The 61,055-nt window shown below is 41.7% G+C and overlaps 2 protein-coding genes across 2 annotated transcripts; both read left to right on the forward strand.

Moving 5' to 3' along the window:
- The first annotated feature begins 3,789 nt into the window (after positions 1–3,789).
- Positions 3,790–47,330, forward strand: fam20cb (FAM20C golgi associated secretory pathway kinase b). The gene is made up of 11 exons (XM_029527695.1): positions 3,790–5,300; positions 5,537–5,712; positions 9,389–9,467; positions 39,384–39,476; positions 42,265–42,380; positions 43,069–43,249; positions 43,627–43,736; positions 43,859–43,940; positions 44,512–44,571; positions 44,824–44,974; positions 45,526–47,330. Exons 1-11 carry the CDS (start codon positions 4,789–4,791, stop codon positions 45,640–45,642), a joined length of 1,677 nt encoding a protein of 558 aa, XP_029383555.1. The 5' UTR covers positions 3,790–4,788; the 3' UTR covers positions 45,643–47,330.
- A 7,655-nt stretch (positions 47,331–54,985) lies between these two features.
- On the forward strand, positions 54,986–57,923 carry foxl3 (forkhead box L3). Its single transcript, XM_029528003.1, has 3 exons — positions 54,986–55,252; positions 56,305–56,473; positions 56,698–57,923. The coding sequence occupies exons 1-3, from the start codon at positions 55,146–55,148 to the stop codon at positions 57,169–57,171; spliced, it is 750 nt and encodes a 249-aa protein (XP_029383863.1). The 5' UTR covers positions 54,986–55,145; the 3' UTR covers positions 57,172–57,923.
- Positions 57,924–61,055: the final 3,132 nt, after the last annotated feature.

The following is a 61,055-nucleotide window of genomic DNA, read 5'->3' on the forward strand; positions in this document are numbered from 1 at the left end:
TTTTGGCAGCCTCCTCTCCTATATCCTGTTGTTACTGGTCTGTCTGCTGCTCCCGGTCCCTGTGGGTTCTGCACCACTGGTGCTTTTTTAGGACTTTCGTCTCCTTCTCACTTCTTAGAATCAGGATTCTGTTGCAACAGCTGTGCATGAGACCAGGTCATTCATCTTCAGTGATGCAGGGAATAAACTTGATGATGACCTTTCTTTTTGTTTTTGTCCTTCCATTGTGACTTTTTTGAAGCTTGGACCTGGCTCTTGTTCATGATTCTGAGTGCTGTTCAGCCATGCACGTCTCCAAATCTTCATAAGCCCTCCGCAGCTGCAGACTCAGCACACAGATATCTTAGTCTGTGGTCTGAGAGGCCTTGGTGTTGACATTTTGCTCCTGTGCTTCTTCCAGCAGGGTCATCAGTTCAGTGATCATACAGATGGCTTTAATCATCAGCTTACCAATTATAGTTACACAAATCAGAACAAAAAAAATCCCGCTTTAATTTACTGTTTTGTCTTAATTATTCATGAAAGAATACATCCCACGTTTTGTTGATACACTAATACTGGTGTAGAGCCACTAATCTTTAAAGAGTTTCCAAGATGTTGTTTAAGCCTTCAGGCATCCTCAAAGAGGCAATTAATTCTTTATGAATATTGTATTTTGATTAATCATTTTGCCAATTACTTTTCATAAACAACTTGCACCCCTCTGTAAGTAAAAATGGTGACGATCACAAAGAAAACTCACATCACTCCATAATATGCAATCAGGCAGAATGTCAACCTTGCTTTGTGCTGACAGCCATAAGTGATAATTGTGTAAATAAAAGGCGCACCATTCATTCAAACATAAGAAAATAGATGAAAAGGGATAATGAAAGAATACAAACAGTGCCAAGAACATTTGTGCATTCAAAGTAAAAAGAGGGCAGTGGAGTGATTCAGAAACAAGTCTGATGATTTCAAAATGCCACCGAGTCTCCTGTGACTGTGGATGTTTTCACTGAAGTGATTTTCATGACAGTTTGAATCTGTTTGGCTCCTGAAGTGACTAACTGTAAATGTTGGCGAGGAGGGGCTGAAAACAGGAGACAGAGGAGGGTCAAGGAGATCGAGGAGCGGAGAGAGCAGCGTGAGGCTTATTGGGGCCAATAGAGGGCATTGTTATCTGTAATATCCATTCAAATGTGCCATATCAGATGCAGCAAGTGTAGCGCTGCTCAGGGATGGAAATGAGTGTTGCTCTGCACTCAGCCCTGGTCACAGCAAGGGCAAATTCAGACAAATGGATTTACTCAGACAATACATACGGAACGCTGGCAATACAGAGGCATGCACAAATGGCAGGAACAGTGGATGGATATGAGGTAGAGATGTTCGCCTTCCCTCGTGCTCTACTGTGATCAGCGTTTTATTTCCACACAGCTTCAGGGTGACTTTCACATTGTATTTTAACATAGTGACACAATTTACCAAACACTGCCACGGTAAGAACTGCTGTGCAAAGATCATTCAATAAGTCATACTTATGACAGCTACATCATCTGGATGCTGCTGTCAGAAAAACATAAGGGGAAAAAAATTTGCCTCTATATTTGATACACTAGTAAGCGATATAATCCAACAAGGGATTGAGCTGTTTTAACTTCCTTATCCTTCAAAATGAATAAACCAAACCACTGGGATTCTACCGAAGCTCTTTGTGTTGATTGTTGTCGTAATTCTCTGGCGTGCCACAGAGTCATGAAATGAATAAAAATGAATTCCTGGAGTAAATAAAAGGAGGGGAAAAAGGTTTTCTTCATGTAGGAATGTGTTAAAAAAAAAAAAAAAAGTGTATGACTGTTTTTCATGTGGTGTATGTGATGTGGAATATGAGCTGACAGAATAACAATGTCATTTTTCATTTTGAAGTCGTACCACCCCCGGCCTAAAACTGTTTGGAAGACTTTGTACAGTTGCTCACGTCACACTTCACCGTGAGAGTGCAGATAGCAGCATGGATAGTGCTATCTTGCTATCCCCCTGCGCTATCTCACTGAGAGACATTGTGAAGTGTAGAGGACATAAATCTTGTGTATTTACGACCTGTGCTGTAGTCAGCTATCTGTTAGGATGCCTTGCCCTCCTCCTGCTGATCTTGTCTGTGCGAGGCCTCGGTGCTTTTAATACTGTTGTCACATGGGATATCAGAGAATGGTGTTTCTCGATCAGCTGCTTTTGTCTCAGATTGTAATCAAAAGGAGCTCGGTCAAAGCTGTCATAGTGCAGGAAAAAAGGTGAAATTCGACACAGGAAACGTCAGGGCGTGTTCCTATTCACTGTGGATGTGATGTTTTCTTGTGCTGCACTTTGTCATGATGGCTTGTTTTTTGTGTTGTTGCCATTTTGTTTTGTCTTTTTTTTTTCCCCAGCAACAGAATGAGATTGTTAATTTAGAGTTGCAAATTGTCATTTCACAACAGTCTGCCCCTATTTACTGCATCTAAAGTACTAATGTCATTTGACAGCAGATAAAATGAGATAAAAAAATAAAACAACCCAAAAACATGTCGGGCTAACAGAGAAAATCTTGATTCCTCCTTTAAGGCCTGGCTACAATTGCACATGACAGGCATTGTGAGGAACCATTGAACCATCGACTGCTAAGATCCATGTCTGACTGACATCAATACACATTCATCTCTGCTTGTTCCACCTCAGGCCAGTAGACCGCGGGCTACAGCAGCTGGTGTGAGATGTGGACAGGCAACAACTATCACTTTGTCTTCCACATTCACTATCATTGACATCAAACACCATAGGAGGCAATCTGATGGACCTTTTTGCTTTGTTGGGAATTAGTAACTGTTTTACAGCCGCCAAACTGTCAATGGTCAGTGTGTTGTTTTTTTTTTTTTTTTTTTTTATATTTAATCCCCCTCTGCCCCCCAAACACACACACACACAACCCTAGTACAGAAGTCTTTCCTCTGTTTGACATTCCCTGTGCTATCTCTCTCACACACTGACACAAACACACACACACACACACACACACACTGCAGTTAGAATTGTATCAGCTTTAATGAATCTATCATAGACTATCTTAAGCAGTCTTTATGGATCTATTCTCCAGTTGGGACAACAGTCAGCACCACGTCCCTCCCTCTCTCTTTGGGCTCTTTTTAATTATAAACTAATCTAGGGAGGTAATCACAGCCAGCGTGATCAGTTACTCATGTATATATGCCATGCTATGAAATGCAAGTAGTTCATTATCCAGTCCCCCCCTGCCTATTTACAGCCACTGAGAAAGCATGGATGCAGCCACAATGCCATTGCCAATTAGCCGTAAAAAAGAAACATTAGTCCACTGAATGGCTATTGGGGGACTGCTGGTCTGGCTTTGTTGGTAATTAATGTGCTCTCTGTGCTTGATGTGGTTTATAGGTTAGAGGTCGAAGAAGAAGGAAATCATGGAGTCAGTTTATTCCCCTACAACACAAGTGTAACCCCCCCCCACCTCTTCTTTTTCTTTCAATGAACGCAGTGCTGAAAGGTGTTGTGCGGTTTTCATTTCATGCAGCCTTTAAACATTATTGAAGATGTGATTGCTGCTGAGTGGCAGCAGTGCAGGATGGAACTGGATCCTCAGACTGATGAGCGGTCTAATAGGCCTGTCTAATGTATCATCGATGGATTGACTCGTCCCGGAGGAGACATTTCAGAGGGATTCCAGCAGATGGATTAGGGAAAAAAGGAAAGCCGCTGCTGCTGAATAGTGGCCTGTGGGAAGACGCCCCCTGCTTGTGCAGACGGGATGTGCAGGGAGGATTTATTCCAAGAGGAATACAGACGAGCAGTTATAAGCTTCACATGGTCGCAGTCTCTCTCTCCCTCTCTCCCTCTCGCTCTCTCTGCCCTCAGCCAATCTGCTCACGGTGACGCTGCGCAAAGGCAGGATCTGGTCTTGGCTTCATCATCATATTTAACACACCCACCCAGATTCACACATGCTACAAGAGGCGCATTCTCTGATCCAGCTGTACTCTCAGAGGTCGCTCGGCCCTGCGGGAGGACCTCTGTCTCCTGTTACCTGTGCTTGCCCTGGGGGGCTTCAGTCCGGTCCAGATGTGACAGAAATTACGCAGCGCCGGATCCCCGAGGTGAATGCGAGCAGACACTTCGACAACTTTCCGGGGACTTTCCCTCAAAACGCCGAAAAGCAAAGATCCTTATTTCACCGTTCATTTCGCCCTTCTCCTGCCGACGTCCCAGCTGATCCCTGGCCGGACAGATCTTCCTCCCTCCCCGGCGGATCGAGGCTGGATGGTGAGACCGACGCGCGTACTCGGACCTCCCGGACAGACGCGTTTCATGGATCGATTTCCTCGGATGCTTTTGGATCCTACACACTTCTCCGTTGCTAGATAACAAAAAAACCGTCTGGTGGTCGAAAGGAAAGAGTAGTGAAGCCGCAACGCCAAGAGGATGTGGCTTGATCTAATGTACCGCTGGTCAGAGCCGACTCGACCTGTTTTACCTGCACACTTGCGGATGATTTTGCGCTTCTGAAATCTTCTCCTGTACAGTCGTGGTGCAGACGAAGCAGAAGTCTGATGTTAAAAATACAAAGGCTGAACACTGAATCCTTTACTCAAGACGGCAAGTGAAGATGGGTCGTACGTGTTTAATGTATATTTCATTAGATTGGCGTCCAGTCTGATCAACATCATCAGCGATGTAGTCAGCTTGTTTATCTGCGTGCTGATCATTTGCAGTAAATACTCACATCTGCTCAAAAGAGAGACCATGAAGATGATCCTCCTGCGCAAATTCCGGGTTCTGATCCTCATGGTGTTCCTCATTGCATGCTCCATGCACATAATGATAGACTTGTTACCAAAGCTGGAGAGGCACGGCAACAGCGGCTGCTCCTGCTCCCACACGCCGAGCGAGGAGCCCCAGAGCTGGGGGAAGCAGGGCTGGCCCAACAAGCACACCCTGCGCATCCTCCAGGACTTCAGCAACGAGCCCAGCTCCAACGTCTCCTCGCACTCCCTGGAAAGGATCCCGGCCGCCGGCGACAAGACGCAGGCGTTCAGGAGGCTGGAGCACCAGGGGCTGCGTGGGGACAGGAAGAGGCAGTTTCTGCAGGACGCCGCGGTGACCAAGAACCTGCCGGCGAAGGGTTCAAGGCTGCTGGCTCTCTATGACCACCCTCTGTATAAAAGAGCCCTGCCACCTCTGACGGACGAGGACACGCTGTTCAACGTCAACACGGACATCAGATTTGATCCCAAAGCTGCAGAGGATCAGGCATGGTAAAGTGTTTTTTTTTTTTTTTTTTTTTTGGAAATCAGCTCTCATGCAACAAAAGCCACGATTAAATATTGAATATTTTATTCAAAAAAATCAAAGGACTAAATGAAAAGTTCAATTCTGTGGAATCACATTAGTCTAATTCTGCATCTGTGCTGATGGGCCCCTGCTCACACGTTACTATACACAAAAAACTGAAAAATCTCTCCCTTTTCCTCCTCTCCCTGCTCTCTGCCAGGAATGCCGAAAGCAACAGAGATGAGTTCAATCCCACCGGGGAGCTGACAGCCGACTCTTACCCCAACTGGCTCAGATTCCACATTGGGATTAATCGATATGAGCTGTACTCCAGACACAACCCTGTCATCGATGCTCTGCTGAAGGACCTGGTCACCCAGCGGATCACCAGCGTGGGTGAGTCATAAAAAAACACTGCAGAGTTGGGTGAGTCAATGGCAGCAGCAGCAACAGCCAACAAGGTGGCTTTGGTGCACAGATGGAGGTTCAAAATTACACCCTTTAACAGTTCACACTCCAGTTAGGCCGACACAAGTCATTTCTGAGGTGTGGAGAGGTATAAAAATGATTACAGCTCTGCTCACATTTGTGGTTGCTTGGCTTGTGACAGCAGGGAGAGGTCAAGTAATTTACCTGCCTTTCTACCACTGAGCCCACATGTTTATTATAGGTCACTATCATCGGTGACCTATGATAAATAAGCCACCGTAGGACCCAATGTTTTGATCAGTGACACGTTCATACCCTTACAGATGGACACAGATTTTGGTTGTACTGAGGAACTGAACCAGTGCCAATTTGGCTGTGTTACTCGGTGTCTGTGCATGCTGAGCACAGGTCAAAGTTAAATTGTAAGGGTGCCCTGTATGAGACGCTGCATCAGCGACATTGCCAGAATTGGCCGACGCTTTGATGCCCAATCGGACCTTCAAACTTCCCCTATCATCATAGAAGTTCACCAACTTTTACTGAATGTCTGTGCAGAAAAATCCTTTCAATTTTCAAAAGCATAAAAGTATCTATAGTAAAATATCAGCAGTATCCATTATCATTGCTGTTATGGTAAAGTATAAAAATATTGACAGTATAAAAATATTGAAGGTTGTCCTTCATTTTGTCCTCTGAAAAGGCTTTTAGTTCAGATTCTCTCTGAGAAAGCGTGTTGTCTTGCCGTGAAGAATTGATGTTATTGGATTAAGGCAAACCCACAGCCATGGTTACGTGTAAACAATATAAATGTAGATTTTATATCGTTTATATAGTTTCAAAGACACAATCTTTTAAACTCATGCAAGTATGCATGAAGATGGAAGCCAGCTGTTGGCTGTTAAATCAGAAAATGATGAGGCACCACAGTCCTCTCATGCATCTCCACGAAGTGTAGTAGCAGACACACATCAGATCTGGTCTCGGTGCAGATCACACAGCTACTGTATGCTTGCGGTTTGATGCAAATCAAATGATGTGGTTACCTTCTAGTTGATTGACAAGTGCACAGCAAATCCAGCTTCCCACAGAAAGCTGCAAAGCCGTCACTGGGGTGCAGGTTGATGCCTGACAGAGGTGATAATCCATCCTGGGGCCGTTATATGGAATCAGTTTCTGCTGTTTTTCCCTCTTTTTTTTTTTTGGGGGGGGGGGGGGGGGGGGCAGGATTGTCTTACTTTTTGGCTGAGTTCAGCTCCCACATTCCAGGAGTGTTTGTAGACTCAAGGTCTCCCATCTTGCACTTGCTGTAAAAAGTGATTGCAGATTTCAGGTTTATCTGCCAATGACAAAACTGTAACTGGCCTGTAGCAAAGATTAAATACTTATCTGGCAGGAGGATTAACAGTTTATAAAACCAGCTCCTATGTTGCCTGGTCAAAAAATAAATAAAAAATTCCCCTTTGCTTCTTTCTGCTCAAGATGTTCTCCCATTTTCCAAGATTTTCCCCCTTTTGCTTTCTTGTCTTTAATCCTGGGTGGATAGAGGAAGCAGTTCTCAGCCTCTCTAGCCAGCTAAATACATGGTGGCTCAATAATTACAGAGCCTTAACACAGGCCTGAGGCAGAATTTCAATAGAAGCCAAAAGCAGTTGGTTATTATCTAAAGTTAAGGATAGGATTGCTTGGAAATATGATGCACTATTACCTCTTTCGAGCAATGTTAATCAATGAAGACGTAGCATGCAAAAGCGGCAGATATAAGTGTTATTACAGATGATAGTAAAAGTTGCTGAGTGTCGCTGTGCACAGCCCGAGAAGAGATCGAGGGAAACATTTTTGCAATGTGTCTCGACAAATAAGGTTTGCTTAGTGTGAGTGGAGCTTGAAATGAAACGTTACTTTCCTAGTCCTCCTATACAGTCACTCGGCATGCGTGAGCTCTTAGCAATTACAGTTAGATTTCCCTGTTTTTAAAGTAAGTCCAAACTCCCACATGAACACGCACACAACTTCACAGAGCAGCAGGTGAGGTCGGAAAGACATTGCTCTTCACTAGTAATTTTTTCCCCGCTGTAAACATTTCACTTGTCCGCATGATTCCTATATGTAGAAATAAATTAGAAAATAGATTGAAACGGTTGTTCCTTGGGAAAAGGCCACTAAAACACAACTTCCAATCGATCAGCTGATGAAATCACAGCCACTGTAGCCACGCTGCTCTTTCTGGTTTTTTTGAGATTTTTTTTTTTTTTTTTGGAGAGTTGTAGATTGCTTTAGTGCTGTATAGTCCTGGCTCTGGCACCAAGCACGGTCCCATGAGGGCCTTTAGACTGCATTACAATGTGCAGAAAGGGAGAAAACATGAAGGACAGAGGGATGAATAGAGACACAAAAAGGAGACACACACACACATAGCCTCTGGAGAATAAACAGGCAGCGTAAACAGTGGACAAACAGACAGTGTTGGGCAAGCACCGACTGTCCTTCAGCCTCCCCCCACTCCCCCTTCCCATCAAACAAACACTGTGACATCAGCAACTCAGCCCTTTCTGAGCACAACCACATATCTACATGCATAAAAACTTACACGTGTAACAATTCACTTCACTGACGTGTCTGAAATAAAAATCCAGTCATGTCAGTCAACATACAGTAACAGAATATAATCACCTTTACTATGTTTATGGCCTTGTTACTTTAGTTCATAAAGCTAATCTCAATACTTGTTCAACAGAAAACTGACAAACTGTATTCATGTTTGATAATTTCATTGCAGAATGCTCATTAACTAACCATAGGTTGGTTTTTAGAGTAAGAATGCAGTTTTCTATTATTGTTGAAGTTTTGATTCAATAGATGAGCAGAAGAATTTGGACTAGAGTTTTATTGAAACTTGTCAACCATACACTTCAATTCCAGCTTAGGAAAGCATTTCAAGAAATAAATAGCGTCACACGAACAATGAGCCATTCAGCCATTCACGTCAAAACACCAAATGTGTTTTCACAGTGTGTTGGGGTTTTCTTTGTTGGAAATAATTGCTTCATTTTTGGTTGTTGACTGCTGGTAAAATAAAACACCCCCCCCCCCAAAAAAAAATAAATAAATAAAAAAATAAATAAAAAATCATAACCGCCAATTGGGTTATGTGTGAAAGTATTTTTTTTCTTGCTATTTTCCAGATATTTTATAATCATTAACCATCTTAGTAATTTCTAACACACAGAAGCCGAGTTAGATTTTTTTTTTTTCTTCTCTGTGCCAAGGAAATTATTAAACTCAGTTATAAGCCAACCGAAGGCTATAGCTTCAGATCAGCTAAGCTGCAAACATGAATGGGCAAAAACTGAACGCTGAAACTGTTCGAAACAAATGGAGTCAGCTACTTGGTCTATTGGTTTATCGATGCTTTTGTGCAGTATTGTAAGATGGAGCAGCTTTTACAAAGAAACTCCAACTTCCACTCGTATCACAAGCTATGTACTCGAAGCTTCAACTGGCCAGATCTATGTTCGATTAAAAACGAAACTTATTACAGCACTTCAGTTAGTAAACCTAAATTACCTCGACAGTAAAATGTGTCATGTGGCGCTGACAGTAAATCTTTTGTTAATAGCAGCGTTATCTGTTTTGACTCCAACAGCAATGAAGTCTGGAGGCACTCAGCTGAAGCTCATCATGACCTTCCAGAACTACGGCCAGGCTTTGTTCAAACCGATGAAGTAAGTTGTTTTGCCTTTATGTATCATATGTGTTAAATACTTTCCCTGCTGTTCTTCTGGTCAAACTGCCCTCTTGTCTGGCCTGCACCATCAGCCATTGCGTTCGCTCATGGGTCCACCCTCTCTGAAGAAAAGCTATCTGTTTCGCATCGTGCTCTTTCAGTATAAAACACCAACCGTGCAGCTTTCTACCTCGACAGACTTCCTTTTCACATCCCACCACCTACTTATTCTCCTCACAGCATCAATCTCATTTCCCCATTCTCCTCTCTGGCTATATCAAATTGCTTTCATTTCAGCACAACCTTGATATTCGATTGAAGGCCGACATCAATCTGCTGTGTCAGAGCCAAATGTTGAATAGACATTTCACCTCATGGGGCTTTCAAGTGACACATCGCATCATTTAGTAGCCACGTTGGAGGTCCTCAGTCCTCAGGCAACAATGGTGCTGTCACTGTATGCCTGATTCCTTGGATCAATTTCAGGCATTATGATGATGGTAAATCTTCCAGTCAGCTAAATGTCACTGTCTTCTAGTCCTCTTTTGATTTGTGTGGAAAAGCAGTCTCCTGAAACTACAGCTTGTGTTGCTCGTAACCAGTGGTGGCCAAACAGCTGTCACGTTTAATTTCCTGTCAGTATTATTTAAGTTAATTAGTTAATTGTTTGTCTCCATGATTTTGCCATTTGAGCATCTGAGTGAAATGTCCTGTGAGCTTACCTCTGTGCACCCTGTAATACAACTTGGCTTAACTTGAGATAATTCTGCTCAGTGGTGAAAACGACCCCACCAGTAGATACTGTGAAATATTTGATTAACTCACATTTTCTTTATCCACGCCGTCATATTTAGAAGATAACACATCCCTAATCCCTTCTCGATTGGTGGATTTAAATGTCACCCATCCTTTGTTAGGCTGATTGTAATTTAATTGTGGGTTAATGGTTTTCTACACAGGCTGTTGTCTGGCCTCTGCGTGTCAGCATGGAGTGTGGGGTTAAGCCTGTGGATGATAGGTAGCGAGTTCCTTCGTGGGAGGGGAAAGCTATTCAGAGACCGTTGTAATTACTGCTTCAATCCTACCATACTAAGTCAGGCCAGATGCAACAAGCCTGAAATCATCCTGACAGACCGGGGAGAGGAGAAAGAGGTGCGAGGGAAGGGATGGAGAGAGAGAGAGACCAGAGGTGTAGAGAGCGAGCGAGGAGGGAAGAAGGGTAACGAGGCAAGGGCTGGGGAAAATGGGGCGGCGAGGGGGTGAGGAAGAGCGACAGATGAGATGTGGGCTGAGAGTGTTGTCAGTACACACACACACAGTTGAAATCCACAGATTATCTTGCTGCACTGCCTCGAATTTGAACCCAGATGGAAATGTGAAATGAAATTTTCCAAGAAAAGCATGGGGTGATGGGGTTGGATGTAAATCTGTTGCTTGACAGTTGTGGTTGTCAGAGCCACCGTGATGTTTGATAATCCAGAAAAATGGCAAGAGCGAAGGTGGTTGGGGGGGGGCTTTTTCATTCCCTCCTGCTTGAATGCACTTGACTTTAACAAAGTAGGGCAACCCATGCTGGCGTGTGCGTGCGTGCGTGTGTGTGTGTCTCTGTGTGCGTGTGTGCGTGCGTGTGTGTATTTGGACTGAAATCGATGTCTTGGCAGATTTGCCCACTCATTCCTGCTATATAGATAATTTCTCGTGCCGCGCTCACAAATGCACACGTGCCAACAACCACAGACACACACACACCCAGTTAACACCCAACATCATCTCCTTGTTCCCAAACCTGCTGGTGTGTTTCCACATGGTGCATCAAAGACAGAGACTGAGAGATCAAAGCGTTCTCTGGCTGTGCTCTTCTGCTCGCCTCTTCTCAACTCTAATGCAAATGTGTGCCCGGCAATCAGGCAGGCAGGCAGGCATGCGGCGTCTGGCTAACGATTGACCCTCCTACCATCCATATCTGTGGAAACCTGCTCTCTGTGGTTATTGGCTCCTCTGTCGTCTTATCATTCTTAGTATTCGCCATCCTTCTTACCTCCCTCTCTGCAGCGTAGTCGGCTGTTTGTTTTTCTCTCCCACACGTTCTTTATGCATCTGTAGTGTTCACTGAAGAAACGGCACAGATGCAGAAATCTATTAACAGGCTTGTTGATCGATCCTTTGTATATTCGCTCCCCTTTTTTCTCTCTCCCAGAGAGAGGGAGAAAGAATTGTTACTATGAGCAGTGTCTCTGTTTTGTGGTGGCTGGTTCTTTCTGTGGATGTAAAGCGACACAGAAATTTCCATCTTTTCCTTCTTTGAGTAACACAGGCTTAATCAGCTTCCGCTGTATGTAGAAGATACTAAAGTACAGTACCTGTCCCCCGTGATGAATCACCCTCAGCCGCAGTCTGTGGTCCAGTTTTCCAGACATTGAATAAACCCAGTGTTAACTAGGATTGTTGTGCAGTGTTAAAGACTAAGCATAGGATGGAAGTATATAACCCAGGCCTGTGTTGCACAAGCAGACAGACAAAAACATTGTAGCCTGAATAACATTCAGTTTGACACAGTTTGGTGACTAAGCTCAATTATCATTTTCGTCATCCTCTGCATCCTGTTGTGCCTGTGGCCAGGATTGAAATAACCACAAATTGCAGCATTTCCATAATTTATTTTGTTCCCATAAACAAACGCTTAAAGCTGTCAAGTTTGGAGTTAGTAGTTTGGTGAAATAAATGCTGCACCGAAGAGCAGCATGGAGAGGGATCATGCTTTTATTAATTACTGAGTTACTCTACCAATTTGAAAACCGCAAAACAACATCAACACATAAGCAGAAACACGTGCTTACATGTAGAACATAAGCCAAACGCTCTAATCATGAATTTCTGTAAGTGAGCGACTGACTGGATTACTGTGATCACACTCCAGGGATACTTTTTTTTTCTTTTTTTTTTTCCATTTAAAGCTAATTCTTTAATTTTTTCATAACAAATTGGTGCAAACAAGTTTTATTATAGTGTATTTACAGCTCGCAGTGTTGCCAATTTATTGCTTTCCTCTCTCAAGAGATCTACAGAGCTACAGCTCTTGTATCAGGCGGGCCCCCCAGCCACCTTGTTTTGACGGCTGCAGGGGAGCTGCAGGAAAAACCAATCCAACCTGCTTGTTTTGGTCAACTGGTGACTCCAGAGTCGCCTGCAGGTGCGAGTCAGAATAGTTTTTTCAGCCTTGCGATAGCACCTGCCCTTTGCCCAGTGTCAAATGGGAAAAATCACATTTAACAAGGTAAATACCAGAGCAACAGAGTTGAAACATATGCCCATAAATTAGTCATCAAATAATATATTGACTTTTTTTTTTTTTTAACTGTGTGCCAAGTTGTGCTTCCAGCTGATTCTCTGAGATTGTGCATACCCTTAACAGCCTCCACCGCTCACAGTGACAGAATAGCTGCGATGTTGGTGGACAGGTAACACTCAAGGGAGAAATCTTCCCCTGAGGACGAAAAAGATCCTTTTTTTTTTTTTTTTTTTCTCCTCGGTCATAACTCACATAATCGAACCTGATGATGTGGCGATAAAGGGGTAACCGTTTATGACAACTGCCGCCATCAACCACGAGCCACAGCTTGAGCTGAGTTGTAGTCAATTGCAGACTGTTGCCATGCAGAAAAAACAGCGTTCATTTTGAAATGGCAATATCCCTTTGGGACGACATCCTCCGAAATCCTACCTTCAAGTTCAATAATACATACACAATAGCACGATACCTTTTAATGTGCCTTTTGCTGTCAGGGATATTCTTTTTGTGCAAAAAAAAAAAAAAGCTGTGCATGAAATACTTAACAGAAGACCTGAAACCTTTGTTACAAATGCCTCACAGAAATAAACCTGCTGTATGGCATGTTTGAGTCCTAGCTATAGCATTGTACTTTCTCAGTTCTTTGAACCTGAGTGTCTTGGTAGTAAAAAGAAATCTCTTATTTTGTGTTAAGCTTTTTCTTCCTGACTTTCCTTCCCTCTTTTATCTTTCTGCCACTATGGCTTGTTGTTGATGTGACCTGGGGAAGTATGATATTCGGAGTGAAATTAGGCTCAGTGCAAAGGAAAAGCCCCCACTCCCCCAGACGGAAGAAGTGATGATTGATATAATGATGGTCTTTCGTTTCTGCGTGCCTCCACCTAATTGTATCGCCTGTCAATCATACAACTTGGCCCAGCCCCATGCAAATCAATTGGCGTATTCCCAAAGGAGATATTTGCGCTTGCTACTGCCCCTCCCCTCTGAGCGATGTGTATTGGTGCTGTGTCGGGTCCATGAGTAATTTTTGATTGACGCATTGGGGCGACGAGACAAGAGCCACGTAATATCACCTCATTTGTGTCAATACCATATTGAGAGAGGCATAAATAACAGTCTGGTGGAAACATCTGTATTAAATGTGAAATATCAGTGGGGATTTGGCAACACATGAAAGCTGACAAAGCTGTTGTATCATTAAAACTGCATCAGCCGTGGGAGGTGAAAGAATAAGATTGAATGAGCTTTGTCTGAAGACAGGTTGGGCATGTCTTAACAAAAGCCCTTATTATGCTTACTGGAAGCTGCCTAGATTTGTCTTTGAGTGACGCAAACACCAAACACTGGGACTGAAAAAATTCTGGACAATTCAGCAATTGTTCCTACATGTAGCTGAATAAAAGGGATGTCAAACAAACTAACTCCTCTGTGGAATGGAGTCTTTTTCTTTATATATATTTGGCCAGTTTTGTCAGTTGTTTGTCAGCATGCGTGCATGTGTGCTTGTTTACTGTGTGATATTGTATTCACAAGGTCTTCTGTGCCTGTGCTTTGACTTTGAGTCAGGAAATAAAGGGATGAACCGCCTCAGGACAAGTCATTCAGAGCACAGATGATGAGTGCAGCTCTGTTTGGAAATAGAGGAAATTCACCGTGGCACAGTGGCAGAGATGGGGAGTCGAAAGCTCCGTGTTAACCCTCAAACTGCTGGCCCACGTATCTAAAAATGTTGCAACAGACACTTGAGCAGCTGAAATCAACCATGACATAAACCAATTTCAACACAAGAATAACAGGATATCTGCACAACATATATAATTATAACCTATGCTGTTCACGCTTGCAGTAGGTAGCACATCACTGAAGTCCACAGTGAATGTATTTGCATGCATTACATGCTTTTAATTCAAGTGCAGGTAATATCTGATAAGCAGTTTCAATACATGTTCATATTACAACAACACTCCATTCCCGTGCAGAGAAAAGAACGCAATATTCAGAGTGTAATGAAAAAGAACGGGAATACATTACGATACAAGTTTCTCTTAATCAGAAGAACCTGTACTGTAAATTCAATAGTGTGTAGAAAATTATAATTGCATCTGAAAGCACTGGCTGACCTCAGGAAACATCTCTATTCATTTCTCCAGTAGCACCAATAATTAATCTAAAATTACAACCGCTGTGAGATGTGCGATTTAGCAGCACTGCTCTCTGCTTAATGATTTGACTGTTTTCCCCTGTGCTGTAATTGTTTCACCGGGGTATTATTGTCCGCCGAACAGTTTGAGACGAAGCAGAAATTAAAGTGTTTACTGCAAAGAAAATTTTTAGTTTAAGTGTTTTGGTTTAAAAGCAGCACTCCCACAAGCAAGTATATCATAGTACACGCACACACTCGCGTTGTCACATGTACTGGAGATGAAATTTATATTAGCTTGAACATACATTTCAGTGAGCAGCCGAGGGATGCACATGGAGCCCTCAGGCTCAGTAATCTGACCCCCTTACCGTCTTCTCCACAGAGATGGTGACACACTGCAGGGCACTGGTGCACCAGGATCACGTAGAGCAAAGCTGCATGAGTTTGCCTGCCTGTTACTGGAGAGACATTAAAATAAGAAACAAAACAAAAACTGGCACTGGATACTGAGTTCGTACACCCTCATTCTTCCTTGATGAAGCGATAGAAAATTGGTGCGCTTGCATATGAGAATCATTGTGTCATTCAAACGGAGCGTTAAGGCCAAAAAAAAAAAGAAAGGTGTGTTTTTATATACAGGTAGAAAAGTGTGGTATGGATAATTTATATGGCCATTATTTAAACATTGTATGAAACATGGAAATTCTCTAGAGCTTGCATCACTGGATGTTAAGAATAGAAAATGGACTCTCTAAACATGAGAAAATGCATATAGTTTTTTTTTTTTTTTTGATCTATTCAAAGCTGTTGTCGCTTCCAATGTTAAATGAATTTTATCCTGCAGGTGGAGCTGTGAAATACCATGCAATCATCCAATAAAGCGTGAGCTGGCTCACCCTGATAGCAGTCTCTTAAAATGGGGCAAAGGCTGTGCCTAAGCAGTGCAGACCTACGGTCCACCATACTATAGAAAAACACGCCCCGGGCCCTCACTAACAGAGGCTTATGCAACTAATCTACAGTCTAGAGGGGATAGAAGAAAAAAGCAACACATGCGAGTCGCTCACTGTAATAATCTGTTAATGTATCGTTGGCGTTCTGCCATCCACAGTAATCAGCCATCATGATTTATGTAGAATATAGATATTAGTAAGCCGGTGGTGTTTTCCCTGCTAATATATTCTAACACACCGTGCCACTTTTAATCAATGCTGCTGATTAGCATAATCGCAGAAGTTTGACAAGTCTTTCTGGTTTTTCTTTTCCTTTCTTCAACACTTTTTTTCCTGCACTTTATAAAAACTCCACATCAGCATCCGTTCATCTCACCACTCCCCCACTCTGCACCGCTGTTGCTGCAATTGATCTCCGTGTGTGTAAGACTGTATGTATGTGTGTGTGTCAGTCTTATTGCTACCTCTGACGACTTACGACACACAGTGCTCGAAACTGTCACGGAATTCATACTTTAGTTGCCTAGGAGACAGTGCGTGGTCATATTCCTTGTCTTTGTGTGCTGATCTGTCTGTATTTGGTGTGTGTGTGTGTGTGTGTGTGTAACGCATACTCAGTTCCTTCCAGGAGCAGAAACGTCTTGACGATGTTATCAGTCAACTGCCCCCTTCAGGTAAATATTATTAGCTCTAATGTTGTGCTGAAGGAACGATAACACCATGTTGCAGCCAGCAGAAATGACAAGCCAGCATCCAATCTACATATCAAAGCCTCGGCTAAATTCCTCTGCCATCTGTGTGTGTGTGTGTGTGTGTGTGTGTGTGTGTGTGTGTGTGTGTGTGTGTGTGTGTGTGTGTGTGTGTGTGTGCGCGCGCGCGCTTGAGCAAACGCCAGAGCTGCGCGCGCACACACACACACACACACACACACACACACACACACACACACACACACACACACACACACACACACACACAGAAGCACTCACATATGCATGAATTTGAAATGCATGCTGGGCTGCCATTTCTCTGCAATCTCAGAGGAAACTTGTTCCTGGGCCGTCACTATTGCAGTTTATCCTGATAAACTCATTAATTGGTTCTTGGAAATAATAATAAAAGAAGCTTAATTACTTGCCCATAAAGATTTCAGAAAATCTGATCCAGCCCGGCGTTTTCTGTGGAAATCTGGGCTTTGATGCCATCTGTCATCTTGTCTCTTTGGTTTGAAGGCGCTGTCACTCACAGGCCTGCCTCTCTCCGTTTCCGTATGTTACACCTGAACAGCTGATGTGACAATTTGAGCAGACACGGATGCATCTGGGCCTGGTCTGGCCCGCTGCGCCTGCACTCTTATTGAGGACCAGATGCTGCAAGCATTGCCACAGAGTGTGTTTCATGACTGGAAATGGGCCTTTTATGTTTTCCCCAAGGCCAGTGTCATGTGTCCTGCTTTTGGAATCACCGGCCCTTTTAAATGCTCCGACGGCAAACTGTATATTCATCAGGCTGAAAATAGCCATTGCAAAGAAAATATGATTCTTTTCACACTTTTAATTGGATGAACTTTCCATGTGCTGCCTTCTTAGGAGTGCGGGCAATCCATGTTAACACTCTTTTATATGCGATTCATTTACCGAATAATACAAGCAAACCAGGTCTTGTAAACAAAATTCACACTGACTCATACGTTTAGTTTACTGGAAAGAGTTTTGGAAACCTGTCATTTTATGAGGTTAGAGTTTTTGCCAGCTGGGTGACTCCAAGTAAATCTAGCTGCAGTCCCTTTAACTTAAGCCAAGAATCGTGGATTCATTTACTTTTTGTGCTGTTTATACCCGTTATAGAGCATGTGCAGAAATATGTGAGTGCTGACTGCAGTTTGTTTGCTCTGCTGCCAGCTAGCAGATGTCAAGATCTGTCTGCGTATACCTTTCAAACTTTGTACTTTTGAGCTGTTTCACATAGTTGGCCAGGAAGCATTTTTGTTACTAAGAAACAGCAGCAAACTTCTCTTGGAAGAAACATTTTCACCTGTCTTGGTTTGGTTAGATGAGACAGAATGTTCTTGACCAAGCAAACATGAGCTCGATCACACTGCGCCGAACGGGTTTAGTCCTGCTGTATTATAGAGGAAGGATGTGCTTTGATTTCGCAGTGAAGGAGTGATGCACTGCATGAGTCTAACTCACCTCCAAAAAAAAAAAAAAAAAAAAGTATGAACCAAACACACTGTGCTTCAGCTCTTTTCCTGATCTAAGAGCTGCAGTGGCCTGAAGAAACAACCGTTCTCTGTACTTCGTATAAAACTCCAAGGAGCATTCGTTTCACAGGAGCATCAAGTGTTTTATAGCACGGCGAAGCTTCAATCTGGTCTGCAGAGCTTAAGGTTTTTCCTGTGATCTCCCTCCCCTTTTTCTGTCTTCACCTTCTCTTGCCATTAAAGCTTCTCATCTCTTCTAACTGTCCTGCCAGCAGATCCCTTTTATAAGCTGTAGTTAGTGTCAGGGAAAACACCTTAGGGGGATCATTAGCCTGTAATGAAGCAGGAGGTAAAAAACCATGTTCACCTATCGCTCTCCGACATTCCTGATTGTCACGTTTAATTATAGCTCTGCAAGGTTATGGAGTTTTTTTGTTTGTTTTTTTTTTTTTTTTAAACTACATTTATGCCATTTCTTCAACTCACCCTCCACCTCTCCCCTTCAGCAGATGGACACTTGGTCTAATTAGGCTTTCTCTTCCCTGCTGAAGAGCCGTCCTCTCTGGGAGGCATTCAGGAACACAACATTATGAGAACACGTTGTGATGCGTAATTAGCAAACAGGAGAGTGGCGACTAAGGTTACGATGGGAAAGTGGTTGCATGAACCACAGCTGTCAGCGCTCAGGTCTATGGTATGGATGCAGATTGACTTACATCTGTTCCACACTGCTGCATCCTCTAGAAGCTTGATTAAAGTAGAAAGCTCTGCTTTTTAAAATCCAGTACTCACTTGTCCCTCAAGCCTCACCAGTGACGCCCTCTTCAGATAAAGGAGCTTGTATAGTCAAAACAAGTGATGCAACCAACCTCAGATGGGGAGATTAAAATGCCGCCATTATGCCCAAGTCTCAACATGAATTACTGTCTCGTGTGAAACAGGATGGAAAGAGGTTGGAAGTACTGCACCAGAGTCAGTGTCTCCACTCAAACGCACTGGTTGTCTTAGAAATTAACATAATTTAAAAGTGGTGACAGCATGTAATTTGTTTCTCTGGGGATGTGCTGCTTAAGTGGCACAATAATATATCCAGGCTGAGTTGCCCATATTTTATTGTTGCACTTAAATTTTAACTGTGCATAACAACTCGGTTTCGTCAGTTTATAATTGCTTTATCACTTTACAAATGTAAATGTAGTCAACGCTGAAACTTAAATAAATAAAAATTAGAGGGCGGATTATACATGGAGTCAAATAGCAACTGCTATTTGTTGTAAAAAAAAAAAAAAAAAAAAAAAACTGATAAATGCAGTGTGAGTTTGATGACTAAGGAACAGAAAATGTGTGTTAGCGGCATTGCTTCATGTTGCAATTGCCAGGAAAAAAAAAAAATTACAAAAACTTTCTATTTGTGCAAGCCGTTATTAAAGCAGTTTCGCTTCTTGATGTTTGGCCCCCGGTGATCAGCACAGCGAGTTATCAAAGTAGCATCACATTCAGCAGATCGGGCTAACGTGTTCGTGAGCAGTAGCTCTCACATCGACAAAGCTATCATTTGATAGTTTTTCTGGCCTCCATAACAGCTGGTCCACTATTTCAAGCAGGTAGTTGTTAATTTTGTATTCTTTTGTATGTATAAATTTGAGAGTAAATCAAAACACTAAAGCTATGCGCAGGAAAACCTAAACAATGAGCTAAAAGACATTAAAAATCTAATAGAGAATTAAACCTGTGGAAGTGGGTGATAACTCTGGATTTGTCAAAATGAGCAATTACTCACTTATTTCACATAATTAAACCTATCGGTCGTCTAGAAGAAAAAATGAATTAGTGCGTATTCAAATGTCATGAAGTATAATAGTGATTTCCTCATTTATAATAAAATATTTCCATTAAAAATGGCTTTAAAGCATAAAAAAAAAAGTTATGCATTCTGGAAAAAAAAAAGACAATGACTGTAAGATTATTCGATGGCTTTGGCAATACACAATCTCCCTAGCCCTACAGATTATTAATGTCAGTAGGGTGTGGATAAAGAAAACACCATATGGTCGGGCTCACCAGGGATTATGATTTGTTGTTGTTTGCAAAAAAGAAAAGAGAGAGCGAGAAGGAGGAAAAGTGACTTCAGCATTGTCAGGCCCAGCGAGGAGAAAGCAGCTTGGCAAAATGGCATGGATTAGTGTGCTGGGAGAAAGAGCACTTTCCTACCAACTGTGATGCTGTGCCGTGTGTGAAGTTAACTGTGTGCAGAGTTGGAGGGGGGCGTTTATGCTGTTTGTCCAGGGCTTATTCAAATATGAGCTTTGGAGTCTCAGTTCTTGTCCAAGCACGCTTGGAAAAAGGGGGCGTGGCTCTTTCATCATTCAAAGTAATGACCCGTTAAAAACGCAGCCTGGAGTCTAATACACCTTTCATTACACACGTCCTCCCCTAATTCTGTGCTCATGAACAGCTCAAGCAGGGAGACCACATAAACATACAGCTCTCGCAAACTGAAAACAAAAACCTCTTCTAAATATAAGAGTGCAACTAATCATTTATTAGACAGGCTGAAGAGGGGCTTTCACATCTGTCATACCATGTAAGGAGACATTTGAAGCAGTTTGTTTGACTTCTCAGCCGATATGCACAGCTCCATTCTGCAGCCTTCATAATGGAAACGCTGCAGTTAAGTGCCACAGGCTTAAGAGAAGCCTCTGTATTAAATATTCAAATTTACACAGATCACCTTTTACCCCACGTTTTATTCTTACAATAAATGAAAGCTGCATGCATCTGTTATAGTGCATACATCATTAGGAACTGTTGCTGGTCGCATTTCGAGCCAGTTTTCTCTCGAGGCAGAAGAGAAACTGGCACTCAGCAGCAGGATAAAAATTTTTGTTGTTGCTCTTGTTGGAAAACAGGCGACAACACAGTTTGTGTTTCCGTGGCCAGCTGGCCGCTGCACTTTTCTCCCTCTTTACATGCACAGTTTCATTGCAAGTGTAGGAGATGCATTTAACTGCATGGCCGGGATACTGTCTGCTTGTAAAAGAAATGAGCAGGAATGGATTATAGAATCTAGTGCTTTCCTCTTCGTTACGTTCAAAGGACAGTTTTGCATTTTCAATTTTTTTGTCTTAAAATAATATTTCCATGCATGAGTAGACGTGCAATGAAACAGATTTTTGTCACTGTTATGTCCATTCAGGTCACAAAGAGATTCCTTAGCGACAGTCCGCAATGTGAAATATTTTTGCTTTGTTAAATCTGATATGTCTGATATGTATCTCACAGTCAAACATCAGCCCAATCGTTCACCTTTTTGCCTCCTTTTTCATCTCAACCTCTTATTTTTGTCATTATCCTGATTTTTATGGTTTCGTTTCCTCATTCACCTTTCAGCTTCTTTTGTAACCCTCTTGTGGCTGTTTCCTGTTTTTCTCCATCACTCCTTTTTTTTCTCCAGCCCCACCTCTCAATCTGTGGCCGTGGGAGAGGAGATAGAGCAGAGCGCTGCTTTTATTCACTCCAGCAGCACCTTCATCCTCTCGTTTTCACCTGATATGATACGAGGGATTCAACTTCCCTCTCTCCTGCAAGTTACTCTTGCGGATCTGACATCCCTGGAAAATCTGAATCCGTCATTTATTGTTCCTCCTCTCGCAAAACATGTTTTCTCTGCTCATAAAGCCTCCCAGACAGTCTTTTATAAATGCTTAACAAGGTCAGTTTTGGATTGTTCTTTCCAGCAGCGTCCAGCCATTCGGCATCCTCCTGGATTTGCGAGGTTATAATGGTGGCACAATAAAAAAAGGAGGTTGGTTCCTCTGAGGCCAGAAGAGTCAGATATAGCCATTCCCTTTATTTACTCATCTTACATAGCAGAAGAACTGACTCATGGTGTTGGTGAGACGTGATCAAATATGCTGCTTAGTTAATTTTCCTGAATCAGTTTTCGTTCCGTCTGATTTGCGCTCACTGTATCTGGCATTCCTTTCCCACCACTCTGTTTTTCATTTTTCTAAGCTTTGCTTTTCACCCTCCGTGCCCTTGCAATACTAGTTCCATGGCGACAGGGTTTCCCTGTGTGTATTTATAGTGTATTTATAGGCGCTGAGCCCTATTTTCTATCTGCTTATCAACAGCCACCATGTACCCCACCCACCAATTAGCCAGACACTGCCCTGGGATTTCAGGACACCACAGGCCCTGGCTACAGTCACTCACAGCTCACTAGACCTTGATGCCAGTCCTCCACCTCTCTCATCTGCTGCTTCTTACAAAAGACATCCCAAATCCCTCGATTTGTGTCCTGCTGATTCAGGTTATTTTCTCACCACCCAGTCTTTATTATTTTTCCAGTTTTTATCGTCTCTCTGCTCACCCACTTCTTTCTCCTGTCAGTCAGTGCGCCAACTCAGTGTTCATAGCTCGAAGACTCGAGTCCCCTCACTGCCACTCGGTGGTTTTTTCCAGTAACAACAGAGGAAGGTGTGTGTGTCTGTGTGTGTGCGTGTGTCTGTTTGTGTGTGTGTCTGTGTCTGTGTGTGTCTGTTTGTGTGTGTGTGTGTGTCTGTGTGTGTGTGTGTCTGTGTGTCTGTCACTTTCGGCTTGAGGTGTGAACTGTAATCTGTACAGATCGTGTACCATAAATCAGACATGCTAGTTGGTTACTGTGTTGCAAAATCATTTTTTATTGCTCACATTTTTACACAATCTGAGTTTCTGCCTTTGTTGACTGAGTCTAGACTGGAGACATGCACACGTTGGATCCTGTTACACTGGCATGCCACCGCCTTCTTAGCCAGGCAGCAAACAGTATAATTAGACTAATTGTCTCTGCAATAAATTGCAATCCAGACATGGAGGAATTCAGGGAAGTTACATTATTAATTACTCACATAGTTTGCAACCCGTTCCCAGCGCAATCGTGCTCAAGACATAGGTTTGATGCCATGGACTGTCACAGCGGTTGGGTGATAATTTAAAGCTAGAAGTGATCAAAGAAATTCACAAGTTGGGGCACAGTTAAGTGAAATGGAGCACTGCAGCCACAGGACTAAAAAAAAAACAAAACAACAAAACAACAAAACACCTTGATTGTTTATAGTGTGCTGTATGACTCAGGTATGGAAAGGATGAGGGAGTGACTGGGAGGCAGACAGGATGAAGTGCTGCCTGGTAGAATGGACCTCTTCAGATGGATTTAATGGAACATCACTAACGGGTATATGAAAGGTTTATCTCATGTCTAATTCAGTCCTCTTTGTTAGACGTTATGAATGAGGGCACTACATGTGAATAAGGATGGGGGAAAAAAAAAAAAACCTTTCAACTCATACTAATGACATTTTATAGGGGAAATATAGATTCTACCCAGATTCAAATGTTTCATTAAAGCTGTGAGAATTTTTATACACAAGTGTATTTTAGTAAATAATTTTATAGCACAATAAGCACAACACAACACTCTACAATAGCAGGTATTACATCAAATACAGCGACTGTATAGTTGCTGGGAGAGAGTAGGAGGAGAAGATCAAAATCACAAGTCAGCAACAACGTAGCTACAAAATTTGAAGCTTATCGTAGTCGAGAAAAGATGCATGAAGCGAGGTAAAACAAACTCTAAAAGCATTTTAAAAAGGGGCCATTTCGTCCTGTTACTAAATCCTCATGTGCTGTCACCTTGTTTTGTAATTAAAATTAAGATCATTCAGACGTGAATCTAACTTTCTCCATAATACTTTCTAAAAGGTCTATTACTTCAGTATTTTTGTTTTAGCAGCAGATGCCTCATCAATGGCACCTATTTTTGCATTTAAAAATAGAGCAATGACAACAACAACAGAAAAAGCTCAAATACCCCTAAATAAATTTAACCTATGATATTTGACTTTTATTGTCTGTCTGGTTTTAAACTTTGGCTCTCACATTAATAACCCGCTGGCTGTGGTCTAAGATGGCCTGGTGCTGTTTAAAAGCATTTTTCTCTTAACCAATCGGTACCACTACCATCACAGCATCTTTGTGAATGTTTTTTTTTTTCTTTCTTTCTTTCAAGTCCAAAGCCACAGGAAATGAGGAAAATCCATTAGCTGGGTGGTTTTAGCTGCCGCCCTCCCCCACCCCACTCTGTACTTTAGTCCAGTGGAAAACGTAGTCCTGCCCCTTGGGCCTGCCTGACAAGGGCGCAGGAAATGGCCAGGCATTAATGGCAGCTTTGATTACTCTCCTGTCACTAATGTAGCCAACATGAAAGAGAAGAAGAGGAGTGGGATGACTTCAGCTTCCAATCAGAGGCAATCTGTTGGCATCTACATGAAGCCAGGCCATACTTATTGTGCCATTTGTAGAACACACAATGGCTCTGGTGGGAGGTGACATTATTCAGTCACCACATACCTCCAAGAACACAACTCTCATTTCGGCATCGGGCCGATATGTTATGAGAGAGTGTGCATTATGTTCTCCCTGCTCTCTGCCCTCTAAAGTCGAAGGAGTTCAGCTGTTCGCTGTAGGTTGGTGGGTTGATGGGGCAGTAGAGATGTGCATGGTGTGAGGCTGCATGTGGTTGTGGCCAGAAACACAACTTGTTCTGTATATGATGTAATATTACAATACAGGAGGAAGTAGAGGCTGTATAAAATGCATTATGTGCTGTGATGAGTCTGGGCAAAGAGTGCGTGCTCAGTCTTCATCGGTCGCGGGTGCTCATATGCATTATGGGAACATATGAGAACGGATGGCGCGAGGAAATAAAATATTTAACGCTGTATTTGTGAAAAAACACGTTCAGCCCTACACGAACACCAGTTGACTCCTGAACGACATGAGATTATTGTGTCTCCGTTTCAGTTTAGGATGTAATTGATCAGCTCAACGACTGTGGTGCTTTAGCTCTGTCCTCTGATGCTAATCTCAGCCAATGCGATTAGCTCTGCCCTCATTGAGGCTCTGGCTCCTTGAAATGTCTGGATAACTACATTTCCAATATGCACATCCCCAACGGCAATGTTGTGTCATATAAAACCTGATTGTGTGCTTAAAGTGCAGACATGTTCTCATCTATTCAGTTCGGAGCTTGTGTCTTTGGCCAATAGTCATTTATTTGTCAGCCTGTGTAATATGGCTGTATGGCCAGCTGCACAGATCATATAAACTATTGATGACTGTAGTGCTAAGTGATTAAATTTAAAGGAAGAGACTTAACGATTCAGTTTAAGAGAAAAATAAATAATGAATGAAAGGTGGACATCAATAATGACCAAGAACCAAGGACATCTTTATGGCGGACTGTTCATTCCAGATAATCTCTTTCTGCTTGGCACAGCTTAATGGCACAAACACACTCTGCAGGCAGGTCGGGGCTGTATAGTAAAAAATATATTAAACAAATATTTACAAGTATATTCTTATCAGTCACAAATTATGGCTTCACTGGGAAAGAACACTCTGTACCCTTTTAATTGAGATGCTGTAATTTGCCTTATTTACCTAAATTATTAATGTTTGTGGGGAATTTTCTCAGCACACAGAGTTGATGAATAAAAACTATTGAGAAACACTAAATAATGCCTTGTAAATTACATTAAAGAGGGAGGAGGCCGGACTCAGCAAAGATAGCCAAACCTGCTGTGAAGGGGAGTTTTCATTTTGAGTTTGACTATAATTTCTGTGCCAGTCATTTTGTGATGAATGGTATCTGAGAGTTCTCATTGTACAATGTAATGTTAACACATAAGTGCTTTTATGTTTTACCTTTTAAAAACCCATTTTCATTTGATATTTCTAATGGGACACTCTGAAAACACATTGAAGAAACAGATGTTCTTTCAGCAGCCTACACCCTGTAAATGCATTTTAATTGACATTAAAAACTTTGTGATGAAGTTAATAATGCGAGACAGGACACTAGTGCGTACTGAAGTATTTAAACAACCCCAGTATGAGGTTCAGAGTCCTGCACTGGTGCCGATCATCCATGTCCAGCTGTTTCTAGACAGTCAGCCTGTTCTGCCCCCGGGGAAACACACTCACGTACGTGTGTGTGTGTGTGTGTGTGTGTGTGTACACCATTTGAAATTCTACTTTTCCACCTGCTCACTCAGCATCAAACCTCAGTTGAGACGGAATCGCCTGCAGTTCACATCTCCCTGTCTCTCCCCTGCTCTCTAATCACAGATGTGGATGTGACTCCCTTGGGTGCTCTAACTTGGTGCCTTAGAGTTCATTCAGTGTCAGCCATGGTCTTATTGACTAGAGTCTGCACAATAGCTACAACATATGTCCACAAGACCGTTGACTCCTCTGGAAATGAATCAGCTCTCAACAGAAATGTCGCTGCTATTCTCCCCTCCTTTCATTCCCGCCTCATAATTCTATTAGAGAGTCCTATTCAGGAGTAGCTTGATAAGTCAGCGACACAATGAGTGGTATGATGGAAAGGTTCTTCTGGGGTTTGGATGGCAGTGGCCTGCACGGTGCTCCGTAGAGCCTTTGCTTTGTTCTCAGTAGTGTAGCTGCAGCCTATCAGCTCTGAGAGGGGCTTGATGGGCTTAGGAAAGGCCCTGTGTCTTTGCCGGGGCTTTAATGCTCTGATCCTGATGCCACAAACGGCACAATATAGCATTTTGTGTGTGTGAACAGCACTTATGTAGACATAAATGAGCAAACCCAGAGTCATATATGCAAATAAAATAAATTTTGTGCACATACACACTTGGTGACACACTTGATCACACTGACTCATTCCTGCTCCCTTAGGGACTGTGTGCACGTGCGACTGGGCCACTCTCTCAATGGAAGATTAATAATGCCCAGGCCTGTCTGCAGAGTGTGTTTGTGACATTAAACTGTGTCAAGCAGAAAGAGATTATCTGAAATGAACAGTTGGCATAAAGATGTTCTTGGTCCTTGGTCATTGCTGTCCAACTCTCACTCCTACGATGTGATGGAGGGAAGCCATGCCGGTTGACCTTATGTGAATATAACTAAAAAGAAGAGAGATGGATGCATTGAAGGTTTGATGCCAAAGGAAAAGACAAGGCGGAACAGGTTCAGTCAGAGAGAAAAGGTCAGTGAAGCCGAAACGACCGTATGTCTTGTTGTACATGAAATTATAAAGAAAATCTCTTCTTGTCTTTCTCCTGTTCTCTCTCGTGAGTGCTGCTTGAGGACGTAAGCACAGTGACATCAGGCTTCTTTGGTAATACCTTCTAATAAATCCACTGCACGCTGTGAGAGCAAAAGGGCGGGTGGGGGGGTGGGGAAGGGAAATTGCGACAAGAAGGGCGGGCATGAATAATGGACAGTGCCAGGACTCATGCTGTCCCATCAGGCCTCCGCGACACCCTGGCGTCCTCCTATGCTGTTTTGGTTACGGGCGGATGCAGGCTGCGTGAGGGAGAGGGAGATAGAGGTGGAGAAGAATGGCCTGAGAAGTGAGCGGATGGATATGTGCTACGTGCTCTGAGTGCTAAGGGCAAAATCTGAGGAGAGCAGAGCAGCTGATAATTAGCAGTAATTGTTGTTCAGTGAGGGGAAAAACATAAAGGCACTTGGTTTGGGTTTCATCTCAGGCACTTATGTTGTGTGTGTTTATTTTGGAGAGTTTCTCCTGTTTACTGCTGCTTAGTTTAAATGACTTTACATTTCCTTTCATGTGTTCATGGCAAGAATTCATTTTAGTGCTGTTCCAACCGAGGATTATTTTTGCTATTGTAATTGATTTAGAATGTCCTTTTGTGTTTTACTGTAGCCCAAAGTGGCATCCTCAGATGCCTTATTTTGTCTGGCCAGCAGTCCAAAATGTGTATACACTTTTTTTATTTTACAAATTCTGACATTTAAGCAGCCAAACCATCGATCGCTCTTTTTGTTGAGAAAATGACTAGACTCCCAAATTGTTGCCAATTGTTTTTCTGGGTATATTGAGTTATCACCTCATTATATTTTATCTCTTTATTTCAGCAGGTAGATAGGGAGCTGGCTATGGGTTGTGCCTTTTAATGTGAAAGATATGAAAATGTTTTGTATTGAGGCCAGCACTGTGGGTGCGGCCTTCGAACGGAGGCGCTTTCAAGTCCAATTTCACCCATGCTGTCGCAGAGCTGTGCAGCACTAAAGTATGCTTCAGCCTCATTCTTTAGGAACAAGGACAAGTTTGTCACGTCTCTGGCTCATGGTATTGAATATGTTGGGAGGCATTAGTGTGTCCCCAAAATCGTTTTATATAAACATATTGAAATTAGTTTTATTCACATAATTTGCATGAAATAGGAGAGAACATACCATTAAGGCTTGGTTATAACAACAGCAGTTCAAGTCTGGCCCAAGGCCCTGTTTTCTTTTTCACTGCAGCCATCCCAAAAAAAAAAAAAACAAAGAAGGGAGAAAACTCCAAAAGAACAAGAGGTATCTGAGTAGATAATGCAAAAGCAACATTTCCATTAACATTAACGCACTTACAGAAAGCTGGAGGCAGCTTGGTTTCCTGATGGCAGTCAATAGCTAACTATTGATTGCAATCTCGGGAAGGTTTGAATATTCATTTAAAATTTATTTGCACATTAAATGGACACTGTAAAGGCAGCCTGAGCAATCGCACTGAGATATCATGCCATGTGAGGATATAATGTTAAACTTCCAACAAAACATCCATTGAGGACCTGACACATCTGCACTACAAGCACCGGCCTATCAAAGCGGGCTTCCCTCCACACACTCCACTGCCTCGGGGGATGAAAGTGAGAAAGGAGATGGAGCGAAAGAAGGCGAAACAAAAAAAAAAAAAAAAAAAAGAAGGCCAGGCCTGTAAGCTTTTGTTGCTTCACTCAGGAGGGGAGAGCTCAGTGTAGGTGACTGAGCTTACAGATGATGGAGAGCAAAGAGGGCCACTTACAGTCAGTGGGGATGGACACTTCAGAAACTGCCCCTCTCCTTTCACAATCACATCAGTTATTCATCTTAAAAGTGTCACAATCAATATATTTAAAATCGATAAATTTTATACATTATACAGTGTTAGAATATTTCATAATAACATAAGCATGTTGCTGTTTTTTGGTTTGTTTGTTTTTTCCTTTGATCTGACTGGGCTCTCTTTCTGTTATTCATGATTATTGTGAGGCATTTTACAGCTAACCTTTGACCCTTAGGCATCAGCCTGCATCTTATAGCAGCTGATAGCAATCGCTTTTCCTAACCCCACCAACCAAGCTGCGTTGTTTCATGGATGAGCTGCTCAATTCCAATTACACTGCAGCGATTGCAATGCTGTCCACAAAGGTCTACAAACCGCTGTTAACCGGTGAACAAGCACACGCACAGACACACACAAAAACGCACACATGGACTGGAGAGAAAGGGTGGATGGCTGTTGTTGACGCAAGGAGAATTCAGAGAGGGTACATCAATCTTGTCATCAAAAATCAACATGCTTGTTAGTGTGTGTGTGTGTTGCACTAGGTGTGTTGCCTGTGTGTGCGGCTGAGCTGTTGTGCATGTTTAGAAATGAGATTCACCTTTTGGTCCAAGCGAGGTTTTACTGGACTGTTGGTCGATAGATCAATGTTGAGTGGAAGGCACACACTCAGCAGAGCCAGAATAGCTCTGGAAAGGCCACAGCAATCAGTCTTAGCCAAGCCCGCCCCCTAATCATCCAGTGGAGATTCTCATTCTGAATAGAGGCTATTTATAAACTGCCACTTGAAGCACTTCCAATGAAGTCAAATATGCAGCAATTACAGATATGGATAATTGAACGTGATGATGCATTCACTGTCCATCCTAAACTGTGATTGTTTGTGTATTGCTGTTGGTAGATAGCACCTAACGTTAAAGCAGCAGGTGTATTCTTCAATGGACATATTGCAGCTACTTTCTCTCTGCAATTTTGGTCCCCCTCCACCCCCCGCAGCAAAGCTTGCTTAAATAACTAAAATAAATAAATACATAACATTACGTTTAAATAATAAATTCAACTCCAAGCAGAGTTAAACTGCAGAAATCAGTCATCTGTACTTGTTCTAAATGTATTATAAGTTAACTTAGATACATTTAGGAAAGTGTGGTTATAAATTGCAGAGTACATGAATCACATTAAGTTAATTCTAATTGAATTAGGGTCTCATCTACTGGGTTTGCTGCTATGTTTGCAGTGTGGCTTGGCAATATTGGTCTTTCTTTTGGCCCAGAAGTAAATAATAGACATCACATGGTAGTACTACCCGGACAGTTTTAGTGTCAGACTCACATTAAACCCCAATAATAATATACCCTTAACCAGAGGTGTGCGGTCTTTTTTCATGTTAGAGCTCATAGCATTTATATTCAATGCAGTCATGAAATAATTGGAATGAATATTGTTATCTAATCCTCAAAAGCACTCAACGCATTACGCTCTGGGGGAAAAAAAAAATGCTTGTATGTATGCATACACACCATACATTTCAAAGACACAATTCAATTCTGTATACATTTTTAGTGCACACAGTTGTGTAGCGTAATGTGATTATTTGGTCAATATGTGGCCCTGCTTGCAATCCTGAGCAGCTTGGTGTGAGCCTAGTGACGGTGGCACTGCTTCATTGATGTTGTTCGCTTGAAAGCTGAATGAACGGTGCAGATTAAGGATCATCTCTTTATGCCGAATGGGGAAATTCATCATCTCTCCTTCCCACTCAAGGAGACACGCGCATGTGTAATCCACCTCTTCTTTAGAAATGGAGATTAGAAAGCCGTTCAGTTCTTTTTTTTTTTTTCTTCTTTATGGTTTAGATGGGAATTCAACGATGCATGTTTACATTTCGGTTACGAGATTGAGTTCAAATCTGCTGCACGTTTCGATCATGATGCCTTGGTGCATGGAGAATGTGATTTCTTCTCCTCGTGGGATATGTGAAAAAACTCAACTGCTAAACAGAGACTTTTCATCTTTCTACCCCCTTTTCTATTAGCAGGGACAGCATTTATGTATCTTTGTTAAATTTAAACCTTTTTGTCCTCAATTTTTGCCACTTAACAATTGCCTCTGAAGCTTCCACCCGCCTATGTTTTACACTGACCACCACTTCCACTGCACCTTAACGGCGGAACAATTGGCGTACTGGCATTTTGCACTGCTTAATTTTGTTCCCAAGCTCAATTTTTAATCAAAGAGAGTTTAATTAACTTGGAGCCCTTCCTGATTTCCTGCTGGCTTTGATGAATTTGAAACAAAATAAGAACTTATTGGATATTTCCTATGAATACTCTCCAGCTCTGGAAGGATGACTCGCTTGTGGTGTCACCAGTCAGACAACAAAGAAACACACCCCCAGTCTCCCACCCCTAAAAATAAACAAATAAATAAAAATAAAAAAGCATCAGAGCTGCAATGACTGTTTCTTCTGAGTGGGAGATCCAAATGGAGAAAGGGAGAGAGGCTGACAGACTGAGGTAGTAGGGATGATGTTTTTTTTTTCCCTAATAAAGAAAGACTTACAGAGACAGTAAGGGAGATAGAGGTGCTGAGATGAGAGGCGGTATCGTATTAGGACATGTACTGTTGGGAAGAGGCATCCTGTACAGATAAGGGGATTGAGCTGGCTGTCAGAAGCAGCAGTATATCTGTCTCAGATTATGTTGAGATGATGGCTTCATCTTTATGGCCTGTTTATCTCCCTGGGATATTTACAGGATGACATGACAACAGCTCTGGCAGGAGGAGAGGAAGAGGAGGCTGGGCGGAGTATTGTTGCTGCTGGGATATTACTGTGTACTCTGCCTCAGCGGGTTTTTCCATGATTGCACCTCTCCATGTTTAATACAACACAAATGACAATGCTCATCCCTGCAGACTTAAAACTAATAGCGCACGCATTTCCCCTCTCTGCCCCTTGTCTCTTGCCCTCATCTAAAAAGCCTCTCAGTAGCAATCTTGCTGAACATCTGTCTTCCAGCATCTCTCCTCCTCCTCCCTTTCTACCGACTAACACTCTTCATGGTGTCTTGCCACACGCTAAACCTCTAATAGCTGTGTTTTGCTCAGTGATTTTCATTTAGAACTATTCTTTGCCAAAGCGCAGGCCTCTTTGATGTGGCTCCAGCCTGTTGTGTTCTGAAGGCATTGGCTATTTATTCAGGATGGCTGCATTTAGATGGTGCTGGCCCCGAGGACACTGAAGCTAAACTTAAAACAGGATGTAGCGCCTTTTAAACCCATTTATATTGCATAACTCAACATATTGACACTGTCTTTATTCATACACCATGTGATGAATGTGAATCATGGTTCTGTATGAATTGGTCTCATACATAATCATTCTTGGATAAGTGTCAGGCTGCAATGGTAATTTTTTTGCTGTGTGTGTGTGTGTGTGTGTGTGTGTGTGTGTGTGTGTGTGTGTCTCTCTTATACTTTCATGACTTGCCAGAATGTGCGTGTATCTTTTTTCAGCACTGCCTAGATGTGCATATTTGTGGCTCTCCATTCCTCCTCCTGTTTGTGTGTGTTGATCCTCATCTGTCTCACCCAAAATATGTAGCGTAGTAGTCAGCACGTATAGGTGTACGTGTGCGTTTGTGCATCCATGTGTCAGAGTGAGGGAACGAGTTTCGCTTAAAAGGAAGCAGCTGTCTCTCTGTATGTCAGGCCTGGAATCTGAAGACATAAGGGAGTAATAGAAGAGGAGGATGAGGAGGAGGAAGAGCACCACAGTGCCTGGGGAGCTATGACAACAATCGCACTGAATGTGCCGCACACAAAGTGACGACAAACGCACACACCTAGATCACAGCGTGAAGGTTATATAGAGAGCCCTCAGGTGTTGGTGTGGTGTGTTAGTTAAAAACCTTTACGACCTGACGTATTGTGTCTGGAAACATCGCACACTGACTTAAAGAGCGCATGAAAGCCCATATTTTCAGTCTGACATCAGTTTGTGTCTTTATGTTGGGCTCTTTTCTTTAGTTTTCTAATTGTTGGTCAAAAAAAAACAAAGGCCATCTCACAGAGCCTTCCGTGGAAGTGAGCGTATCAATGAATCAGCATAAGAGGTTTTCACGTAGCGTGTTAATGTGTCTGTGGTCGGCAAAGAGCCTCCATCACATCAGCAGCAGGATACTCACCTTTAATGGAGATAAGATGCTCTCTTTGTTAACCCATTTCTCCGTCATTCTTTTCTACCCGAAAGAAAAATAAACAGTCCTTTCCTTTCGTTCCTTTCTTCCGTTGCCTCTTTCTGTTTCTGTCCTATTTTCCTCCTTTCATTTCTCAATTTCCTCCTTCCTTGTTTCCTTCATTTTAGTTTTCTTTCTTTCCATTTGTCCATCCTCCCTTTTTCATTCTCCTTTGCTCTTTTTTTCTTTGCCTTTTGTTTCTCCCTCCCCCTCTTTCAGCCTTCTTTCATTCCTCAATTCCTTTTTTCCTCCAACTTTCTTATTTGCTTCCTCCCCAATCATCTTATTCCATTCCTTCTTCCTTCCTTCCTTTTTTTCTTTCTTTCTTTGTGTCCTTTCAATCACAGATACAAAATGTCACCCCTGTGTACACCTACTGACACTCAGTCAAAAGAAATAACCCGTCACACTTTCCCATTTCTGTGTCAGAGCCTTGCTGCACACATGAGATTAGAGCAGCACGATGTAGCAGCAACCACCAATAAACATGGATGCGTAGCGTCACATGCAGGTCCGCCTTTCGCGTACGCTTGCAAAAGCTTTTTTTCTCAATTTATCAAATGTCACTGCTCCAAAGGTCAGCCTTCAGCCACGCTCTGCTTGAGATAAACCAATGCACTGCCTTCTCTCATCTCCATTTGCCCCATGGTGGTGATGGCGGGGACGTTTTTGACCCTTAGGTGGGACTCACTACTTACCCTCTCACACCTTAAAAGCTTACCTGTCCTCGCAGCTCAACACCTCCCTCTTGAGGTTTCAAAAAACGTTTTGTGTCCGTGCACAGTACAGCTTGGTACTTTGTGAAGGAGCGTATAGATATGTGTGCACATAAGCTGTGTTTGAGCATGCACGCGCGCCACCATGCCCGTGGGTTTGACAGATGATGTGTGACAAGTGTGTGGAGTCAGCCCTTTGGTGGGCACCCGCTGGGGATGGAATATGTCCTTGTCCTTTTATATTTTACAGCATATCTTTTTACTCCTCCGCTCTGCTTGAGCTCTATTCTGTGGCCTGCGACCATAGTTAAAGGCTTATGGTGATCGATTGGCAGTTTGACTTTGAAACTAGATAAAACATCCTCAGCTTCCCACGCCCAAATGCACAGTGACACGGTGACACTTGGGTTGTTAAACATCACCTTGGATAAGATATTCATTCTTATTAGAAAGTCGGGGGCATCCGTATTTTGACAATGTTCCATTTCCATAATTCAGCTCGGTTCCAGATAAAACAGAAGATACAAAAACATGAGTAAGCAGACAATAAAACCCACACTAAATTCATTTGTGTCATTTTATTCACAACTTTCCGTGTGATAAATGAGTTGTAGGTCTGCTGCCTTAAAAAAGGGAAAAGAGGATATGGAGTGTGAACATGCAGAAATCTGGGGCAGAATAAGATAGTTGGGTAGATACAAAAAGAAGAGACAATTCTCTTCATGTTTTCAAATTTGTTAAATATATGTTTATGTGTCACAGCTCGCCAGTTGAGCAAGCTTTCCGATGTACACATAAATTGCGCCGTGGGGAGTAGTGCCGCCTCCGAACAGAGAATATACATTTACTGCCTCACAAACTTGGTCGTGGAGTTCAAAAGAAGTCCAATAAAACATGCTATCACATTACAGAACGGGAGGTGCAGGCTCCAGTAGGGTTGAGTTTTGTAAGCAAGTAAAACTTGAAATATCTTGACCTCTGCTGCTTTGAGAGCTTCCTGACGTTGTGAAAAAGCAGCGCTCCCTTCACTGTAAAAAGTCTGAGCTCACCCAGAGTTAGTGCATCAGCGCAGCCGCGGCAGGATGATATATCTAACATTCAGCTTTTACTCTGCTGGACTCTCACTGCTGCGCAAGACTGTGCATGTTACTTTTGACTGATCACTGAATGCGGATAAAAATAAAACTATGAAATAAATCGTATTTTGGAGTTTCTCTGACTTGATGTCAATACCAGGGCGAAAGGAAATGCCTCTTTCTTATTTTTCCCTCTCTCCTCTCTGTTCCGCTGGTGTTGCAGAGGTCAGCTATGTGCAGTATGCACATGTAGATTTTCCAGATGCAGCGACGCGCTCAGTCACCTTTATATTCTCACACTGCTGTGTGTTTGCAGCTTGAGACCTCTACTGCCCCAGAGGTTGCTGGGGCCCCTCGGAGCAGGGACTGGAGCCAAGAAACTGTCTGGCCACCCAGTGTAAACTATGTGTTTACTGTGGGGGCCGGGGGTCAACGTGGGCACGGCCTGCTCGGTACATCTCACCTGCTGCTGATGATAACGGCTCGGATGTCGGTGCAGACAGACGGCCGTAGTGGCGCCACCAAACGCCCTTAAAGAAATCTACTGTTTCTGCCATACTAACATTTGGCAGCTCCACTGCACCTTGCTAAGGAGAAAAAGAAATGCGCTTTCTCTGGCAGCTTGCTGCAAGAGATTGACTTCACTATGAATCCATTGTGTAAATATTCTAAAGGTTAAGCTCAACCAGGCAGTCCAAAGTGAAAGGGACGCGTGGCTGTTCAGTAACCAGCGTCTCTGCCGTCCTGTCTGGTTTCTCTGAGCTTAGTTTATGCTGTGTACTCAAACATTTATAGACTTTGTTACAGTATGTGGTCATGCATTTATGTATGTTCCCTCAGCCTTAGGTTGACAGCGCAGCTTCCTCCTAACAACATGCCCCTAATGGTTAGCTTGATCGCAACATGCTGAGATTTGCCTGAACACAGGTGCTGCTGTTAGAGGATTTAAACATAATGTAACATTATACTGAGCAGCTGCATAATTCTTCCCACTATAGACATCAGCTGTAGTTTGTCTCTGCTTATTCTGTCAGTTTCGCTGCAGTGCAGTACCTTTGTCACATTGATCTCTCTGCTTTGCCTCGCTTCTTCCTCTATTTTATTTTATTTGTCCTCTTCCTTGGTCAGTGCTGGGGTGAGAAGGGGGGAGGTGGCATTATGCCATGCTCTAAATAACTTTATTGACATTTCGATTGGATGTGGATCACAGTAATTATCCAGTCTTCCTGCTTCCTGGCTGGCATTCAGGGAGATGGGAGCCACATCTCAAGCTGGGCTGCAGAAGCAGAAACATCTCTGATATGTGCTCACATCCACACACCTTTCACCCATATCGTCGTCTTACCTATAGAGAAGCAGCGGCACAAAAATGTGCATTTAACTCATTTCACGGTTGTGTTTTGGTGCATATCAGAGCTTTGGTATAGGAGCACGAATACAGGGAGCTGATTGTGAAATTTTGCCTTATGGAGACAAAAATTTGGTAGAACTGTGTGAAGTATGCTTGTGGAGTTCTATAAGGCTGAACAACCATGAATCACCGCAGCAGAATGTTTGCTCATGCTTCAAGAAACTGCCATGACTGATGTATAGTCAGCATGGCCATGAAATACTGACTCCACCATTAGAGCCTTTGTCTGCAAAGTTTTTTTCCTCCCATTAACTCAATTCGATTGTCTTTCTTTGCAGTACTAGATCATGTCAGGAATGTTGTAAATCTACTTTCTAGCTCATGTGAAAGGACGAGCTACCGAAGAACCTTGAGAATCATTTCTTGTCATATTGTTGCTGCTTGCTTTTCTTTTTTTTTTTTTTGCTCTGAATTGCTTTTTACTCAACATTTCCATGCAATTTGACATTTGTGGAGTATGCTTACTCACTGTCTTGCTGATGAGATGGTTGGTAGCACTCTTGTATCTGTCCTGTTAAATAAGACACTGCAGCCATCAGAGTGTTATGGCTGTGGGTGGGGGGGGGAAGCACCACTTGACATCTACATTTCTTACATCCACCTCCAACCTATTTACAAATTTCTCATGAATTTATGATTAATATTGAAAACATTTAATTTTTTTGTTGTTCTAACATGAAAATATAGTCTTTCCCATGTTTTGTTTTGTTTATTTTATTTAACTTGAATCAACTGACCAAAACATTTTACTTATTTGATGCTCATTTTTCCAAGATGACTTAAACCTGAGGGGCCTCATTAAAGATTTAGTGCTGTAGGAGAACTTAAGGGAAGCACGAAACACTGAGTCTGTTCAAACGGACAAACTGCAGAAGAGCCAGTAAAATCCAGTGCACGCTGGGTTCAGCGCGGTGTTGAGAGAGACATCCTTGTTCTGGTATTATCTGGTAGCTCGTTTCTCAATTGGTGCTTGTGTGCAGGCGTGGCATTCAGCATTCCTGAGAGGAACATCAGCAATTCCTCTGATCAAAATTACCACCGCATCAGCATTGGCATTTCCACGCAGTAAATATGCAGAAAAGATTCCACACTGGAGGCTGATTAATACATGTAAAACTTTCCTTTTTTGTGACTTTGAAACAGCCTACAGCTCTTTTGACTCTTCAGCTTATATATGTATTAAACAGAACATACTATGTATTCATTATTGAGGAGTGGCTGGTAAACATATTTCAGATTTTACATTGAACAGAGCCAGTTGAGTTGTAGTGCTGAGCAGTGCCGTGGTAAGGAGACACCACTCTCTGCTTTCAAAGTCAGTATAATTTTTCCTTGATGCAGAGCGAGAGGTGTGTCCCTGAAGAAAGGCTATCCAGAAGAACAGTGATACAATCAACAGACGGCGCTCAGCCTTTACTGGCAGGAGACGGGGCAAGAGAGGAGAGGACAGAGGCCGAAAGACCTGAAAAGGAGGAGTAGTTTATCATGATGAACTGCCTGCGTTTAATTTTGGATGCTGATCACAATAGCCTGCTGCCTGCAAAAATTGTAGCTAAATATCTTTGTGATGAGCTGTACGCATTTTTCGAAGCCATTTCAATGCAAAAAATTTCTCCTACTTTATCACTAACTTTGGTAAAACTGGGCCACCCATCTGTATGTGACTGCCTGTCAAAAGGTTCCAGTGAGATAGAGGGTGAAGACACAGAACTGGAGTGATAAAGAGATGAGGAAATAGAGGAATTTTTAGTGGATGAGTGTGTTTCTTGGCTCTGTGTTGGGTTAGCTAATGACTGGTGCAAATGTCAGCCACACAGCTGCGGAGTTCAAATCAGCCAGCCAGCTGAGGAAGGGAGCAAAGGGTGTAAAAGAGAGAGAGTGAGGCAGACAGATATATATTAATATAAGTATTAAGCTGTGGACACAGAGGAAAAAAAATGGACAAAATAGTATGGTGTTAGGAAAGGGGGGAGACAGAGGAGGTGAGGATTTCAAACGAAACAAACAGTGAGAGGCTTCCGGAGGGAATAGAACGAGAAGTGGAGACAGAGAAGTTGCCAAGATAGTTTCCATTCTTCTCATCCTCCCCTCAACTAGCTGAAACAGAAATGGCAGAGGCTGCAGTCCAAATCATTACACGCTGACTTCCTGGAAAGTATTTGCTGTTGTCGATAAAAAGAATGACTGAAATACGCAGCTCTTCTGTAGATTTTGTTGGTGGTGGACTGCCTGTACTTCTCAAAGATGTTTGCATATAGTGAAATACCTCCCACCATCTCACCTCTCCTTCTTTTGACTTTGCCCCGGCTGTCCTGCCTGTGCTGCCCCATCCTGGCCCATGTTCCATCAGCTCTGGGATTTAAGCTTTTAAGAGCCTCTTTTCCCTCCAGTAAGAGCTTTAAGGCAAAATGTGTGAGAAAAGCAGTTTTTTGGGGAAGGATCAGAGCCGGACAGAAATAGGTACAGATCGTGAACAGGAGCTGATGCTTGAGGAGGAGGAAGTGTTTGACCTTGAATTGTCCCCCTTCCTCGTGTTGCCCCACAAAACACCCAAAGTAACTCTGTTACTGTGGCTTTTTTTGTGAGACAAGGCCACTAGTTTGTGTTTTGGTTATTGGTCACAAAGGGTCACAGGGATAAAGCTGCAGTGTTTTATCACTGACTGTGACATCTTCAGCACAACTTCATACCATGGCAGCCCAAACATCCACCAATGTCAATGTGTATACAGAATATTATTAATCCTAAAATACATTCATTTTATAATGACTGAATGTATGAAATGATTGATGAATTTTTTCTTTTAGTGAAAGCAACTTAAATCTCTACTCATTTTAGACGCTAAAATGACGCTAAAATGACGTTAATGACGCTAATCTGTGTAATGAAATGAGCCATTATTTGCATGTCAGGTTAATGCTGTGTCTTTGTCATCTTGCTGTCTAAACCTCGGCTTTGTATGTGAATCTGCAGGCAGACGCGGGAGCAGGAGACCCCACCAGACTTCTTCTATTTCTCTGACTTTGAGAGGCACAACGCTGAAATTGCTGCCTTCCACCTGGACAGGTAGGTGAAAGTGTGTGGGTGAGAGAACGTGTATGTGCTCTGGGCTATGGCAACATCACTTCCATCAGGCAGCAGTGGACGTCAAACATTTTTAACTCAATGAGGGAAAAATCTGTTAAAATGAATCTATCTTAACCCTTTCATGCCCAAACAGTTCCTTTCCACCTGGGTGGCAGACTTCCTGCCAGTTATTGCTAATTAGCCTTTTCTTGTATCAGCTCATTAACCACCCAGGAGCAAAAACCCTGAACAGATGACCTGAAGGGTTGGAGCTGGGCACATTTGTTTCAGCGTTAAGTTCAGAGATATGTGATTGTAAGGTCCCCTCAGGTGTAGAATAACTGACACAGTATGTGTGTGCTGGCACGACGGCAGGCATACCCATTCCTCTTTATCGCTCCAACGCCTTCTGTGCTCTCTCCCCTTTTATTTCTGCATTCCCTTCTCCTTTTCATGGCTGCTGTCCTTCAGAAGCTCATCCTTTTTTCAGCACAGTGAGTGGTGTGAGCTGGGTCCCGTACAGTAGAGGCTGTGAGTCATAGAGAATGAATGCTTCCTCCCGCAGCCAGCATCTGACTGAACAATGACTGCAGCCTCCTTGCGTAGCCAACCACCATGCTCTCTGACTTCACTGCCTTTACAAGGCTAACACTTCACAGCCAGCCTGCTGGAGAGACTTTAATGAAAAGAGAAACCTCATGAGGCCCTCTGATCGACGAGAGAGATGAGTTTTAGCAGCAGTGTTGCTTTGAATGCGAACTGATGTCACTGTGGCTGCATGTAATTATGGGCTGAGGGATTGTGTTGGACTGCGAACGCTGGTGACACAAAGATCATCCTAAGGTCACATACAGTATATAAACATACACAAGCCCACAGAGAGTAGTGATGGCAAATCTGCTTTTCCTTCATGCACAATGACACAGTTCACCAGCAACTGCATTAGCAGCAGCTTTCTACACCAGTATGCTACACATCTGGGTCTCCTCCACACACACATACACACATGTAAACACGTTCACACACTCCAGGCATATGTGTGGGTTAAGGGGAAGAAGAGGAAACCAAAGGCATGAAAGGCCCTGTGCCCATTCTAAATATAAGCCAGGAAGGGTTTGCCAACAGCAGAGTTTTATTTTTTTTCCTTATTTTGCCTGTTCTAAATTAAAGCCTGGCTACAGAGCTGCTGCCACTGCTGCTGGTGCACAGGCTTAGGCTGCACTGCCTCCCAGGGGGCCCACAGACACACATAGGCTCTTTTAAAGCCACACTTGCACGGCTGTGTGCACACACAGACACACTGCATCTTATTATATAGGCTACAACGCTTTAAGCTTCATTAATTATATGATTAGATTTAAATGGGAAGTGCACTTGGCACAGGTGCAATAGGTAGTCAGCAGATATAAAGACAATATATGGCACACTTTGAACCTAAAATATTAAACCATCCAGCCTCATATTCACTGGGGGGGGTGTAATACATTTTTCAGCTCGGAATGTGTGAATGTGAGAATGTGATGATCCCCACTTTTGTTTGATGGCTTTCAATCTCACCCTGAATAGCACACAAGTTTTACATGGCAAATAGGGAAGGGTCCAAGGTAGAGGGGGGGAAAAAAGCACAAGTGCTGGCACTGAGGCCGTTCCCCTTTAGCTTGGCACCAGGCCCAACGGTGCCGGACACTGCCTCATCCTGTGTCCTTCTGTCTGTCTGACAAGGAGGAAAGATGACATGGCTGTGTGCATCTGTCTCACTCCACCCACCACCATGCTGCCTGATGGCATCATTTGTACAAGGGGCACTTCCATTACTACTACCCCCCATTTCTCCCCCTGGTTTTCCCATGTCTTGCTAGCTCGCTTTGCTCCTTTGCCTGCCTACATCTTTAATCTCAGCCTCTCTTCCTGTGTGTCTGTCTGCCCTCAGGCTCTGGCCATTAGGTGCTGTCAGGGGCATCAATTTTTAAAGGGCTGCTGCTGAGGTTGTAGCTGGATGGTATTGATGGCAGTAGGCTACACATGCATAAAATAGGCATGTGGCACGCACATACAGGAAGAGATAGCAGCTTTTTAAGCATAGCTATTTAAAATAGCAAAAACACCGTATCATTAAGTCCTTAGATGGTTTTGTATAGATGTAAATACCCAGAGTGGCTGGAAATTCACGTTGTAAAAGGCATTAAACCCATGTGGAAGTCAAAATGTGTCTGATGTAGAATCACAGCCACATGCATACCACTGCATGGTTTACCGCCATGTGGTGCCAGCTGTCAGGTCATTATTTATGTCACAGTGCCCCCTGTTGTTGGCAACATCCAATTATGTGAGTAGAGTATTTCTACTTTGATGTAGAACTCTGCCTCAGTGGCCAAATGGATGATGCAGGGAAAGTGAGATTGAGCGCCATCTCAGGGTGAATGTAATTTGCTTACATTCACAAATAGCTTATCCTTCTTTGTATTCTACATTCAGGACATGCAACACTTTGCAAAATGGTAAAAGTATTCAGTGATTCAACAGCAAAGGTGATATTATTTCCCTCCATTTCAGCTTTAATAATGAGCTTTAGGTTTTAAACTTATTGTTCTATCTCAAATGTGTACTTATAGGATTAGTTTAGGCTGCAACCATCTAACCCTAACCCTTTCTACAGCGATGACCATGATGCAGATTCTGCATCGGGGGGGTGCGTGTGTCAAATTTAATGTAAAAAGAATCACAACTCGTCTGTTTAATTCAGTTATATAGAAATGAAGAAAAAGTGATGATTCTTTCTGCCATGTAGGATCCTGGACTTTCGTCGTGTACCTCCTGTGGCTGGCAGGCTGGTCAACATGACAAAGGAGATCAAAGATGTAACACGAGACAAAAAGCTGTGGAGGACCTTCTTCATTTCACCAGGTACACTGGGGGCAGATTTCAAGAGAAAAAACTAAAACATTCACTGTGATGCCCTGAAACTTATTTCGCTTGGAGCCACAGAACTGATAACAAAATAAAATTGCACAAATTTATGCTGCTATTAGTTTTTGCAATGTTCCCCACAAATCTGGGGAAACACTATTCTACAACCACCAAGGGAATGTGACGATCCAAGATGGAATTTATTGACGTCAGCATAGTTCTCAACTGTTACTTTAGTTTAGAAAAACTCGGCAAAATGAAAGGTTTATTCAAAATATGAAGCAAAGTGAGTCACATGCTGAATTATTTAGTCAGTCATGTGCATGAGATTAACATCAATTGGTGGACTTTAGCTCGAACCAAAGCATGAAGGTTAATTAGTGATGCGCCATTTGATTACACATACTGTTAACATGGAAAATTCTCATAAGATTAAAATTACTGGTAATCCTGGCAACTAAAACAAGTCTCTGAACATTCCTCAATCATTTTAATCTTGTGGACAGCAAATGTGATGTGCATCCCTAAAGGGCAAAACGAATGTGGTCACATTTATTTAACATTGAATAGTAAAAAGTATACTGTCTGTATGTACACAATTACATAAATATATACAGTATAGTTTTCAATCCCAACAGTTCAACAAAGCAGAATGGAGAATGTGTTTTCTTCCTCTTTTTCTCAGCCAACAATGTGTGCTTCTATGGAGAGTGTTCATACTACTGCTCCACTGAGCACGCTTTGTGTGGTAAACCAGACCAGATAGAAGGATCACTGGCTGCTTTCCTTCCCGACCTGGCCCTCGCCAAACGCAAGACCTGGAGGAACCCGTGGCGACGCTCCTACCACAAACGCAAGAAGGCAGAGTAAGAGATCCTTCCTGCACTCAGACAGTGCTGTATTCACAGATGCTGAGGCGAAGCAGATAACGAGGGTATTTATTAGGCTCGCTGTCAGTTTGCAGTGTCAATAACTCAGAGCTGAACAAGAAATCTGTGATGTGCGAGATGTTCTGTGCGCCATGTGTCCAAGCTGACTTGTATCCAAACACAACAGACTGTGCTAATTTTTCTGTGCAAGAAGGTAGTTAACTACAGTCCTGTCACAACTTATTTTCACAAATTCAATACAGCACAACTGGAAAGCGGAACAAACTAAGCGCCGATGTTCATGTCTTTGCAAAGCGGTTGCATAAATTCTTGTAGATGAGAAAAGTTAAGATGTTTTTGTGACATGTCCTCAGATGGGAGGTGGACCCAGACTACTGTGAGGAGGTCAAACAGACTCCACCTTATGACAGTGGGACACGGCTGTTGGACATCATGGACATGACCATCTTTGATTTCCTCATGGGTATGTTATCAGACCTTCAACTGTTAAACTGCAAACGAAAACATGCTGTGAATTATTGAGGAGGTGATGCGTACAGAATGTGGTCACAAACATTAACACAGTTCATTCATATTCCAATGCAGGGAACATGGATCGTCACCATTATGAGACGTTTGAAAAATTTGGAAATGAGACCTTCATTATCCATCTGGACAATGGCAGAGGGTGAGCCACAGCTTGTGTTATTCTCGGCTTTATGCAACAAAGAAGAAAATTATAAAGATTAATGCACAATATGAAAGTGTCATGTACTTAATGTCCAATTAAATAAATGTCACTTGTTGAAAATGCATAACATAACTGTCTGGTGTTAAAATTCAATAACCTGATTGTGTTGGCTGAGTTAAAGATGCAGCGGGAATGAATGGAGACTTGAAAGCACTTCAGCACTGACCTTTAATGCACTACATGAGCTGTATATGTAATTATAATGAGCTTGTGTATAATTAGTGTGTATTATTGAACAATTTAGATTTTGAATGGAGTTTCTACAATTCAATTACTAAGCTGGAAAAATATTAAACAGTTAAAGTGCATATTTATACAAGAAAACAATTATTTATGTTTAAATACGAAACAATATGAAATATACAGGTGAGCAAAAGCATTATGCGAGAGTGCAACAGTACAGCATGAGCTTCTGTTCAACAGTCACACAAATCAAATCAAAACAAACCTCACAATCACATGAAAAAGAATTACCATCTGTCCAATAATACAGTCTTTGCCTCTCTAGCTTTGGGAAACACTCACATGATGAGATGTCCATCCTGGTGCCATTGAGTCAGTGCTGCAGGTAAGGCTTCCTTAGCAGTAGTTTTATGTAGGGTGATGCAATTATTGATCCCTAAGGCGATAAAGATAGAAATCTTTGAGGCTATTAAACTTCCTAATTGCCTAAAATGTCATCCTACTACAATTATACAAGCCAAATTTGCATGTGATTTGTTGCACTTACACAATCAGTTGTGTGGCATATGCGTGGATAGAGCTGTGCATAGAGCAGTCCAGCGTTGACTTCTCTCCCCTGGCTGCACTCTTTCTGCAGGGTCAGGAAGACGACCCACCTGCGTCTGCAGCTGCTGGCTAAGGAAGAATACAAGCTCTCCATGCTCATGGCAGAATCCCTGGTGAGGGACCGCCTCAGTCCCATTCTCATCCAACCACACCTGGATGCCATGGACAGACGACTACGCCAGGTCTGTGCTCCAATAAGATGAATATAGATAAAACAAATCAATTTATTGGTTAATGGTTTTATAAAACTTCTTTTGGATTAAATATATTTAGTCTTCTGTGACAATGAACTTTAAAGTTTTGACTGGCTTGGACTCATTTTTCAAACTTGGATCATTTGAAAGACCAAACAATTAGTTCATGGTGCTTCATCAACACATTCGATTGGATATGAAAATCATTATCAGTTGAGATAAGACTAGTTAAGCACATGGCGCAGAACTTAGCTGAAAAACTGGGAAAGTAGAGGGTTTCTGCTAGTCCTCCTCTGTCCAGAAGCAATACAATCATCCTCTGGCACCTTCAAAAACCCCAAACATACAACAAACAGATGCTCTTTTTATTTGATTCAGACAGAACTGTTTCACTTGCTTCCACTCTAATCTAAGCTAACCAAGTAATCAATCTTCTACTGAGCTGCCGTTCAATATGTCCTTTTAAGGGCACGTTAAGGGCTCAGACCCTCTAGTGGTAAGGGGGGGTAACATTTCAGCCTCTTCTCTTGTGTTACTAGGTGCTGAATGTGCTGTCAGAGTGCATTGAAAAGGAGGGCTACAGTTATGTGGTGGAGGACGACCTCCCAGGGGACCGAGGGACAGACCACATTCACAAAGGCCCACGACGGAGGTAGCTGTCTGAGAGCACTGGCAGCAGGACAGGACTGAATCCTCTGACATAAGACAGACTGCGCAGAGCCAGTCTTTCTTTTAAACCGAACTGGCATCTTCTAACACAGATGAGCTCCATCTGTAGCGAATGCCTCAGAGAGCTTGGTTTTTTTTTTTTTTTTTTTTTTTTTTTTTTGCCAAATTCGCCTGCCTGAGGTAAATCTACGATGTCTGGAAATGGAAGCCTGCTGGAGAGGAGTGGACTTTGACAATCAGTGCAGTGATTTTAACCGCACTGATGCAGTTGATGTCACAGATTGTGGAAGGATCTGGACGCAGGCAGAACTGAACCACCCCACATTACCTAGACTCTTTAAAGTATCCAACCCTGACTGTAGTGTAGGATAGTTTCACCACAGCTGACCCAAACACACACCAACCCACTGCAGCATTACCAAACCACGAAAGTCTCACAAGAGACACCTTCTCTGTCTTGTTTAGAACCCTTTTTTGAATTCAGTGAATTCTGAGGGACTAAAGAATCTCCTCGTCCTCCCCTCTGCTCTCCTCACAAGCTGAACTATGTGTTTCTACGTATTGTTGGTATTGCAAGTATTTCGGTTGAACATTCACAGTGGATGGGGAAATCGGGACTGACTTCCGCTTATTTTAAAGTACGTTAAGTTTTGCTGCAAAGGTTTTATTATTGCATAGTGTCTTTTTCTTTTTAAGACATTTTATTTCTGCTGAGCCGTTTCAGCTTCTGCCATTGGTTCAAAATGGAAATATGTGATTGGAGTGCAGGTTTACTCCTGGATTTGTCCATTAATTTTGCCCATAATAGTCTTTGAGAGAATATTTATTAAAATTCATATTTATTGTTTGAGGTGCATAAAAACACAATGCCATATCTCCAGCTAAAAGTAATAAATTCACATCAGAGGTGTACTTCTCCTTTTGTCCAAAAGAGGGCAAACTGAGCATGTGCAAAAGTAGCTGCTAGGTCTGTGCCTCCCAGCAAGAGGATCCATCTCCATATTTCACTCCTAAGTACTAAGTCTGCTTTTAATTGGTTTATAGCTGCCAAATATTGGTAAGATTGAGATGAGCAAGTCTGTGCCTCTGTTTACAACATTTAATCCAACTACTGGTTTTCTGTTTTTACTTAAGTCTTTCAATGCAACAGATAAGACATTAAGTTTATGGTACCGAGAGCCAAATGTGACACTAATAGTTTTATACTATTGTTTCTTTGTAATATATTTGATGTCCAGATGTTGCTGTTGTGGAAAGATATTTTTCAGGATGTATATTTCATTCACCACCAACAGCTGTTAACTTAAACTGTTGGTGTCAGCGATTCAGTCGCTGGCTGAAAGTTAATATATACAGTAGGAAAAATCTAGTGCCTGTGCAATGATAGAAATACTTGAATGTCTGGTTTCATAGCGGAAAGGTTTGAACTTCTCCCAGGTACACACTATAAATAAGATGCGGAGGACTACATGTGTGTACTGACTCCGCCTGTTTCCATAAAAGTTTTATTATGCAGTCTAAGTTTCCATTGTCCTGTATCAGGTGTGTATGGATGTGTGGGTGGCTTCATGGAGAAACATTAACTGATGTGTTCTTGAGGTGAAAATGCTTTTTTTTTTTTATATCAACTCGTTTCTGTGGAATTTATTGTTCATTTCTTTGCATCATGATTACAAGTGCAATAAAACAAAATGAGCAGAATATGACAGTTGGCCTTGTGTTTTCTTAAAGAGGTGATGTCTGTGTTATTGTTTTACCCATAGAATTCAACTGCATGCATGACTGCTATCCTGATTTTGGGAGGTGTGTTCTTTTAAGGCAGTAACTACTCTGACCTCTTTTGATCCTGTTTGTGGACCATAAATAATTGGGAGAATATCCTCTCTCTCTCTCTCTCTCTCTCTCTCTCAACAGTTCAACTACTCTAATCGGGGTCAAGCCTGTTTCAAGATTTGTTACAGTACTAATGTCAAGGGCTGTTGTAAAACATAAGTCAGAAAATATTACTATATAATTAGAGAAAATAATATTCCACTTACTGGCAAAGTAATGGTTCAACATTTTGGCAAAAAATACTGGCAAAAACACAATGCATGCCTTTTTGTTGTGTACCTTTGCTAGGGTATTTCAATCATTACTGAAAAGGGGTTAATGACCAATTGGATTAGATTTCATCCTCAGTCGCCACAGAGGACATTCATCAAGTTTTGACAGGACTCAGACTGAGAAAATGTGACAGAGGTTTTTCACAAATTTCCATCATTTTAAAAACCAACAATCAGCTTGCGTAATCAACACGATCATACGAATCCATTAACATAATTGGTGAATTGCAAATCTAAATAATTTTAAGCTCAACCGGTCAAAAGGACTTAAACATACTTCAGCAAACACTCAAACACAAATTTAGCTTAGACTGAGAGAGAGCATGGGAAGCTTGTTTGCCTCTGTCCAGAAGCAACATAATTCTCCTACTAGCACCTTCAAACATACCACAATAATGTCTTACTGACGAAGCTGAAATAGCTGATTCCAGTCTAATCTAAGCTAATGAGCATTATATCAATCTGCACACTGAGCTGCCATTCAATGGGTTTAGAGCAGAGGTGTCCAAATCCGGTCCTGGGAGGCTACTGCCCTGCATGTTTTAGATGTGTCCTGCTCCAACACACCTGATTAAAATTATCAGCTCTGATCAGGATTCACTCATTTGAATCAAAGTGTGTTGCAGCAGGAAACATCTAAAACATGCAGGACAGCAGCCCTCCAGGACTGGATTTGGACACCTCTAGACTCCAGAGGATTTGGGCTAAAATCTCCCAATGGTGGATGACAGTGAATCAAATTTCAGAGGGCTACAATACCTGGACACAGGGAGCGTGGCATAAAATCAAGAGAGCAAGGAGGGAGAAACATTCCTTCTCTGTTCAAAGCCAAAAATCCGCTTTCATACAAAGTGAAAACATTATTTATTCCAAAGTCCATAAACAATTTTTTTCTCCATTACAACTTTTTTTTTTTCATTCGGGAAAACCTATCATCTACTATTACATCTAATTCTAAAATTTACTTTGGAATAAACAAATTGAATGGCTGTAATTCTATTACATGCATTTTTTTTTCTCAAATTAAATTTGATTAAAGTATTTCATTTTTAAATTATACCACAATATATATATATTCTTTAGTCACAAGCCAAAGTATTAATTACACAATGATAATTTTTTTTTTCCTTTTTAAAAACTGAGATATCACTTTCATTCCCTATAATATAGGACTAGAATTCACTGTACTGATTTACAAAAGATAAAATTTAGAACAGGAACATTCCCTTCCAAAGACCATTTATTTTTGATGACTTTGAAAAAGATCACCTTTAAAATAAAAAAGAAAAAACATCAAAAAACTCACTATCAGCAGCCAGTAAAGTTTTAGACACTTGGGGAAAAAAAATAAAAACTTGCATGCAAAATAAAATGTTTTTTCCATCACATTTACAATGGAAAAATCATGCTGTGCAACTTGACTCAAGATGCAAACATGAAAATATATCAATGGGAACTTACTGTAATTGTACAGTAATCAAAAATGGTTTGAGCAAACCAGTAAAAAAGCCTGTCAAACTCAGGAGATACACACTGTACCTCTTTCAACATGTAATCTAACACAATCAAATGTAATGACAATTTGAAACGTCAACACTATTGCTTCTATGAATGAATGAATGAAAGATTTCACATTTTGTTTTTTTGTTGGGACAGTTAGTATTGTCCATGGTTGTCACTACAGACTCCAATTTATTGGACATTAGGCATTTTTGTGTTGCACTCTACTGGATTATACTGAGATCTGTGGATCCTTTGATACTGGGTCACACTGGATGAATAAAACGTTAATTGTTTGCAATTTATTTACATTTACTCTGCACGGTATTTTATCTTGAAAAAGAATATTCCTCACGTGGCTTGACGACGCAGTGGCACTCAAACAGCCAATCATCTAACAGCTGTGAATTTGCGGCACCAGGCCACGTGCGTGTTTTTCACAACAGAGGAAACAAAAAAGGGCGCATGGCGTTAAATGGATGAACGGGTAGACTGCTGTTCCCGGTCTGCCCCAACTCTGAACCAACGACCAATCATGACAGTAAACTTCCAATAAACTCGTCTGTCTCCCCCTGCACTACATGCGTTCACACACCTCCACCTACAGTCGCAAATCAAAATGACTCGGCATTAATCTAAACCACCACGGCGGCCTGTGTGTCTGTGTGGCGGGGACCTGCCTGCTGCCCACCTGAATTAAAAACAAACGTGGCGGCAGACCCGCTCCCGTTTGTGGTTGACCGTATTCAAGCCGTATCACAATAGCTTACTTTTATTCCTCCATGACGCGACTGCACAGTAACACTAACAACGACGTTAGCACTGCACTTCTTAAACAGAGGCAACGAACAGGCAGTTGTTGCTAATGTTTCGACAAACGACCTGTCATTTTTGCTAGCGTTAGCATTACCCCCTAACCCTGGCGCACACAATTCAAAGCCAGTCTTAAAGATAATGTCAGTTCACACAGTTCACTGCCACTGACCGTGTGCGCAGAAAGCAGCACAATTCGGAATCCTTACCTTGTTTTAACGAGTTTGCACACTCCGTGCCAGGAAACCATCATGCCGCACTTCTACATCGAAAAGAGCGGTCTGGCGTGACGTCACGTGGTCACGTGACAGGAAACGCTTTGGTTTAAGTGAAAATACCATTTAGGTAGACGTGTTCCTTTTAATTTATTTTATTAGACCAACTTAAAATACTTAAAAATACACTTGAAAGGAATGACATAGTAGTTTCTCTTTTTTCAGTGTACATTGGGTTTTTGTCAATATTCTCATTTCTATCTTGGAAAGAGAGCAAACAGGCATCTTTCTAAAAATATTGCATCTGTTTTTATGTAATATCTATTTTAAGTAATTGTTTGATGTCAAAAAGCAGGTTACTTTATTAAAGGTCACCCCAGACATTTTTAAAACTTGATGCTTGATTTTTTAATTGATCAGTGGCATCTAACTCTGTTCTTCTCCCTGACCAATGAAGACTGTATGAATATGTAAATATCTTACAATCAAAGGTTTGAGACGAACTGGAAAAACAAATTTTCAGTATGAGTGCAATGGTTTGAGCTTTCAAATCACATTTTAAGTCTCATGCTGGGGCTGAAATATGTCCTAAAAAAATCTTTCTCATTTCAGCTCAACTCATATTTAGAGTGAGTGCAAAGAAAAATTCCAATCTCAGCAGATGACAGAAGCTATCCAAAAAGTTTTGAAAAACTGGAAATTCAATGGAAGCAAAACTCCCATGTTTACTCTCGGAGAAATTCCACTTATGACTTCATTATAGTGATAAAAATGGATGAAATGCATTATGTTGTCAAAGGTCACAGACCCGTAGCTAATAGAAAGCAGAAATTAACCATTTAGCCAAAATGGGGATCTATTCAAATTCAAAGGGGATTTAATTACCAGCCCTGGGGTCCCGAGTGTGGGGTAAAAATTAGATTTTTACACACTGAAGCAATATTTTGGATACTTTATGAGTCTGCGAAAAGTTTCCCTTTTTTGCATAATACTGAGTACTTTTTGACACAGAATAAATAAACAAATCATACTGCAGTACAGCTAGAGTGCGCTATTAGCTCTAATCAAGATAAACAGAGCCAGTAAGGCAGAATTGTTTATATAGGTGCAGAAAAAAAAAATCATCAGGTGAACACAGGTCCGCTCAGAAGCTCTTATCTGTAGCACTCACCCAGTGTAATGGGATGGTGGATGTTTGCAGTGGGGACGGCAGCACAGTACAGTGCAAAGGAAAATGGCCCACAGCTCCAACTCTGTGCACATGCATGTTTACAGTTCCTACTGCACTGTTGTGTTTTGATAACCTTTCCTCACAGAACAGCCTCCGGAAAAGCTACTTGGTTGGTTTACATAAATGCATGTACACACACACACACACACATGGGCAGACAGAGCTATGAATGGAGGAAGCGGCGTCTGAGACAACAATCAGAGGGACAGAGAGTGACCAGAGGAGAACTAAGGGCTGTAATCACTGCGGCTGGCCGCAGACAGGACGCCAGAGGAAGCCTCGTCATGGGAGTGAGCCATGAGGTGCTTATCAAATCTCAGTTCAAACCAACCTGATACGATGACCTCCTCTTCTCCTCCACACTACTTTTCTCTGCATCTGCAGTTTTGAATGAGACAGCTCATTTCAGCATTTTGGTTGATACCTTTGTTTACTTTGAAGCAATAAGTGGAATAGATCCAGCAATGTACTATGCAGTGGCAGTAGAAGAGTATCCTCAGTCTAGCTTGAGTTTATTTATCACATGATATTTTTTTTTGCTAGTGTATTATGTGTCACCATTTTCTGTTGGGCAAGTTGACATTTATTATAACCTTTATTTGTAATTAATTGTATTGGATGCATTGCTTGAAATATGTACTTTGATACCCTTGTGATATCTTTTAATCTAAAAGCTTTTGCTTTCAAGGATGCTCATCTGTAAATAAATTATGAATCAGCATGAAGAATGAAGAAACTGTAACACAGTATATAAAGCTCCTGAATAAATGCACTGCACCGCTTACAACACACCAGTACTGAGGAGTATAAGTTAGTCAATAATAAGAAAATTGGCCGATGGCCTTGTGTGAAATTATCATTATAAGGCATTGCTCTGCTAGGCCTCGAGCTTATTTAAATTTTATAAAATGATTTTATTTATTGTTGAAAAGTTGAAAAGAGCAGCAAAGGCTAGAATGTGAAGTCTATTGTGGTTCAAGCTCCAACAAGATACCATCTTTCATTAGGTCCCTCCAGTTTACAGATTTATAATTCAGGTTTTCTGCTGAAAATCTGTAAACTGAGGTTGGTGATTGAATCCAGTCAAGCACTCTTATAACTGTTGATATATATTGGCAGCCCATCAACTTTCCACATGTATCTAGTCGTGTTTATGCATTTATGAATTTGCCTAAAAGTATGAGAAAAAAAAAAAAAAAGATGGCATGATCTCAGAGTCACCAAAAACAGCTTGGACATCCAACATTGTTACATCCACCTCCATGTTTTGTGGAGAAAGACAAACAGGAAAAAAACCAAAGCATTGGTTCAAGATCAGTTTTAGTATATTAGAACTGAATCCTTTTCATGCTTCAAGATGTATAACAACATTTAATTAAGCTACTTAAAAAACTTGAAACTGAGTACAGCATTGACCTTTTAGCTGCTTCATTACCCGATCAGAAATAAAGAGAATTTCTTTAATGTCAATGTATTGTGGAGCCTATAGATTTGTCCTGCACCAGCGGGCCACACACAGAGGCCTGCCAGACCTCAGGCTGTTTTCCCGGCCTCTGTCGCCTCACGGGAGACCTCCAATTGCCCTGTTAAGAGCCCCTTCAAAATACACATCCCCCTGTTTTATAGGCACGGAAACAATTTATAGCCATTATGGAGCATTATAGATAGCATCTACAAAACTTCCCGTTGTTGACTAAATGTCAGACAGAGTGGACACACACACACCCCAAAAAGTTAACAGAGAGAAAAAGAAAAAGAAAAAGAAAACAAAGATGCAAAGGATGTTGTTTGTTGGTTTGGGCCTAGCTGTTTTAAGTACAGTTGAAAAGATTAGGCTATAAAAAGAAGCAAAATAAAACATGACCTACGAACACAGAGGACCACCCAGAATCCAGTTGGAGGAGGAGGAGGAAGAGGCAATATGTCCAGCACACTGGCTCCAGGCTGCGGCGGCCGGGCAGCTACTGTGAGACGTCTGGACCGGACCACGTCAGTTGGATAACGTCTGCTGTCGTTCTGGAAAACGTTTGTGAAATGTGTGAAAAAGACTTAAGTGACACTGGAACAATGTCGAGCTGAGACTTTTGAATCGTATAAGGCCAAACTGTAGGCTTACTCTTTAAACTGTGTTAAACTGTTCTGTGATTGTTCTGCACTCTGAAAATTAGACACACACGCTACATTTTGAATTCTGTGTTAATGATGAAAATAATGATGATGTGACCTTCTCTATAAATTAAAACGTTGATATTTAGGCAACTGCTGCTTTGATCGCTCTTGCTGTCACGCTCTCTCTTTTCACTTTTACATTTTGCATAAAGGCTAAATGCTAAATGTCCAGAGTGACCCCTTAAATCCAACACTGGACCCAGTGATTTCAAGTCAGGACTAGCAGTAGTCTAGTTTAAAACCAAACCAGAGATAATTAACACTTATTCACATTGAAAATCTGAACATATAGTCCTAAAAAGAAGATTCCCAGACCTCTATAATTCACTCCTCATCTTCTCTGAAAGCAAGAAGCTAGAAGTTATGCTACATTAAATGCCACTATAACACACATTAATGTCTAAGTGTCAGCAGTTTAGCTGCATCATGGTAATTTTTTCAATAGGGAAGAAAGTGAGGGTCAAAAAGTAAAAAATTCTATCTGCGGTTCCACTTAATTGATATTTAAGCTTTCCATCATGAAGCTGGCACCATTATAGGAAGTTCTGTATAGTAAAGTCTGAAATTGTTGTTCTGCATTTGGACTGGATCTGGGAAATGACCAAGATCAGCTACATCCATTGCTCAAAAAAGCCCAACAGAGTCCACAGCCCCAAATAAGAAAAGGAAGAAAGTCTCCTTTAGGGGATAGCTGTTAGGCCTCCTCTGCCTAACAGCTATTAGCCTACAGCTGTTTTGATGCTCTAAAGCCCATTCGCGCTGCACTTAAGAATTTCTTGTTTGGAAGATTTCCCAATTTTTCTCTACATTTGGCAGCAACAGCAAACGTGTACTTTTATCTAACAGCTGAGCCCGTAGCTATGGTGTTTTAATTGCAACAGCATACAGAAAACCATTGTAAGGCCAGAACCTGAATAATCCAGGTCTTCATTCTTCCAGAATGATTTCTTTTCTTTTGGTTCATGTAGTATATACTTCAGTACAATAAGTACAAAAATACATAATCTGGTCTTAATATAAATAAAGTCTGAATGAAGATGTGTTCTTTCTCTTCAAATATGAGGTGAGATGAAGAGGGCTGGTTTCAGCTTTTGAATTCGAAGCTAAGCACGAACTGGAAGAATTAAGGAGAAAAAAAATATTTAGAATGAAATTCATTTGGATGGCAGATACATAAGTGGTGCACAAGACCAGGAGCAGAGTTCAAAGAGTTCAGATAGGTGGTCCTCAGCGTTCAGACTTGCAGCCGCTCCCCGAGAGCAGCTGGGACAAGGAGGGAAGAGGGGGGCTGGAGGGGCAGCCGTCATCAGCAGAGCTCAGAGTGAGTGTCAGCTGGCTGAGCAGAGCATGGTGGAACAGCAGAGCAGCAGGACAGGGGGTTGCTGCTGGGCTGTGGTCAGGACAGACAGAGGAGCCAGAGAGTCAGGACCACACAGCTGACACCTCAAAGAGTCGATATGTTTGATAACTCCCACTACCCCTTCAACTGTTTCAACTACGATGGAGACGGATACCCTTCCTCTAGCACTGACGAAGAGAAGAAAATGTGCAGACCCGCATACAGGTATGAAGGACATCAAAACCGTTTCTTTTTGGGTGTAACTTTTGCTCAGATGTTATGTAAATATATTTATATATCTTTATCAAGTAGTATAAACAAAGGAGGTGAGTATAAGATAAAAGAAACACATTTTACCTGTAGCTTTATAGGTGTTTCAGACTGTTTAGGCAAAACAATACAATAACTAGCTGACCTAGTTTTGTGTCATGTATTCCCCTGTCTGATGGCAACAGATGGTAAAATTAATATATTGTCTCTCAAAAATATGAATTAACAAATGCTAAAAGAAATGTAATTTGAAATGATTTCATCGGTCCTTCATAAATTCTTGCGATGACATCATTTTTCATGCAGCATCCTAGTTCAGAGGTACCTTTTGATATTAATATTCAAATGCAAAATAAAACCTTTCATCTCTGTTAATCTAACCCTAATATTCTGTTTGGGTTCCTCAGCTATAAAACATACTTAAGATTATTTCACTGTATAATAAAATAAACAAAAATATTACTAAACAACTTTTCATAATTTTATGAGAAATACATATAATGATTAAATGATTTTTGACTGAGGATGTGATGCTACAGAAAGTGACATATTACCTCTATCGGATGGCTCAAAACCATTGTTAAATAAATCGTATTTACGTGTAGCTCCACAACTGTGACTGTTGACTGTTTAGTCCATTCAAATTTGTGTTATTTTGGTTTCTCGAGCAGTTTGTTCATGAGAGCTCTGATATACTGTAACATCACTATATAACAAAATAAACTATATACTGTGCTAAATGATTTCTAAATAATTTATATAATTTCTATCTAAATAATCTGTGTACCTATGTACATCAATATATATTCCACTACAAAGTAATTCAATAAAACATCTACCATCAAACATGCCAACCTGGTTTTGTAGCAAAAAAAAAGTCCATCTGCAGTTTTTACTATATTTTACACGCATCTGTGTGTGTGGGACCCAAAATAGGATTGACAGCTTTTATCATGGAGCAGATGACGCCTTTTGTTCATCCCGTCACGTTTGTGTTTGTGTGTCAGCTACATTGCTCTGATAGCCATGGCCATCCAGCAGAGCCCTGAGCAGCGGGTCACTCTGTCGGGCATCTATGAGTTCATCATGAAGAGATTTCCCTACTACCGCTCAAACCAGAGAGCCTGGCAGAACTCCATCAGACACAACCTGTCTCTGAACAGCTGCTTCATCAAGGTGCCCTAACACCAACACATCTGGCATCAGATTCAAGTGTTTTTGTGTGTCATCAAATAGATGATTGGTTGTTTTGCGTTCCATTTATGTTTTGTTTCTTTTTTAACAGTGTTTAAATAATATCAATAACAATAACTTCTTTCTTTTACCAAATTATATTTCTGCCACATATTATTGGTGACAGATTTTTTTTATATCCATTGACTATATTCATATTTCCTCAGGTTCCTCGGACAGAGGGCAATGAGAAGGGAAAGGGAAACTACTGGACTTTCGCCACCGGCTGTGAATCCATGCTTGACCTGTTTGAAAATGGCAACTTTCGGCGTCGCAGGCGCAGGAGGAACATGAAAATTGGCCTCCGTGACTCAGGAGAAATCCCTTTCCACCCTTTGGAGAGCCACAGCAATCAGGACGTACCCAGATCCCAGCACCCTGATTCCGACCCCGCTCTCTGCCCTTTGAACCCTGAAAGGTCGAGGCTGGGTCCACAGCAAAACCATCTCATCCCAAACCCCACCCAGCAAGGGAAACCAGAGTCAGAGATCAAGTTTAGCATTGACTACATTCTTTCCACTCCAGATCCCCCTCTGTCTGGGTTCAGATCCTCCCACGGCCCTGTGCACATAGGGCCTACAGGCCCACCTGTACATGTTCTGGAGCCCCAACACCTGAACCTGCACTTCTGGACTCTGTGAGCAAATAAAGGGAAAGTAAAGGAAAGCAGAGACTGAGGAAATTTCTTCAGGACTGTCTGCCCAAAAGTGGGAATCATAAAGAAATCCAAAGAGAAATCCCACAAGAGAGAATTTACTGACGACAAATGTAAACGAGGAACAAAATAAAGAGGTACAGTATTGTGTGGTGGATACTAGACCGAAGTCACGTTCAAGAAGGCAAAAAGTGGAAGATAAATGTGAACAATACAGTGCCGTGTTCATGTTGTCATAATACTGTTTGTGCAGTGTCTAGTGCTGACATAGACTAGGTTTACAATACTCTATATGTATATACACAGGAGCAGTGAGCACAAGTATAATGTTTAAACATGAAATATGAACAAGTAAAATTAACTCTATTGGTTGGATTTATTGACTTCTCTTCTGCTCAGAAGGTCACATGGTTTTCTTCATAAAAGAAGATTTTTCCAAGACTTTCACAGGTTTCCCTCATTGCCTCATCACCATCACTGCAGAGGCTGTTCAACTTAAGCAGATTGATCCCTGATTAATGGCAGCTGTGGCCATGTTGTTTTATTTAATGTCAGGAGAACAAAAACCGAAAAAAAAAAAACAAAACAACCCAACATATATATATATATACATAAATAATTATGACTTTGTGGTGGCCTAAAAAGATTATTAGATTGATTACTAATTATTTCTTTTCTAGTGCATTTAATTTTCTTTCACAAAGAACTTGTACAATCATTAAAATCTGATTCGAATTATTCGCCGTTTACTTAATTTTTCACTTCAACTTTTGCTTCCCTTTTACAACTGCAGGCCTTTTTATGAAGAACGTTTTGACATGTCACAGCACGTGTAAATAATAAAATGAATGATGGTGAAATCCATAGCACTTTCTATTTCAATGCACGATTTACACACATACTCATCGTCAAAATTCCAATTTGTCTAATTCTTCGGTTAATAATTTACAACATAAACAGACAGCAACCATATAGTGCAGGGAAAGTCAAATTGTTACCTTTGAAAAGGCTTTTTTTGACTGAATTCAATTATTTCTGACCCACTTACTACCCTTTTTTTTCACTGACCTTTGGAAATCCTGATTGATTGACACTTAAATTTTAATCCACTCACCCCTGATTATAACATATTGTATTATTCGCACACTTAAAGAAGCCTAATGAAACAGAGGCCTGACTAACATTTCTTACCTGTACAAGGGAGATCAATCATGGCGTGCTCTTGTGCTGTTGAAGGGACATTTTTCAATTTAACCTTTATATTATGTCTTGACTACATCAGAGGAGTTTCAACACACTTAACATGAGTGGCATTTAATATAGCATAACACTTGCAAGGTGAGGCCGAGATGTGACCCTATTTAAATACAGGGGCCCCTGCCTATGAGCTTCAGCAGCAACACCTCCCCCCAACAAATACACACACCCACAAACCCCTGACGCAATTATAATTAAACACACCTTATGCCTCCTTTGCAAATGCCCGTCATCGATCTGTGGGTTTTTAACATTCATATGTGAACTGCCCCGCAGCAAACGTCTGTGGTGGCAACAACCGTTTATGGATCAGCAAGTTTCCATTAATAAAGTTGTTGATGTTGAATAGCGGGGGCTGCAGCTGCCAAGGTGCCGCAAATATATTTGGGTAAATTAACTTAGCATAAAGTGCTCTGAGGCTACGGGGTCTTTTGAGGCAGCTAAAGAGAAAGTAAGGCACCACTCAGGCCCGAAAAGTCAATGCACATATTATGTTGTCAGTGAATATGTGAAACTGTAGCTACTGGCACAGTGTCCCATTGAATGGCCTCTATTAAACAACTTGAATTTCATCCATTCAGTTCCATTCCAAGTTATCCCGTCTCCCGTCTTCAGCCGGTTGTTTATAATTACATGCATAATACTATTCGCATTAATAGCATCGCAGCGCGGACATTTTGTTTTGGTTGAAACTTCGTTATGTGCACGCTGCCGGGTAAAATGAGCAGCTCAGGGCAAGGAAAAAAAAAAAGGTAAACTGTGGAATTGCAGGTGGAAGGAACTCAGGAAATCTTTGATCTGCAATGTTAATATCAAGTGAATCATAAACATAAATAGGTCATTTAATCTTCTGTGCTTGTTTGGGAACCATGTTTGACTCAGGCTATGATGAGGATTAGGCGAATGAAGATAAATGTAAGTATAATGTTTTGTTCTGATGACTATAAATATATATGTTTAGTGAGTGCATGTTTTTTTTTTTTTTTTAATTGAACTGTTTCCTTGAGCTAAGGTCAGAGGGGGTTTATAATCTGAGGGGCCACACTGAAGAGACACTGGGAACCACCAGTTAATGAAGATCAGTGAAATAGCCAGAGGACTTTAACATACATACATCTCAGGCCTTTGCCATTTTTGTAGCATGTGTAGAGCTGCTGCAGGTACAGCCTGCGCACAATTTAACACTGGAATATGCTTTTTATTTTTTAAATGGCTTCAAGTGTGCGTGTGTGTGTGTCAGTAATGGGGAAATCAACACAGCATGTCAATCAATGTTAGTTGGAATATGTGTTTACATTCTGACTGTTTGACCGTTGTCCCTGCAAGGAGAGAACAGAAATGTTCGACTGGAGGTGACTGGAGGGGTTTTTGGAGTGAAAATGGAAAAGAGGCAATTTAATAAAGGAAACAAACATACAACTCAGACATCTGTTTAAATTTGTCAGATCTCATTCCATAAGCACGCCGCCTTTAATAAAGCTTCTTGCACCAGTGAGGCATGATTTGACCTTTCTCACGTATTTCAATACCTACAAAGAACTGTGTTGGAGGTGCAAATACACAACTGCACAAATAACAGGAGCAGCATACAATGGGCTCAAAGATGACCATAATGTTCCCAACGATGCAGAAAAGAGAAATTAGTAAATACTACAATTGTTTTCAAGAAATAAATAAATAAGTGAAATATATATATATACACATTTATTTTCCTGGCCACAGTTTTAGCTAATGTGAACGAGTACATGTGTTTGCTGGGGACTAGTTGTGCATGAATGTATATTTGGATCTGCAGCAGCAGGACTGTGCATGTAGTATAGACTGTAAATTAACTGCAGAGGCCAAATTAATGTTACAGCAGGAACATGTCACTGGTGTAGCAATGTGCTTCAATTAGATGTTTTGTTCCGTTTATTAGATGACCTGCATCTGTTTTTGATATACCACAGAGAAAATACATGTCTATTGCTGCAGCCTTGTGCAAACTGACCTGATGATCTCGTGCAAAAATAGCTGGCATTAGCCACAATTTAAGAAAATGATGCTCTCAAATTAATAACAATGCTGTTGAACTGACCTGAGTGCTGCCAGCGCCATACTAACAAATAGTAATTTGTAGTATAATTGACAAGGCTTTGATTAGACTTGTCAATGTTCATGACTGAGCTGCATTTTGGCCAAGTTCTGTGTTGCAAAGCAGATCCATTGCACTGCCTTAGAATAACATGCAATGCAACTACAATGCACCACAGCTCTGGCCAGATTTTCCACTCGCACCACAGCTACACACAGTAGTTTTAGTAGTTTCCTGCTTCTCTGTCAGGGATATTCAGGTATTTTGATGGTTCAAGTTGTTCGATGACCAGCTCATTTCCAGACTCACCGTGACCTCTGGGAGTCACCAGGCTCCAGAGTTTAACCACCAGGGTGTGCTAGCTAACTGCTTATGAACAGGGGAACTCACGCACACACCCACACCCAACTGTGGATTAGAGACTGTGAAACTGTGAATCCTCCATATTTCGTCTTTTCGGTGAAGATTCATCAGTCCGACAGCTCCACCTGCACCTCTGCAACAGATGTTCTGATCTATTTCAGTTCTTATTGTACCCT

Source organism: Echeneis naucrates, chromosome 19 (genome assembly GCF_900963305.1).
Source record: "Echeneis naucrates chromosome 19, fEcheNa1.1, whole genome shotgun sequence".
Classification (NCBI taxonomy): domain Eukaryota; kingdom Metazoa; phylum Chordata; class Actinopteri; order Carangiformes; family Echeneidae; genus Echeneis; species Echeneis naucrates.

Coding starts and splice junctions, on each gene's coding strand:
- fam20cb (XM_029527695.1), top strand. CDS start 4,789: ATGAAGATGATCCTCCTGCGCAAATTCCGGGTTCTGATCCTCATGGTG. Junction 42,381..43,068: donor GACCTTCTTCATTTCACCAG/GTACACTGGGGG, acceptor TCTTTTTCTCAG/CCAACAATGTGTGCTTCTAT. Junction 43,737..43,858: donor CATCTTTGATTTCCTCATGG/GTATGTTATCAG, acceptor ATTCCAATGCAG/GGAACATGGATCGTCACCAT.
- foxl3 (XM_029528003.1), top strand. CDS start 55,146: ATGTTTGATAACTCCCACTACCCCTTCAACTGTTTCAACTACGATGGA. Junction 55,253..56,304: donor ATGTGCAGACCCGCATACAG/GTATGAAGGACA, acceptor TTTGTGTGTCAG/CTACATTGCTCTGATAGCCA. Junction 56,474..56,697: donor TGAACAGCTGCTTCATCAAG/GTGCCCTAACAC, acceptor ATATTTCCTCAG/GTTCCTCGGACAGAGGGCAA.